Source organism: Anopheles maculipalpis, chromosome 3RL, assembly GCF_943734695.1.
Source record: "Anopheles maculipalpis chromosome 3RL, idAnoMacuDA_375_x, whole genome shotgun sequence".
Classification (NCBI taxonomy): Eukaryota; Metazoa; Arthropoda; class Insecta; order Diptera; family Culicidae; genus Anopheles; species Anopheles maculipalpis.
The window spans coordinates 18,556,045-18,628,133 of NC_064872.1; the positions used below are offsets into that span (position 1 = coordinate 18,556,045).

At 45.1% G+C, this 72,089-nt stretch overlaps 1 protein-coding gene across 2 annotated transcripts; it reads right to left on the reverse strand.

The window, feature by feature from the left end:
- Nucleotides 1-5,087: 5,087 nt before the first annotated feature.
- Nucleotides 5,088-42,956, reverse strand: LOC126564351 (sodium- and chloride-dependent GABA transporter 1-like). 2 transcript variants are annotated; one of them, XM_050221372.1, is made up of 8 exons: nucleotides 42,951-42,956; nucleotides 6,794-7,097; nucleotides 6,612-6,713; nucleotides 6,360-6,543; nucleotides 6,010-6,277; nucleotides 5,836-5,939; nucleotides 5,379-5,748; nucleotides 5,088-5,306 (listed from the first exon to the last, which is right to left on the reverse strand). In XM_050221372.1, exons 2-8 carry the CDS (start codon nucleotides 7,083-7,085, stop codon nucleotides 5,088-5,090), a joined length of 1,539 nt encoding a protein of 512 aa, XP_050077329.1. In that variant the 5' UTR covers nucleotides 7,086-7,097; nucleotides 42,951-42,956. The 2 variants fall into 2 exon arrangements, with proteins under 2 accessions (XP_050077329.1, XP_050077328.1); XM_050221371.1 differs by lacking the exon at nucleotides 42,951-42,956 and having other exon boundaries at nucleotides 6,794-7,443.
- Between the last annotated feature and the right edge of the window lie 29,133 nt (nucleotides 42,957-72,089).

Sequence of the window (72,089 nt, forward strand, 5' to 3'; positions counted from 1 at the left end):
CGAATAGATTCGATAATTCGGATAATTTTGATGGCATAAAAATATTGCAAGCCTTCCCCATTGCCTTTTCTTCCGGATGTTGGTCCCTCATTCCAGCAGTGTTTCCTCACTCCGTTGGAAGAATTAGGGCATACTTCTCTTGGCTATTCCAGGTGGTGACGACCGTCGTCCCAAAGCGTAGCCAGCAGATACTCGAATCCACTGTTAGTCCTGGTCGATCCAGGAATAAGCCTGTCCGTCTTATCCGGGTAGATCTGGCAACGCACACGGAACTGTGCCGAAAGTCCTTCACTTGATTAGTCCATCCAACGGCGAATACTTGCGTCCAGTTTGTTCCCGTTAGTATCTTCATGTATTTTCCTATGTTTACCCTTTAGCTATATTAGGTGTCTTCTATCTAATCTTAACGATATTGATCAAAATTTGCAAAATTTGCTTTGAGTTTCGAAAACTACACATGCCTGTCTTGGGGGAGTGGAGCAAAGGTTAAGAAGTGGATAACGTATGCATAAAAAAGCGACAAAAATGTTCCGATTTGTCATGCCTTTACGCTGTCACCTAATGATCGGTCCACCGGAAAAAGGACGATGCATACTAATTAACTACATATTCTCAAATTTGGAGAGCTTTATCCATTAATTTACAGTACCTAGGACGAGAACAGTAGAAGTTCTTTGCGCAAAGATTTATTCAGACGGTACGTACCAATCTGGGCGTCACGTCGTCACATGGTTTTGTTTTCCGCAGTAATGCCATAAACCAATCTGATTTATAGCACAAAGATCCTCCCAATAGTTGCCTCATGCATTAAAAAGCACCACAAAGAGGGCGAAGTGGTGTTGTTATCTACTCGAAGCGAGCGCTGAAAAAAGGGAGGCGATTCTGGGGAATGTCAAGTAACCAACCTTAGTATGCCCCAAAAGGCGCAAAGTGGAAATTGGTGCCCCCTAATACATTGATTCTATGTTCGGTAAGTGTCCGAATTTTGCTGCCCATACTTACTAGTTTAATGGCCGTCGAACATTGATCCAAATAAGACAAAAACTGCAGAGAAATTGAGGAGGGATCGGTTTAAGTTGTTCCACAAAAGCCAAAAGATGCATCCACCGGTATGTTGCAAGCCCCGATCGGAAGGAAAAAAGGACTTTCCTTATTAACTGGACGGCGTTGGATGGATTGGAGTGAAATATTCCACAAAAAGATGCGCGACCCAAAGACGAATTAAACGGAATGAGCGAGCTAGCGGAGCGAGTTATCGTTGATTTTAAGGAACATTGCCCATGAGATCATAGCCTGTGTTCAACTCTGCGACACACTGAACACTTTCCGAATTCGGAGATCTAATCATCTCCTAAATCTTCTATCAATCCTTACCTAATGTTAGAAATCGACCAGCTTTAGCTACAACGATAAATGAACGTACGATTGAAATCGTCCAAACCTTTACTTGTATGGGATTAAAAGTCAGTAAGGAGAACGACATAGATGTTGAAATAAGCGCATGGATGCTGGCTGTCAACCGGTCATATAACAATATGAGGAAACGCAACACGCGTTGCGACGAGCGAAAGTGGAACTGTACAGAATCTTTATTACATACGCTGCTGAGATACATGAGATTTGTCCAAATCTTACGAAATTCTTTTGACTACGTGCGAAAGCGGAGGAAAGTCTTTACCATGACGAGCAATTACGAATGACGCTTCGGTTAGATGCTCATGCCCAGGGCATTTTCCATGGGCTTGTCATGAGAATGACACCGGACGACTCAGTCCGCAACGAAAGATAACGCTAACAGGTTGGCTGATAAGTCCCCGGTCTGACACATAGAATGCGTCGCTATTATTAAATGCATATTATTTTTATATAGCACCAACCTTCAAATGATTCGTGTCAAAATTTGACGTCTGTATGTCAATTAGTTTGTGAGACAGAGCGTCTTTTGTCAAGCCACTTTTGGTTGCTTGACGAACGAAAAAAGAACGAAGAAGAAAAAAGTGTTGTTCCACCAAGCAACGCACTGTGCCACAAGTCATTGAGAACGATGGCAACAAATCATGAATTGGGCTTCGAATTGCTTCCCCACCCACCGTATTCTCCAGAGCTGGCCCCCAGCGACTTTTTCTTGTTCTCAGACCTCAAAAGGATGCTCGCAGGGAAAAAAATTGGCTGCAATGAAGAGGTGGTCGCCGAAACTGAGGCCTATTTTGAGGCAAAACTGAAGGAGTACTACCAAAATGGTATCAAAAAATTGGAAGGTCGTTATAATCGTTGTATCGCTCTTGAAGGGAACTATGTTGAATAATAAAAACGAATTTTGACAAAAAAAATGTGTTTTTCTTTGTTAGACCGGGGACTTATCAGCCAACCTGTTAGACTATGTACGGTTCCGAAGACTGCTGCAGCAGGCCCAAACGGGAAAGCGGTTGAAGCGCCTGATTAGAAAAAGTTACCGGTTTTTCTCATTATTAAACAGTTCTGGTATATTTATTATAAAGCTTTCCTTTCAATTTTCCTTTACCAAAATCATTAAAGGCAAATACAATTTATTATAGTTTTTTGCCCCGTAACCGGAATACCCAATGTGCAGTGTAAGTGTGCTAGTATTCCATTTCATTACACCGACGTTACCGATTTGTCATCAGGAACTCCCACCCATACCCGTTTTGCATTGTAGTATTATGCTAACCATTTCTTTCGTCTCACATTCTTCGTAAACCCAGCATCCAACGACGCATCCATTGCAGCATGCCAATAACCTCAGGACTAGAAAACCGGGACGGTTCTACCGACCGATGAGACCCGATTCTATGATTCCAAGAGTACATGAGTGGAAGTTCTCCACCACCGCCGGACGAGCGTGCGGTGGAATGAATTTTAATTGAAATTTACGATTAACCCTATTGAAACCGATTGTTGGCCATTTACGTAACAGGAGTGTTTGCGGTGTGGTTTTGCCCCACTCCGACCGGCCATTTCCATCATTAGCTGCGACCCATGCGTGGACGATGGTAAAGATAAAGGCATCGAGAAAACGTAACATGGAACATGGACACTGACTTCTGCCGTCGGGTTCACGCTAGCATTCCGGTGTGACCGAACGTCAACGCAACGGTCGCCCAACGGTCCGTACGAAACACTGTCACACTGGAACTTCTTATGCTAACATCTGTTTTTGCTGGCAAAAACCGGGTCGAACGACACCAGCCGGCAGAAAAGCCAGCAAGGCAGCACAGCAAAACCGCACGCATTTTGCTCTCGAGCAGCACAGGATATCTTACGGAACCTTTCATCGATCCTGTTTCATCAATATGTGTATGCAAGGAGGTGTATAAGCATGAAGTAAACTAACTGACCCCGTCTGTTTCGTACTGGGAGGCATCATCATTCGCAAAGCAAACGATAAGAAAATGGAACGGCACAACCGGGCAGTCGGTTGAAGCAGAATGAAGAGGAGTCCGTGCGCTTTATGCTAATACGCATACGCAACACTTGACAGCTAATAAGACAAATCGATAAGCTACGCCACAAACGGAGTGTCCGTTCGCCGTAAACGAACGGACACTGACTCGGCTCGTTGCCCACCAGCAGGACTCGCTGCATTCGGCACGGCGAATGAATTGTTGTTTGTGGTCAACGGGAAAATTATTTACTCATGGTTTGCGTCCTTGGTTCGCCGTTGCCAGTCTGCCTGCCCCTCCATGCACTGCGTCATGTCCATTACATGATGAGCAAATGCTAACTCGCTAACTTGCAAATCATGCCCGGCTGATAAGTTCCTCCGCTACGGATTCCATGCTTACGGAATGATGGAAAACGGTTTTACATCACGTGTTAATAATATCCGTTTGGTGCCTCAGTACGAGAGGAAAACCACATACGAAGTAACTCGTTTTTGGGGCCGTCTTACCCGAGGTATAGTAGAGGTTGCTTTTGCCAAGTGACTCACTTTAATATGCGGCTTGTAGTTATGGTTCGCTATTCTTAACCATTTCCCTAAACACTATCGTTTCGTCATGTACCAAGCAACCCATCATCAATCAAACCTGGCAAAAAGGGAATGGAACACGCGGTAAGGAACATAACGACCGATCGATTGCACTCATAACGCATTCCCACCAACCACATCATCTTGCCCAACAAGACGAATGCGTACGGTTTTGCCGGATCGAGAAGCTACGAGCTCTATTGATTTGTTTATGATCGATGGCATGAGGGGGAGCGGACACCATGCCATTCTCTATGGTTTCAGGCTTCAAAAGCTCATTCAATCTCGTCAAGATGACGAACCGTGTTTCATTCGGTTTTCGTTCCGAATCACCGAGCGTACATAACTGGCCGTTGAAAAACGGAACCTCTCTCCCATTCTGTGGGACGGATGATAAGCAATGGAAACAATAGTGCACCAGTTTCATAGAGTAGCCCCCATCCTAACGGGGTAAGAACATAACCGGTCGTACGTTCGCACATCGTAAAACGAGATTAAATGGTCGTGCTTGGGCATCGGGGTTCTCCAGAATGTAGAGTAGGTTCCGATTGATGTTTGGTGCAGGTTCATGAACTGCAAGATGTGGTGCGCTTTTAGGCGGTTCCTTTGGATGTGACTTCAGAAGAAGTCCTGATCTGTTTGAGAGTTAGAAACGACAGTCTTCATTAGATAAGACTGATAAAAGCAAACTTCCCTTTTAAGCGGATCATTTGTGGTACGCAAGGATACTCTTTAGAAGCGGATGAACGGAGAATTGCGAAGGAATTTCGGACTGGTTGTTGCGTTGCATACTCAAAACAATTTGGTTAATAAAATCGTTATAAGAATTTATTTAAAACTAAGAAATTTCTACATCATATTGATTCCAGATAGATATCTAGACATCAATTCCTTTAAGCTCTATCCTCCAGTCCTTCCAATAGCAATCTGTAAAAGAAATGATAATACCTTTCCCCATTTGAAGTCCCCATCATTTACCTTTCATCGTTCGTCGAAGTTTCCCGGATGGATACCTGTAAATTCTCACTCACTCGTTCCTCATTCACTCATACTCAAGACAAGGCGTTACAACGACATGTATACTACCTGCACCACCAGGCTACCGAATACTTACGACACAGATGGCAGGAGTAGTGATGACCCAACAGAACTTCCACCACGACAGTGGATAGTAGCCGATCATGTCCTTGATGCCGTCGTAGAAACGGTCCACACCGTAAGCCCACGAGATCGACACACACTCGAAGAACATCAGGAACAGCAGACAGAAGCCACTCACCGCGTACGAGTCAAGAATTTGGAACACATACATACCGCCCTAGGGGAAATCAGAAAATCATCATGACGTCAACTTTCGATTCACTTAGACTTTCTCAAGTGCTTAATGTACCTCCGTAATACAGGTTAAACCAACCAGATAGCTGATCATACACACGATAGCGATGAAAATTTCCTTACGCTTGCGCAGCAGATGTGGCCACTCGTCAATCACCGCCGTAATGAAGCCTTCCATCGTGCAGAACTGTGAGTCGAGACCGATCAGCAGCAGCATGAAGAAGAACAAGCACGACCAGAGCGGTGCACCCGGTAGCTGTAGGACGGCCGATGGGTAGGCCAAGAACGCTAGACCTGGCCCGGACGCGGCCACTTCGGCCACTGGACGCTGTTGTTCGTGTGCCATGAATCCGACGACGGAGAAGATCACAAACCCGGCAAACATGCTGGTACTCGAGTTGACGGTACACACAATCAGGGCATCTCTGTTGTGTTGAACATTGAATCAAAATCGATTAAAACATGCGGGACTAATAGAAACGCTTAATGAAGGTTGTTTGTATGTGACGTACTTGTACACATTGTTGTTAAATTTGTTGTAACTGCCGAGTGCGACCAATGTTCCGAGACCGAGACCGTACGAGAAGAAGATCTGTGTGACTGCATCAATCCATACCTGCGAGCATAAGATATGAATTGCTGGAAAATGCCAAGCTGTTACGTCATGCACCTCAACAGTTACGTACCTCCGATTCGGCAAGCTTCGATAAATTGGGACTGACGTAGAACTTGATGCCTTCAAACGCACCGGGAAGTGTGATGCCACGGATCAGCAGGATGGTTAGCAGGAAGTACGGAAACAGGGCAGTAAAGTACACGACCTTGCCAGTCCACTTGACACCCTTCCAGATACAGAAGTAGCACAAGATCCACACCAGCAGCAGCGTTCCGGCCAGCTCCCAGCGAATCGATCCGACCTGATCAATGCCGCTCGAGATCATCAGTGTTCGGCGTCTACACGTCATACCGAACGAAAGCCCCGAATGATCGTTTATTAGCAAGAAGGAAGCATTTTTGACGAAAGATCCGAACTTACTCCCAAAACTCCTTCACCGGATCGGCCAAATCGCTCATGGACACATTGTTCGAGTTAAGCGAGCAAATCTTGGTGAGCGTACCGTTCACGCCGAGCGTTTCCCAGCACAGCAGGTCCTTGCGATCGTACGGATTGACGCAGTTGATCGAGTTCCACGCATTGTCACACGTTCGCCAAGGTACATCTGCTCGAATGAATTGTAATGCACATGAGATGGACTGACAAACTAACAAGGATTACTACTATCCCTACCTGCTCGCAACGACATGAAGAAGTAGAATATGGCCCACGCTAGGATGACAATGTAGTACACGTTCATCCAACAGGACATCACTGCCGCTGCATATCCAATACCTTAGAGTTTATCAAAGCAAAACAAAAAGGTCCAATAAATGACTATATGCAAATTCATCAACAAAAATCACACCTCCTACCTTTAAAAATGGGCGCAATCTTAAACACACCCAGCCCACCGATCGTCAGCATCTGTCCGAGTGCCAACTCCATGAAGAACATCGGTATGCCGGCCAGAAAGAGTGTGACAAAGTACGGTATCAAAAACGCGCCACCACCATTCTTGTAGCACAGGTACGGGAAGCGCCACACATTGCCCAACCCGATCGCCAACCCGACGACCGACAGGATAAAGTCCAACTTTGAACCCCATGATCCACGCTCCGGGAGGTTTTTGTCCGCTTTCGACACCTGCTTTGTGCTTTGCGACATTGCGACGGCCGGCTGTTGATGATGTTCGTCCCGAGACTTTGACGTTGGCTGCTCGGACTCCTTACCGGTGATGGCGACTAGCTCGACGGAACCTGCCGATGGCGCACTCGTTACCTCGATACGTACACCGACCGTTCCCGTCTCCACGTGTTGGGGCTGTTGCTGCTGCGGATGCTCCTGTTGTTCTTCCTGTTCCTGTGGCTGCGGCTCTTGCTGCTGCTGCTGCTGCTGCTCCTGCTGCTCGTTCAGACCGTCCAGTGTGTTATCTAAACATTCAACCGTCGCCGCGGTGCGCTCTGTCATAATATTGATGGAATTGCTCGCTGCTGCGACGACTGCGCTGGTCGTCGTTGGTTGGAACCGGTGTCACGCAGAGAAAAGAAAAATCAGGAAGGATCGGGTACCTTTACCAGGAAGGTGGTAGTAAGGTGGAACGTAAAAAGAAACATTAAGTTAGTGAAGCTTTAAATAGGATCATTTTAAAATAAGAGAGAGAAACATTTAGCTAAATTGTAGTCCGCTGGGGTGTGTTGAGTTGTTCGTGTTCTTTGGAAGCAGTGGGATGTTTTAGACGTCTGGTGATCTGTGAAGCAGAACGGCAAAGAGACAAAAGAGAGAACCTTTTAAAATAAAATACAATTCAAACATCTACAGACAGTCTATTTCATCAATCTCACATCCAACTCGGACATGCAACTGACCCATCAACTGTCATTAGGCGAGGCTCCTGCCTGGAACCTGATGGACGTTTTGATCGGGCAACAAACTTTCAGCGCTCTAACTCACTATGCTGCCTCTAACTATGCAAACCGTACCGAAGCGTTCTATCAATCAGTCTCGTGACTCTTTTCACGCCCCGGTGTCGAGTGAGTGTCTTTTCGAATTTCCTTAAATTCCAAGCGACATCATACAACGACCATCGCCTGCCATCCATCGTTGCAACAGCTCTGAAATGAAGATGATAAAGCTCTCCCCGTCCGTCGTTTCGTTCGTTAACTGGTGTGTGTGTGTGTGTGTATGCCACACACATGTCCTGGCTAGATATTCCTTCCCGGGGTGTCACACGATGTGACACATACGACGAGATGCCTCGATTGATGAAATCGTTTGCCACCAGCTGTCGATGACAGTCAGTGCTGCACATAAATCATATTCATCCCAGGGCATATGGGAGCTGGGTACGGTGCAAGGTACCCATACACCACGCCACCTGCTTCGACCAGGGTGACCAGACCATGAGCACGAGCTGTGCCAACCAGCCCCGTCTTTAATCATTTGCCGAAAGGATTCGAAAGGATGCCTCCTGCCGGTACAGGGAATGCTGATGGGTGTGCCACTGTCGAATGCTTCGGAACAAAACAAGGGAGGTAAACAACCCTGCGGCAAGAGGGAGGGGGGGGGTTGTTGAGGAATCACGGGAGGAAAAACAATCAGCGTAGATTTTCCCTTTAATTTCCTCGGGGAAATTTGCACGCTTTCGCAAGACCCGCTGCCAAGGATGCACGGGTAAGGGCATCATGCAAGATTCATTCCATCGTTCGAAGCGTTCGACGTTCGTACCGTTGAAGGTACGTGTTTCCGATCGTTCCGGGCGCTTTTCTTTGAGTGCCACACGCGGCGCAAGCAAACAGCAAAATCCCACGTCCATCGAAATCCAGCCATCAGGATCATTATAATTTACGGCATGTACTGCTGACTACTTCTCTTGGCTGGTGTGATTGAGGGAAGCACAATGGCGGGGTTTTCGTTTTTTTGTGGTCGGGTGCGGGGCCGGATAACATTGCTTTCCGTTTCGAGTTGTGTGTTTTTGGAATACAAAGTGTGTGTAGTTTTAGTTTAACTTTAACTTTCTCCATTACTTTACTGTTAATGAAGCGGAAAATATATTTTATGCCCCGTCAAAACACTACATTATAGGAGAGAATATTAAGAGACATATTCATCCTGTCCCAAAAGCACAAACTTACTTTAATCTACCAGTGAACCAGAAAAATAGTGAGGGTCCGCCCTGCTGCTGTTCCCCCTACCAGAAGCCATCATTTGATGCTTTATGAAACGTGGTCGCCCAGAATTGATTGAGAGATGAGCACAATGAAACTGTGCGCAAAACGGGAAAGCTCAGCTAGCAGTAATCCGCACTACAAACTGGATATAGCGGCGTAAAAAATAGGAAAATAGGACGGAAAATAAAAAAAAAAGGCGTACAAAAAACAAACGGAACAGAGAAAACGATGGACCCGGAGTCATTGAAACGCAAAAACAATGCAGCATAAAACCACAATCAGCGCGCAACAAACAGGCGAATGAATAAATAGAGTTTCGGAATGAGCATACAAAAGCCGAAAGAAAATCTCGCTCTCGGTGCTTTCCCCCCCCCCCCCCATCCATTGGAACAGTTGCTTTTTTTGTTGCCCCGACCCAGCAGGGCGCTAGATGAAACTTTTTCCATCCCCATGGCCGGTGGGTGTGTGTGTGTGCACAAACTCACCGTGAAATGCGAATAATCATGATAATAATCAGAGAAAATTCGCAACACTACCCGGATTTATACAGAGATTTGTGCGGACGTGCCGTCACCGTGGTTCTGTGGTGTCGGTGCGCGCACGTACCAAGGTAACCCGGTACCGGAAGAAAAGGGGCCCGTGATTTATCAATGCGCTCACCCTACACACTCTACATCCTAGGATGATGATGGGTACCTCGGCCCAGGGAGAAAGAGAAAGATTGAGTTGGAATTCCGTGGAAAACTCGTCGTGGCATTTTTCGTTAAGGGGGGGGTTGAAGTTGCTTGTTGACTCGTTGCACTCGTTTGCGTCAGGCATTTTTTTTCTGCGCTTGCCTGCACATTACATTGAAATGAACGCTTTGTGCATGATGAGGCACAAAATTGCATTCTGAAGAACGTTCTGTCAGTCAACAGGTAGCGAGAGCATAAAGGGGGGGGGGGGGGGGGGGGGGGGCTTTTAGGATTTTCTCTCCATATAAAATACATTATTTTACATTCTTGTGTCTCATTTTTGCGACAGGAACCATAGCTTTACATCTAGACAATCAAGACACGCACAACGCGCAAAACGTTCATTTGTCACCAACTACGCTTGTCCAGAGGACTCGTCCACAAAAACAAAAGACACCACAGTGGAAATATCGGAAATTAAAAACTTATCCCCTTTGGGGGTAAAAAAAGGGCGGCCCTTCACACAGAGGGAGAACTCTTGTTTGTGTCCCTCATCGTCCGGAGGATTTTCCGAATGGTTTTGTTTGCTGCTTTGTTTTCTCCACACTCATCTCCGTGGTGAGGTTTTGTGTATCCTTGTATTTTCAACGTTTCGCGTTCCTTCCTTCTCTCCCGTTCACCCGGAACACTTTCCCGAACACAATGCATAATGCGAAAGCGATGCAAAGGATAACGCGCGGAACAATCTGGTACGAACAGCAGCTTCAGCCAGGAGGCCGGAAATGGAAAACCCAGCACACCAGTACTTTGCATTTTGTCAGGACAGTCTATCGGACAATGGTAGATCGCCCACTGGAAGCCAAAACCCTAGCAGGAACCATAAAATTATCTGGAAATAAAAGAAAGAATAAATTTCTCCAATTGGGCCAGACATTTGGGAAGGACTTTGTGGTGGGCTAACCAAGGTACGAGATGGCGGTTGACTGTAGCCAACTGACGTATTACAACATTGCTGCCGGTTCGCAGCAACTATTGTTGTAATTCCCATCGAAGGGGATAATTTCAGCCAGAGCTAGAGAGATTTCGACGGGACGTTTTAATTTCTTCGCCAAAGCATGATGGTGGTTCGGAGGATTCGTTGTGCATCATCTGTTCTATTCTACAGGCGTACTGCCTGTTGAATGTAAGCGATTATTTGTGGAATGTTTGGTTGAAGTAACGTGCTAGAGAAGCAAAAAAGCCTAAATCAATAGACGACGTAAAAACAATGCTCAGACGAAAGCATTCAAAGGGTGTCTCTAGAGGCCAATGATGGTAATGATTGGGGTGGCGTTTAATTAGCATTTGAGAATGTTCGATGGAGTTTTGTAGTTATTTCTTCTTCACAGTTACTTGGGCTTTATGCATCTAAACAATTCTAGCCGATAGAACATCAATCATCTCACTTATACGCTTTCCCTTACAAGGACTATTCCCGTCAAAGTTTCTTCTATAGCGCGGGTATCAATCGTTGATAGACAGTGTGCATAGAAGATGATGATGTGCTACCCAATCGATAACTAACCTCGAAAAATTCCACCGATAGTGGTTCCAAACACTCCAAGCATCCTTACCGCGCGGGTTCGGTTCATTCCAATCAATACCGGACGATTCTCCTATGTCCGAACTTACTGCATATCTTCCGCTGCCAACATTCCAATTCAACCAGCACAGAATTGGAACCTTCTACTTCAACAACGCTCTCTCTCTCTCTCTCTCTCTCTCTCTCGCTCTCTCTGTCTCTCACACACAAACAAACCAAAGATCCCTACAGCTTCACTCAAATAAACTTCAAAAAACCGACACAAAAGGGTTAACCCACAACCACGAGAAGAGACGGTTCGAATTTGGCCACGAGAAACATCCCATCCAGAACCATCATTCCTTACCGTCATCGCCATTCGGCAAAATTGTAGCCATTCCGTCCGCCTCCTGCACTTTCCTGGTGCAGCTTGTGAGTGCCAAGGTTCGCTGAGCAGGTTGCATTCCAGCGTTCGGCCAAGAAGAAGTAATAAGTTGCGAATGCTGCATATTTCGTTGATGATAAATTTTATCATCCTACCATCCCTTTGGCCCTGTGCAACACAACTGCAAAGACAGCAGCCACTTCTGCGAGGGAGTTGGCCCGTCGTACTTAGAAGCATCCGGGTCGGATCCGTTGCATTGTTCCCGTGATGCACGACGGTACTAGTACTCCACCTGCAACGCGTCGTCTCGTGTTTTCTGCCCATTACTAAGGTGAATTGAAGAGAGAATTCTAGCCTTTTTTGTTCGTAAAATCTATAAACTACTTTAAATACTCTATTTCTAATTTTACAACATTGGAAGAAGCATTGAGCTCCTCCTGTCTCTCATGGGATAAACTTCTGATGCTGGTACTACATTTCCTGGCCCAACTTTTCGGCCGTAAAGCTGATGGAAACTTTTCATCCTTCCCACAGCGGAGGCACACCGATACAAACGCGAAGAAGTTCCGGTCGGGTAATCCGTTAGGTTTGCGAGACTCGGCAACGTTTATCTTGCTGTGCAGCAACCACCAACCAAAAACTTCCACTTCCTTGCATTTCCGGATATGTGTGTGTGTGTTTGTGTGTGTTCTCCCGAATAGAATGTACTGTGCGGCAGACAATCGTACACGGTGTGCTGGGCTTGCCTTGGCATCTTCCGCAGCAATAGGAATGGCAAGAGAAAAATAGCGATCTCGCGGTCTCCACTTGACTGTTACACTATAATAACGCGCGCTCGTAATACTCGCCCACTCTCCCATCCGAAGGACCTTCGTCGATCCTCGCGAAACCCGCCCCAAGACGGATTGCATCAAAATCATCCGGCGTTGTGAATCGGAACGGATTTACCGTCACCGACCAACGTCTCTTCTCTCTCGCGTGCCCCCTTTTTATCACAGCAGAGTGCATTCGGGTTGCTTTTTCTGCGAGGCATCGGGCGGTTGAGTACGCTTTTATTACACGAAGCACACATTCACAAGAAGTACATTCGGCTAGAGTTTATGCGTGTAAGATTCGAATAGGTTTTTTTTTTGTTGGACGGATAGAGCTCCACACATAAGCGTGGCATGTGAAAACATATCACCATAACCGCCCTGCAAAAGCGTACGACACTGCAGTGGAGGAGGGGCAAGAAAAACTTGCATCACGCGAAGAAAAGCTCCCAAGAATGGCATCGTACCGTAGAAGCAATGAAGAGATCTTGTGCCGTAGTAACCGAACGTCAGCCGTTTACCGCAACCGAGCAGGCAACTGCAAATTCCGGGAGGATGAATTTGAGTGTAATAAATGTCTTTTTCCTTCACGTTAGCTTTCTAGCTGCAGCGGCAAGAAGCAGTCAAATACCCGGCAAATTTCCTGCACAGTTAAGCGCACCCATTCTCCTCTCCAGCGACTGGACGGTGTGTGTGTGTGTGTGTGTGCGTGACCATAAATCATAAATTCTCCAAAGAGACATTGATAAAACACTCCGTAGCTTTCACTTATATCCCTCCTTGCTTTCAATGTTTAATACCGAATACCTCCAACTAAACTTTTATACCCCAAAAACTAACTCTCTGCATATCTTCCTGCCAGTGCTTGTGGTCGGTAGAACGAGATGAATCACTGCCAGAGCAAATGCGGCTGGCTGGTAAAATCACATCTGCTACGCCAGTTCCAGAAGTGCAATGACCCAACACATCCTTTTGCTCCTTTCTCCTTTTTATCATTCCGCTTCTTCCAGGTGGGTGTCGAGTTGTGCGGGACTAGAAAATTACGTCCGTCTGAGTGGTGCACAGAAATGGCTGCGAAAAAGGACACGAAGAGCTCGATACTGGAGGTTTTGACGGATTCGATCGCGGTTGGTACTAGGGTACAAGACAGACCATCCCAGCTGCCCACACACGACCATCCAGCAATTGAACATTGTGTGTTCCTTCGCAGATGTCAACCGGCAGACGCGTGCTTGCCGCCTGCTGGGTCTTTTTACGGCTAATAGACAGCTGCCGGTATTGCATCATAGCGAGATCCCGTCAGGGTTTTTGAGGTGCGTTCAAAAAAACTGCAGCATTTTTGGGACAACGTATGACAAACCTATGCTCCTTGTTCTCAGCTGTCAATAGTTGTAACATTTTTTGTAGTGTTACAACCGTATCAATCAGTTTGGATTTCGTGTATTGTTCGTGTCATGCTTCAGCTGTCTTTTCATCATGCCAGGTAGATTCTATCGATATTGATCCTTTTTCACGCCGTTTCTCCCGTTACCCGCCAGGTAGATTCTTGTCATATAGATTAAGGCATAAAACTACACAGCGGAAACGTTAACATTTATCTAGCTTTAAGATACTTAAAACGGAAACAAATATTGTATTTGAACTAGTTTTGCAGTTTGTCTACTTGGTTTGAAATATTCCCAACGCTTTCGACGGAAGTTGTCCTTTTTTCCTCCATTTTTAAGTACCTCGAATGTCCTCGAGTGTAAGTAGCAGAATGAAGTTAATAAATTAGCATGGTTGAATCGGAAATGATTTATTCAAATAGCGATAATTTCTCAACCACTTGGCACACAGCATCCCTATACGCACAAGCGGGAAATGGCACGTCAAACCATGGAGTATCCTTCCCTTTACCTGCGTGCGCCTGTGTTCCAAAGAACGGGTGTGTTTGGTGTGTTTGTGCGTATTTACCTAATTAACTGCCACTCAACCGTGCCAGTGCGAGCAGTGGAATTTGTCAAATTAAATGAACCGAAACTGAAGGCGGCACAGCGCGAAAAACGGCTACTGATTCGAAAGTATGTTAAACAATTTGCCCGTGACAGTAAAAATAATGTACTTCAGCACGCGCGGTCTGTGTCCACCATGCCAAATTCCACCCCAAAACGGTACGCATCACTCCGCACTTTGAAGAGTTCCGACGGCCCTGTGGCACCACAGAAATTATGATCAATTTCAATCAACACACAACACAACAAACTGACACACCGAAAACCGTGAAGACGGGGAAGAGAGTTGTTGGTGCCCTGTGGTGGCTTGGAGAGGATAAAATATTTCCACCTATATTGTGGGAGAGTGGAAAAAAAGGTGGATATGAAATGATAATCTGCAGATAAAATCAATTAAGTGCATTGCGGAGAAGTGCTTCGGATTTTTAATTCCATATCCATACCTGTCGTCATCGGTCCGCTCGATACCACGCGCACATCAGTGCCGCATAAAGTAGCAACAGCAGCAGCAGCAGCAGCAGCAGCAGCATAATTGAACCGATCTGCATTTTCACCATGGTTCTCACCAACATCGGTGGTTGGGTTGGGTCGGGCGGGTAGGTGGGAATGCGCGAGAGTACATTAACATTTTGTATCATAATAATTCGCTCAATCGCGAATACATTTCGTCAATCGAAACAGTCAAACCCGGTTGCTCCCACTTGCTGTTCTGTTGTCCATCATCCGAGAATTGGGGCACAGATTGGTTGGGAAACTCGTTAAAATTGTCGCAACTGCAGCTTCGATTGAATTTCCAAAATACTGCGGGTTTTACTTCTCTCCTTATTTTTTTTGTTTTGCTGTGTTGGCACTCGATGAGGCAACGGTTGGCCGTTGAGTGAGACGTGTCCCTCGGTTCGTTTAAGAGGGTATTGCTAGCCAAGAGCAGCCTCTAGAAGCATAAACTATAAACCAGAAACATAACCGCGCCATGATGACAAAGTATTTCATTGGTTATGGTGTGCGCCTGGTGAAGCAACAAGCAGAAGTGAACATTCGAGGCTGTGGTCTGTTTAAACGATTGGGACGATAGACCTGATAGGGTTGCTTGCCCACTTAACAGCCAGCTCCCCTTATCGTTGGTGTAGTTCGGTGTGATCGTCTGAGCGTTGAATTAGTGCGAGATAATATTTGAATATTTTGCTTTTGTTATTTGACAGGCGAACAGACAATCTAAATAAAGTAACAAGCGTTGATTTTTTTTTTTTTTTTTTGGTGAACACTAGAACTATCTATTTGATATGATGACGTTTGTGTCTCTACCACGACCATTCAAACTGAATTTTGACTACTCTGGCTTTTATTTAAACAATTTTCAAGATAATATTTAATTTAGTATGACGGCTGTACGCCGTATTGTCAATTTTCAAGATATGTCTAATATTTTAAAATATGTTAACTTAACTTGGTTTAATAAGTAACAATAAATCATATGTTCGATTATTGCTTAGTAAGTAATCATCACCCATTAATCTAACATTCAGAACGTCAAAGAATTATAATTATAATTTAATCCACGGCAATTGTTAAATGATAAGCGACATTCCTGGGATAAGGTAAATAAAAGGCAAATTAAAATTTTATATTTTTAATTTAATATTGAATCAACATTATATCGCAAGCGCGTCTATTCGCTATACATATTTACGCTGTTCATCGTTAACCAAAGCATTATTCAAAATGGCTGCCAATGGAGTAGCTCAACATCCATACTCGATGCTCCTTTTTTTAATTCAAAGAAATGATTCAGAATGCGTGTATAATAGTCATGTTTCAACACTGCCTCATACTTTTGAGGGGTTCCCAACACCCTGTCTGTGAGAAGGAAATAAAGTAAACAAGTTAAGATAGAAACGTAGTTGCAGAGCAGGATCCCCTGGAGTAGGTCAGCTCCTAGTAAGAAAACGATACCTGGACGACATCTAAAAATTCTACGGCGTTTTTAACACTCTCATCGTTGTGTTTAGCCTTAAACATAATTTTAGTTGAAAGGTATGGAGACAAATAAATGCTCCGGTAGTTCTAGTGTTGAGAAACAACCTGCAAAACATGCCGGCAAATTAATGTCCTATTACACCGACAGTCCTATACTCTTCGACTAGGATCCGATGTTTGATCTACCACCGTACTGCTCTTTCTTAGTTGAGCATATATTTTTAGCATAATGTTTTATTGAACTGTATAAAAGAAGCGCAATTCAAGTTCCCGCTTTTATTAATTTTAACTTTTCATTGTAAATTTTAAAGTCAATATTTATTACAGGTTAGAATGATCCACAAATAATCAAATAAGAATAAGATACATACGATCAAGACAAAAGTTTTCTTTTCGCGAACGCGCTCTAAGCAACATTAAATTTTGAAATAAAATCCGTATAGGTCTCACTGACATAACTTTACACGGTAACACACAAGCTAGCACGCGTTCGCTCACTGTGCGACTCCGCATATCTTATCAGCCTAACGAATCAAACCATTTTTATGTCACGCACCAGCATGGAATTATTTCACAACAAAAAAAAAAGGGGTAAAATAAACGATAAAATAACACTAAACACATTAACACGTAAAATAACACGATCTTGCTCACTTGCCCCTTGAAGAGATCTTGTTTCAGGATAGAGAATTGCATATGCTTTTTAGTTTTTATTTTGCCATATCTTTTCTTATTCACCGGTACCGGTCGCAACAAAGAAGGGTCTCGTTCTCGCCACGCTACGATTATCCCACGGTGGGTAAAGGTGACCCGGGCCCTTATCAGTTCTCCGTCCAGTTGTTAGAAAGCACACGGGGCGAAAGAATGATAAGGGTTCGAGTGCACCGGTGCATTTCCGATAAATGAAAACCGATTGACCAACCAACACACCGGTATGGTAGGCAGCGTTTAGCAGGGTTGGGACGCAGCAGGAAGGTGGTAGAGAGAGATTGTTGGGTTGGTGGTGTTGGTGGGTGACGCATTTAGCAGCGAACCGGCAGCTGTTACACTGCACGGCAGCAACGATAGCGATGTTGATGTTGAAAGGAACGTAAGGAACGGATGAGCTTTTTTTTTTTGGTGGACACTACACATTACACACTACACACAAGGTACACACACTACGATGGGAAAAGGGTGTTAGATGCTACGAGGAACCAAATATATTACTGGAGATGTTCAGCTTCTTCTCCGCGTGTCTTCTCCATTAGAATTCAACGGCGGGTAAAAATCACTGACACCGGATTGTGGAAGTTGGGAAATATTAACGGACGGAATTTGGATTTGATGCTTTTTTTTCTTAGCCTTAATTAAACATGTTTAAAGTGGAACAAAAATACAGGAAAAATACGGGATAGCTATGGATGAGGGACTGTGACTTCTGCTGCTGAGCTATTCATTATCAGGAAACACACCGCTTCGATTATATACACAGCAAAAAAAAATCCTAAGAGCACATAACTGTTGAAATTAGATTATTCGAGCGTTGAGTCACTTCCGGTAAACAGTCTACGATTGGTTCGTCCACAATTACACAATTCTCGCGCCACAGTTATTCCGTCGAAGAAAAGCTAGTTCACTTGAGATGAATCATTCAAACGATATGAGCCACAGAGGCGGAAACCCGCTCGGATGTGGCTAAGGGAATTGATTTGGTTTTTAGTTCTGGGAAGTAATATTTTAATCATTGCTACGAGAGTGATCTAGCACGTTTGGACGATGGTCACACAGTGCTTCAATTGAAAGTATTAAAACATTAAACTTATCTTACTGGAAAGTCCACGCGAGTTTAAAATAAAAAAAAACATATAAATAAATCAATTATTTGCTAGCTCACAACACGTTTCGTTTCGTTCAATTAAATCAAGTTATCTTCAGCCAATTGAACACAAATACCGAACGTCGAAATATTTCAACGTCATCCTTCGTGATCGTGCAATAAATCCCCGGCTGCAGCTCAAGTCGATTTTCCAAGCGTTCCTGTAAATGGGAATAGAAATAGGGAATGAAAAACACAAACGTAATAGATACAACACGAGAAAATTAATTTAAAATCATTGCATTGTACACAACACCCTCACAAAACAATTCGCGGAATAAAGAAAGACAAAGGAAAAAAAACATCGACGCAATCCGACAGATTCGATGGAACAACACACATGGCGATTGATTGATAATACAATCCCGACACACAAGCGATGGGGGAATTGGGCAATCATTCCAACCGATCGATCCTTCACAGCGTGCGCATGGAGGCGGTGTTGTTTGCTGCCGCTGGCTCGAAGAAGGCTCGAAGGCGGAAAATTGGTCAATCACAGAGAGACCACGCCGAAAAGCTGCGGACGATAGCTCGCGAGGTGGGTGATTTGACGGGATTTCGGATGTGTGAAGGATGTGAAGCAGCCTGTTACGATACTCTGAAGAACGTGTCTTCGAACGACCACCCAAAGCGCACGATTCACGGACGAAAATCCAGCACCAAAACCTTGTTAAGCAGCGCACTGATGATGACTTTCACGCCTCAAGATGAAGACAAACCGAGAGAGCACAACACACGGGAAAGGGCGAACAAAAAAAAAAAAGCCAAATGGAAAGTTCATGTTTCCACCATCCACGACGACGACGACGACGACGACCATCTAGCCAACACTTCTTCAGCGACTCCAACTCGGTTCCAAAAAATCAGCACGGGTGGCAACAGTTTTGCACTGTCACACGCGGCCCACCATGGACCCAGGGGGTGGGTGGTTGGGTGGGTGTAAAGCGATAAGAAAAAGTTGTTTCTCCCTTCGGAGTCGCCGTCTGATAACGATGTGGCCACACCGTGTGGATGGGGGTGTGTTATAAGGCTGTGTGTGTGTGTGTGCACGCTCGCTAATTGAGATGTATTCGTGTGTCTCAAACCCCGGCCCGGCGGTTCTGAAAGTAATAGATAAAAGTATCTTTTCGTGTCTCGCTCACTGGCACCGCTTGCCTTGCCCAGCTATGTCTCGAAAGCTCTGCGTCGATTAGGAGGTGTCTGGAGTGCCATTACACAATAAGCGAAGCACTTTCTCTACATAAAAGATATCTGTAGGGCCGTTCTAGTTTTTTTTCCTCCTAGCCAAGATATCGGAACGGCGTGAACAAGCCGGGCGCAAAAGATTATGGGGAGATTATGCTTTAAAAAGCGTTTGGCAGATTAGCGAGACACGCGGCACGAGGAAACTCATCGCTAACAGTTCGAACCGACTAACACAAAAGACATTTAAATGAATAGCACACACACCAAGCACAATCAGTGTATGCTAAAAGATTGCAAAATGTAAGGCGCAACGAACCCTGCCTGCTTTATCGATCCTTTCCCGATCTTCGCTCCCTCGACAGCGATAAATTCATTCGGCCTTGTAACGTAACCCCATTAAGCGGGGTTACGTTACGTTACAACCGAGCGGGGTTACCCGCGCGCGCGCTTACCGTACGTTATCCGACTCCAAATTGAAGTAACGAAGTAGTTCGTTGTCGTTGTAGTGGATTGAGTCTTTACGGACCTGCAGCCAACCAGAAACACTTGTACGAGAGCGATCTCAAACCATTGCCGCCAAGTGTTGGGAGCCATGCGAAAGATGCTTTTAACGTAAGTCACACAAGTGGTGAAGATTTTTTGTGTGTGTTTGGCCATTTTACTTCTTTCATTCTCACTCGCTAGACATATGTTGGAAGCATTACCCACAATGCTAGCCGGGCTTAAACTTGAGATACAGATTATTATGGAGTAAAGCGAGCGACAATAACAAAAAAAAGTGAATAAAACCAGTCATATGTGGTGCGGTTTTTGCTGTGAATTTTACACGCTCATATGACACACAACCTGCCGGAGGTTCACAGTAAGTCGGAAGCGGCGGAAGCAATGACTGCACTAAGCAGGATAGTAGCGATGAGCATAAATTGATGGCAATTTGTAAACCGTTGCCTGTCGACACGCCACCGGCCAAGCCATGTTGTTTACAAACGAATCGCGTTTCCGGTCCCTCGGAGGGATTTGTGAGAGTGTGGCAATGTGGGAGGGACATGGGGCTATTATTCTCCCTAGAGGGCGCACACTCCACCCCACCACACACTATACATTTTACACCCGTGACAACTACCGAACCCGGGATCAAACGTGTGGGTCCGTCGTCGGACATCAGTATCGTCCCCCCAATGATTTTTAGGAACATCCCTTTCTCCCCTCCTAACACAGCCAAAAAAAAAAAAAATCAACCGGAAATGAAACCGGAAGGGCCGATGTTTAGCGTTCGCATATCAGAGCGCACAATTCGGCGCTTAAAACATTCCATTTATTTTCCTATTTCACCACACTATCGGGTGAAAATTGGTAAAAGCCATAAACTCATTCCCATATCCTGATGTTTCTCGCTCGATGGAGGGGTTTTGGGGATGAACAAGCAAAGCGGAATCGCCACAATCGCCGAGAGTGGAGTGAATTTAACTTCATTTTACAACAAAACCGATAGATAATGGTGTCCACGGGGCGGATGTACGGGCACCATTGTAATTGCGCACCTCCCTGGGGTTATCTGCGCGTTGGCACGTTGGCAACGTAAATCGATTCGGACGAAAATGCGACCAATGGAGACGCCTGGTGCGCGCATCCGGGAGAAGAACAAGGGAAATTGCGAAAGAGTTGCATCCGAAATCCTACCGCCGCCGGGGGACATTGTGTTAAACTTACACACACAATAAGGACTGCATTCGATCGTCCACAGGAACGAGACAGCATCACACGCATACGCTTCCCAAGCTCAAGCACAGTGTTTCGTACCGACCCAGCTGGATACGCCGATGTCAGCGGACGAAGCGTGAACCCCTTGGGGAGCTTTTCATGTCAAGTTCTGCTCCCATCGGACAGTGTGTTTCGGGCGCGTCGTTATCCGCGTGTAAAAGGGAGGCAGACGGAGCGAGTTCCGAAACACGATGGCAACATCAGCAACAGAGACACTGCCATAAATTATGCTCCAAAAACATGTTGCTGGTGCTGCTGCGTTCAACGATCAAGTACAAACGATTCTAGATTTTAGATGACCCCTAGGCTTTACGCTGCCACTTTCGAGGGGAGACAGAGAGAGCGCGTGTGCATGTGTGTGTGTGTAATGGGGTTTGATCATTTGTGGGTCGGACAGGACAAAGACACCCGCGGAGTGAAGCGACATAGTTGAACGATCAGATTACGCCTGGCAGGCACAGTAATAATCTCCTCGGAAAGCGTTGCCCAGAGGCGTGGTGAATGCGCGGAAGGGAAGCAAACAAACATTGCCAGCGGTTAGTTAGACAGGCCTGCTTATGTATGTGTGCATGCGTGTGTACATATACAAACAAGCCTGATAACACGAGATTTCGCCATAATCGCACAAAATTAGAAACAGACGCTGCGCCTTGACCGAACGCGTTTTCTGGGTGTTTCTGGGTCTGGTCGTCGCTTCCAACGCACGCGGACAGTGTGCACATGGGGCGACTCATGGGATTAAAATGACAAATCCACATGCTACCCTACCATCACCATCACATTTACCTCCCTCTGGAACAGAGTCTGGGGACAGAGATGTGCGTTAAGGCGTTTTTTAACGCTCGCTCTAGTCGTCATCTCCTCATGAATGGAACGCGTTTGGAGAGTATCAAAAAGTGAACAACACTTGTGTGGTGCCCTCGCAACTCCGAGCTCTTATCTCTCCCCCATTTCATCCCCTATTTCACATGATACTCCACCATTTCAAGCAGGAACATAGCGTAAACAGCGCATTCCGGAGCGCTTTGAAAAAGAAACGCAGATCACAGTATTCCCCCTCCGGTGGGGTTCTTGCCCCATATTCTTTCTTAGCGCGAATATTCCCTCCCTCCTCAACTCAAGGCGGGTAGTGTTCTGGCCTTTGGCGTAAACATTTACATAGGTGAAGCGCCCTTTCCCCCGGGCGAGATCTCGTCGTGGTCGTGCGTGTGTATTGGGGTGAAGAAGCTGGCTGGGATGTGCCCCGAACGCATACCGGGAGCACACACAACACACATCGTTTCGGCGTTATCTCACAGCTGAAATCACCCTACCGTCGCCAAAAGTTGCCACACGCCTTCTTCCCAGCGTGCCATCACCATCAACGTACAATCTCAGTGTCTAACCCAGGCCCCATTTAACCTCGATACTGGATGGCGTATGGCTTAGTATGGCGGCGGTTTAAAACGATGAACCAACAAAAACCGGTAAACTCTGGTCCAGGGGAATGGGGAAGTATAGTACTGTGGAGTTGGGCATAATTTTAAAGAAAGAAAATCTAGAGCAGCTGCTTTGGAACTTACTAGAGAAGGGAAGAATCGGGCAAAAGCAACGAACGACGGGGCAATGTTTGTGTGCACGATTCTTAAAGATGTTCCCACAGCAACAACACACATACACACACAAAAAAACGCTTACACCGCGCGGCCAAATGGCAACAACCGCCAACACGCACTTTTGCGCCATTTAACGCTCGCCACAAAATGTGCGATTTTTGTCGAGAAGATCAAGGAGAGCAGAAATATTTTGCGGTTTTGGGATAGCTGGCCCCACACTCTCACCAACAACTACTCCACAATTTGCGACGGGTCGCGCGCTTAGCGGTGGTTCTTCGGTCGTTATCATCGCGGCCATTCGCGCCGCCCCGCGTGATTTTGCCGCGCTGTGTGCGTGTTTCCACACAACATCATAACAATTTATTTATGTTTTATCTAATCAACTGATTAAATATTTGACGGAGGCAAACACATGCATACGCAGCACACCGCCGGAAGGCCATAGCCCCCTAGGGGGGGGGGGGGGGGGGGGGGGGGGGGCGGAATGATGGGAGTTAGAGTCAACAGGACCGCGCCAAAAACCACCAACAGACAGGAGACGGATGAAAAACGCCATCCCGGTAAACCTTAAACACCGGTGTGATCGGGCACCCTTACAAGAAGGGATGATGCCTCTGCTCCAAAGTAAACTCTGCCGTCCGCGCTTTCTCGTGTATGCGCACACACAAACACACGCGGACGTCCATCAGCACGTAATCTTGGATCCCGGTTTTCCGTTCATCGTTGAAGGTCCCTGATACGATTCTGAGATAATTCTAGCTAATGCCATCCCGGGCGAGATAGAAGACGGGAATGTTTGCCATCGTCGGTAATTTTTCGCCTGTAATTATGGTCGGTTTCGTGCAATATTTAAGGACCTTTTTTGGTTGGTGGAAAATTGTTCTACCTAAAATTGTCCAAGAGAAAAAGAGAGAAAGGTTCTATTTAAGCAAAAATGTGTCCAGCGACCTAACCTACAAAAAAGTAAAGGTTCATTTTCATAATTAATAACCCTCACGATGTTCTTGAACGGAAAAATTAAGCCCACTTTTGACCGTTATTCTTATCGTTAGTGTGCTGAAACAAACGTCTTACAAGTTTTCCACATTTTGGGCGAGCTTTATCTATTGACAGTATCGAATTTCCGGTTCCTTTTGCTTCCCAGTTTCGGCAAATTGGTTGCAAAAATCTTGTTTTGCTGCTATTTCCTGTATCTTTGGTGAGGCACAAATAACAGCAAAAAAAAAAAAAATGGCCGTCATCTGTTACCACGCGTCGAGAGAACATCCCGAGAATTCGCCACAGGATTCCGGGGGGAAATAAAAGTGACCAAGTGTGTGGATAAGGGAAGAGAAAATAATAGTTGCTATGCCAGCGTGCCATGCTTTTCCACTTCTTTCCACGGGAAAATGGTTCAAAGGGTGGCAAATTTGTATGCGGCCAGTGTGCTCCAGTGTGCCGGAGTTTCGTCAGCCGTGCGCACACGACCGTTCACGGGATTTATTTGCGCGGCTTTAAGCGAACCGGAAACGCAGCTGACCGTGAGCAACATGCGGTCGATGGCACACTAATTTCCGCTTCCGGCAGGCGGATGTTGATAACCTCAATGCCATCGTCGTTTGCGGTATCGAATTCGCTTTCGCATCGGTTTTCTTCGCTGCGTAGCAAACCGGGGCGTGGTGAGTGGACGGCGTTCTTTTATTACATTCTCTGCACGCGTCTCTTCCCCGTCTCGAACCACAGCGGGAGGGTTCGCCTTGCTACCCAGCAAAGTAAGTCTACAAACCAACTACTGTCCACCAGGAAAGGGTAGCCAACTCCAGTGAAGGGGTTGGGCTTAGAGAGGGACGGGACCAGAAATAATTGAAGGATGTTGTAAAAGTCATCGATATCACCACAACCGTGCGTTTTAATGTGCGTGTGTATCGTTCGTGTATGCGTCCGTGGTATGCGAGAGTAACGGCAGTTACTAGAGTGGTTTGAACTTTATCCCATAAATCGTCAACATAAGCAACGTGTCTCATCCTTACGTCAGAATCGGACCCGTATCCTGATGGCTTTGCACTGCTGGAAGACGATTCCGGACGAGGGAGATTTGATGAGAAAATCCCGTGCACAATTCCCGTTAGGAGTTTGCCAAGGGCGAAATAGCGTGCGCCGACCAAACTCCCCGGAGTAAAGCATTTAAATCAATTACACAGTCCCTTTTCTTGCAGGCGCCACAAACATGCCTGCGTCCAAGCTTCGTCAGGGATCCTCCTATCGTATCCACGTGTATTTATTCTTGCAAAACTTAAGATGAAATCATGGAATGAAGTTCAGGCGCGTGTGGTTTGTAATTGAATTTGCAGGTACCTAGACACGATCGAACGGATGATTAATACAATTTATAATTATTTTACTTTGCGTAAGTTCGTGTAATAAATTACTATTTATCTACAAAAGGTCTTTTCCGTTCGTGAACTGTTTCCGGCAACGTATAAAGCTTCATTCTTTGAATTTCCCATCTAGGCGGCCATGCTTAAATTTGATTGTGTTTATCAAGCTTTACTATGAACATCGACGTCAATTCAACATTCGAAGAATTTAAAATCCAACACAATTTTCGAAATAAATTAACTTGCCACGATTCCACCGAAAGCAACTTTATGAAACTAATAAGAGTCAGTGGAACTGTTCCCTCTTGCAATAAGGCGAACCCCGGGATGGAGCAGCAACATTCACCCATATAGCCTGCCTGCAGTAATGTTGAAGCATTGCATATTGTGTTCCATATGGAAACGATAAAAAATTTTCACATAACCTTCTGTGGAGAAATTCGGTGGGAAAAGATAGGACCAACCCCATAAAAAAGTCATTCGCGTATTCGAGTGCATATGAAAAAAAACACCACCACCCCCCCCCCCCTCCCCATGGCACAACAATCCTAAGAAATTACGAAAAATTATGGCGATGACGTACAACCGGAGCTGCTGCTGTCGAGGGCCATCATCTTGAAGCGAGCGCAACAGCATCATCATCATCGTTGTCGTTGTCGTCGTCATCATCGCGTCACATGTCGAAGACAACGGAGGCTTGGTACAAAAATCCTTCCCAAAATTCGCAACGCCGTATACTTTACCACACCACCATCACCATTTACGGCCGAGACGGCTCTTCCTGGACTCGTCCTGTGACAATGCGTGCTGCTGCTCTGTTGCCATCGGAACACGAATCCATACCCTTTCGGTAGACGCACACACATATACCTCTCTAGCACACACACGTTGTTAAAAAATATCCTCACATCCTTTTTTTTTGCCAACGGACACACAACAGCACAGACCAGACAGGATTGAAATGCATAGCAGCAGAAGAGCGCCCTCTTCCGGCCATCCAAGTAAACCACGAGCCGGTAACAGCTTCCGTCAGCCCCTTTTTTTTGCGTTGGCTTTTGCTTTCGTAAGCATCGTAGTGCTCTTTGCGGAGTAAAAGTAGTTCCAGCACCAGGGAAAAGGATATCTTCTTTGAGGGCCTTTTTTTTGTCTAGCAAACTTGCACCGCAGACGCGTACAATGCACTGTGAGTAGTGTTTTTTTTTGCATTACAAAGAGACACACGCACACTACCGTTTCGTGACGCACTTACACAGGATGCACGTTGATGGTACGCAATGTCGGCGAACAAAATGCACGTGCGCACGTTGGAGAGGGGTTGGCACACATCTCGAAGCAACAGGAAACATGATGTGTGTTCGGAATATATCTTCAAACAGCGTTCTTTTCATGCTTGCAAGTAATTAAGTAATGTACACACTGAACTCTATCAAACGCAAACTTGCTCTTCACACTGTAAAAGGCTTTAAAACTAAAGCTCCGGACACGATTTCCGTACAGCGGGCCTGACACTTTGTGTGGTTAGAAAACGAACGAGACACTTCGAAAATGGAGCAGCGCACACTTGAATAGTCGCGCGAAGCACGCGGATCAGGCACGTCCGTTCGCTAGCGAGTTGGATGACAAAATGAGAGAGCGAAATCCAGCGCACCACTCCACACGCGTTCAAGATCCGGTGTGAAAAGAGAGCGAAGGGCACGAACGCCGTTTCGCAGTACCAAGCAGCAGCGCGAGAGTATTGCGAACGTGAGTGAGAGAGCACGTTGCTAGCAGCATCCTGTGCGTATGGAAATGCCTTAAGGCGGAAAGGGACAAAATATGCTCGCACACCAGCGTACGGAAAGGACTCTTTCGCCACACACATACATACAAGGACGTTTAGTGATCCTTGCTCTCGTCATCAACGTTGTGTGCGTGAGCATGAGAGAAAGGAAATGAGATGGATTGCCAGTGTGTGCGTGCAGCAGAGGAAGACGGTGCGATTATCGGCATGTCTTCCATGCATTTCATTCCATGCTTCAGATTCCCGTACGCCACCGTCGTCCAGCCGCTCGGTCTCCTCAGCCGCTGGGACAAAAAGGATCAACAACACCGATAAAACAGTACCGAACACGTTTGTTCCCGATTTCTGCCCATCAGCCACACCACGTGCCCTCGCTTGAACTTTGTCCCTTTCCGGATCCTTTTTCTACACCGTTCTATCCGGCCCTAACGTGGGTCCCTAGATGAACATGATTTTTTTTCTTCTAGCAGATCCATTTTGGCTGCAAAAACCATGTCAAATTGAAACAGCGTGTTGTACTCGCCAGTGAGAAGGAACAAAATCACGCCAAAACAATCCTTTACCATTCCTGCTGCAGATGACAAACCCCGAACGGGCGATGGAGCTGATCCCAAAACTCAAGTACCAGCTTTTTGGATGCATTGTTTTGGGGTAGATACTTGCTGTGGTTCGCGTCGCTATTATTGTGGTAACAGTGGATGTTAAGCCCACAAGCAAACAAGCATTGAGTTCTTTCTGTGTGCTTTTCTGCTTTAAAAGGCTCACCTTAGAAGGACATTCTACCGTCCCGGGTGAGAACTGCTCCGGAAGACAGTGCGTAAGTAAACATACAATTGACTGTATCTGTCCTTCAATTTATCAAACCCTAGCCTTACCACTCGTTTTTCCTTTTTTTGTTCCAGGACTTCCAACGATACGTCTGATTTGTCCACTCGGTTAAACCCTTAATCACTGCCGGCATAAATACATAATTATGTGGCCCAGCCTACCTACCCACCATCCGTCCCGAGGTCGTTGAACAGTAGCAGGCAGGGAGCGCATAAAGAAGATGCTACTACTCATCCTTCGACCCGTATTCATCACTCGCATCACATTTGACCGCGTGTTCTCCTGTATGTAAAGCTAGCCCGTCCATTCGTCAACGTGTGTAGGTGGACGACGGCGGAAAACCTCCGGATGCGCTCCTAACCCCTGCCCAGATGCGGATCGCTTGTACACGTATGCTCGCAGCAGCATAAAAGAACGCCGGAACGTTCGACGCATGACGGACCGACGAAGAATTGGATAAATGCGTTTCACAAACGGGTAGAAATTCCGCTCAATTATGGATTGTTTCCATTAATTTAAATCCCTTTCATGCTCACGCCACACACACATGTATACCTCGCTCTCTTTCTCCTCAGTCAGCCCCGGTGAACTTGTATGCTTGTCGCCTGTGCTTATGCTAGTCTGCGAGTTCTGATCGTCCTCCCATCGGTACGGGCGATATAATGGGATGCTGCTGCTTCTTTGGGTACCGCTTCGGGTTTATATTTCTTTGCATATTTATGCGCGTTACTACTACCCGTCATTGACCCGCGGCATCTCCCTCTTCCTTGTGCTGCTTCATTGATGTTAGACATCCCTTCAAGAACTGCTGTGCCGTGTTATTCATAACATGAAGGTAAAGGCCCCGCGCGACAGTTCTCACACCTCACAAGTCGTAGTGGTCGGGTTTTTTATTTCTCACGATTTGTTTGCTTTCGAATCCTTTCAGTGTCCTCCAAAAATTTGTTTGATGCTGTTCGGTTGAGCGCGGATCATAGCGACATGAAGCAAGCACAATCACGCACCAGGAAAAGATCGTTTGCAAGAGTTCTGTCGGACTTTTTTCTTCTTCCATTCCACACATCAATCTGGTGTTGTCCTGCCCTTCATCGAAACACGTGCGAGATGTGAATGGGCATGAAGAATGGTAGGAGAGATGTGCGGTAATCTTGATAATTTCTTCAGCTTCAAATGAAACATCATTACCATGTGAAGCTCCATCCACCCAACCGTGGTGTTACAAGAGTAGCAGCGGATTATAAACACCTCCATAGCCGATATTCTCAGAGCCCTTTTGCTAACCTTCGCGAAAGTAAACTCATTTCTCCCGCTTCACAGTTGAAATGGGAAGGGATTAAGGCTTCGATTCGGTGCATGAATATTGTATTAGGGCATAATAAAGTAATTACAGCGGATTTTCGAGTTCAGCCGAATCGGTATTCGAATTCGGTGGCAACTGATTTGCTTGACAATACCGTTGTCATTCAACCTTCAACCGTGGTTCCGTACCGATTTCAAGCAAATTTCGTGCTAACGATCCAGACGAGTTTTTCGGTACACCAGAGCACATCCGTGCACACTCGCTTAGAGCTTTTGCTGTGGGAGTGGAGTAGTGCTTCCTTAGGAAACTTTTGCGTTTCCCGATTTTCCCGACCCACAACAAGACGGTGGAGTTACACCGGGACGGGGAGGGCGAAAGTAGACACACCATTAAAAGATTTGTAAACCACAAGTGAGCAAATTCCTTTCCTACGACTAGCAAATTATCTCTAATCAAAGCGAGAAGACACCGCCGCACTTCCTGTGCCATTTTGAATGCTGAATGTAACTGGCGGAGCGGAGTAGCGTGGTTTTGTTGAAATCTTGCAATTAACAAAGCGACAACCGACAGGCATCCTCGCTATCCTTCCGATGTGATGGGAACTGGTGAACTCTATCATCGTGCCCGTGCGTACGTACATTGGGGAACAATAGAAAATAACTTTGGCAATAAAATTTCCTTCCTTCTAATGAATTATTTCGCATTCGGGTTTCATCTTCATCCGATCTTATGCAGCTCGCGCTAATGTGCTGTCATTCATTCGCAAAGCACAAACCGGAGTTACAATCATTATCCTTACCCGGGATTTATCCCGCACCAGGAAAAATCGGTAGATAACCTTGAGGAACACTTGCATGCATACGAAAAAGTTGAGAAAAGGAGGGAAGCTTTCCCCAATTCTCGGTTGACTCACATAAAAACACACACCAACAGCCTACTTATCCATCGAAAATGGAACAGAAGTATCCGAGAACTGACGATGACAACGGGACACTAAGCCGGGATACCCAAATATTCATAATTTTCTGACTCAAATCATTGCCGACCACGGAACAGTTTTTTTTTGCTAATATTTCCCAAGCACCAAAAGCATTGTGCTTTATGTTTTATTGTTCACTGTAATCCTTTTACCGAGAGGTTCACTTTGCAGCGCAACCCAGATTCCAAGCGAAAGGTCACCACCGGCATCCACACGACGACAGGCCGACGACAACGACGCAAGTAACGTGCATGTTTCAGGTTAAATCTGCCGGAAAAGTCTCTCAGTTTTTCCCGCAGATGAACAAACACACATACACAAATCAAATAATGCGGATGAAGGGTGAAGAGGGTTGTTTTGTGTTGGGGGGATGGAAGCTAGAAGCTCTGGCAAGCAATCACGGACCGATGGATGCCACCTCGTTTCAAAAAGTCACTCAGAGTCGTTCAGGTGTATACGCTTGTGTACGTATGTGTGTGAGGATCGGATGTTGAACTATTTTCCAACCCAACAGACACCGCATGAAATATTAAATCATGCTGCAAACGGAAGATAGGTGAAATTGTCATGGTATTGTGTCTGCGTGTGCTCCGGGTTGGTCTACTAGCCATCGCCGAAACAAACAGTACGGACGCATTACTTACTACTTGCTGGTGGCTTCTTCTTGATGTGGAAGGTTTCACTCGCTTTAAGCTAAAATGGTACTTAATTGAAGACTGCACATTTTGCATCAATTAATATGGGGCACACCCTTAAAGCCAAGCACTCAAAAAGGGGCTTAAATGATTGTAATTTCTTGCTAATTTATTTGTTCCAGCGTTATGAGAACGAATATCTCATAACTCTCCGGCGCAAACAATTCTTCCAACCCCAAACCCTGTCCCGATTGAGTGTGAAAGGAAGAATAAAATACCCGAAAGCTTCTCAAGCCTTCAAAAATGTACAACCAAAACAACTCACGCTCGATTGAAGTGATTTATGATGGTCGGCAACACCTCGGCCTTTCCTCCTCCGATTGTCACAACACCGGTAGATTAGTCCTCAAGTTTTGTCCGCATCTCGGTTCGATACATTCCCAGTAAGCTCAACTCTCGGCGCAATGTTAAGGGGGAAAATCGCCAAAGAAAGAAAACCTCCAATTTCGACATCGTTGGATGCTTCATGTCTTACCCGCAAAAAGCTTACCGGGGGAAGGTACAGCAAAGGAAGCGTAAACAAAACATCATCATCATCATCGTGTCGTGCCTTTAGATCTCTAGCCTCACGGCAGATCTCCATTCCGGAAGCCTTTCGAGTAGGATGTGTTTTCTCGTGTGGAAACGGTACCAACAAGAGCGGAAAAGTTAGTCAAACATCTTTTACCCTACATTCGTGCGACATATATGAGATTGCATAACAGCCTGCGCGAGCGTTTGAGTTGGCAACCATTTGGAGCAAAAGCTTTTCCCTCTGTGTCGGAATCGTAATATGTCTCTCGCTCGCTATCGGGTGACCAGCCTTAGAGTATTTTGTTTATTGTTTATTTAAGGTTATGAACGTTTTTCCCTTTGCAGCTGATTCAAATTTTCATTTCTGTCGTTTTACCCTGGCTCTACCCACTGGCATATCCTACTGCGAAGAACCGTCCCTGTCTGTTGGTACCATAATCGCCAGAGTATGCAGACGAGGGACGAAGGACTTTTTCTTTACCGACCGTTTTTCCACCAATGGTGTCCAGTCAGCAGTTGTTGGGCGGTGTATGGGAATAAGGGACAAAAATAAGCTTCCCCAAGCTCCAACGAGCTGACCGAATCCACGGCTGCATGGTCATGGACAATTCATTCACACAAATACGATTAATTTCTGCCGTTTGCCTGCCATCGGAAGGGCCAGTTTACGATAGGGATGGTTTCATTTTTTTTTCTTCTGGCCAGCAGAAAAACACAACGCCTTTTCACAAATGCTTCGGTTCGCTTATCGCCTGTCTATCCCACCGCCTGCCGCTTCATACGCGGAGGAAAGGAGATTTTGGACGGTCTTTAGCCGTCCAAAGATGGGTGAGAATCACAAGAATTAACCACCGAACGCAAGCAGAGTGTATGAGAGTGTGCTCCAGGAGAAAAGAAAATGGAACCAGATTTACGAACCAACCAAAAATGGTTTCAGAGCTCTAAAGGTTGGCTGTGTGTGCCCAGTGTCCTAAAAACTTTAGTCTCCGTTTTTTTCCTCCATCCCTTGCACCGGAACTCCGATTGGCTTACGGGGGAAAAGCGCACGTACAGTATCGCGCCCCACTGTACCTGCTCCAACCTTCTTTTTTTGGGGGGGAAGGGGGTGTGAGAGGGGGGAAATTCTACCAACCAACTTTAGACTGCAGAGCGGTCTACTTTCGGGGCCTCTACACCACGCTCGACGGTTGCTCGGTTGAGCGTTGGACCTCCCGGATATGACACTTGGGAGAAAGCTCGAACCAATTTGGCAGTGCGCCAGGCGTTTGTTATTAAATCTTGATCCAGGAACTGGAACGAACTACCGACTACCTTCCATTCCACTACAATTAGCTCCACGCTAGAGCTGTAGTGTGCAAATGTGCACTGCCAACGTGGGAAGCGGTGGTGCGGGTCCCATTTTGGGGCGCATGTCGCCGAGCATTAAATCGGTTTCGGCCCTCAAACTAGCTGCATTCGAAATAAATAAGTTCAATTTTGTGTGTCCACCACCGGTGGGTTGTGGTTGTGTGTGTGTTGGTGGGGAGTGACCGGATTTAGCTCTGGAATGGTTGCTAAGGGACCCGCAACGTTGCCATTTCTGTTTGGAGCGTCTGTTAATGATAAGAATACCGAATACGTTCCAAGAGAAGTATTTTTGTGGTATATCTGAGATCACATACACACACACATACAGGTACGAGACATGGGATGGGGCTCAAATTAAGCGACACTACCACTTCAGCCACCTTGGATTGAATTATGTTGCGGAAAAAGAGTATTATGCGCTCGGTGCGATTTCTAGCCTTTTTAGTCTGCTGCACGTCCAACGCATCATTCATCATTTTTGTCTGACTAAGGAAAAACTAAACTAAGGATGCAAACAATCGCGTTCTCTTCTGCTCATTATGTGCTTACGATCGGGTTATCGGGATATGGCAGAACACGGGAGGTAACCATTTATCATTAGATCGCTTGTCACCGAAACGGTCATTCTTGGTGGGGGGGTCCAGCTTAATTTTGGAGAAGATCCGCGCGACAGCGGTCTATCAAAGATGCGACATCTTTCCCGACATGAGCTGGGAGCATCCGGTGCGATGCCGATTAACATGGGCATCAAACCATGCCTGTAATCGTGTGACGGTGTGCCCTCTGCTTATGATATGACTCATTTATCATGCAAAATAGGGTTGTGTCACGAGTGTGGTACACGCGCATTTGCCCGCATTAATGTTTGAAAATGTTAAGCTAAATTTGCCCAAAACGTTCACTTTTTTTAAACCGATTTCAATGGAATGCATTTATGTGTTGAAATTTATTATTAAATTATTTAGTGATCAATAGTGAAGCGACAGAAAAAAAAAGTGCTTGGAATGGAATGGAAATTTAAGTGCTGTCATCCTTGTCTTGTGGTTCATTCGATTACGAATCGAAAGGTAATCACATTTTCATTACCGTCAATCGAAAATATTCACCGTACCGTCCAGTGATGGATGCGTCGAAAAACTGGATGTTGACAATTTCCATCAGTTTTCCGATTAGAATATTTGAAAGGTTGCTGTTTCTCTTTGCGTACGTTTGGTTCATCCCTCTTAGAACAAATGCAACCGGATAGGGTGACATACGGCTGCTTATGCATTCTTCCTTACCAACCAGCTGTACTTACCTGCGAGCAGTGGCAGTGGCGTTCGGTACCGGGGTAGCACCATCGAAGAGCTTACCCGAAAGTGGTTATGGGCGTGATGCATGTTTAATTTTTTCCACTCCTCTTTTCAGCGACGTAACAGCATCCTTCAGTGTTCTGGTTTGACAAAACCTCCTCGATATGGCTGGCACAGGTACACGGCCATCCCGGTGCGAAGGTTTCGCCTGCGAAAACAACGGGGAAAATGCAAATCAATTGCTATTTGTTTCGCATAACGAGCATTCTGCTTGCTTGCATAATTTATCGTCCTTCACGATGCCGCTGCTCGTTCGCCCATTCGAAGGGATGGTAAGGAAACATGGTGAATGTCTTACACTAGGCAAAATGTGCTTAAGATTTCATGACGCAAAGCAACCTTAAAGCGTCCATCGCCAGCGAGACTCGAGACCGTGCAATGAAAAGTGACCGATTTTTCAAACCATTTCCTGTTTTTGACCATTAGGATTATGGCTTTACGTGGAATGAAAAAGAAAAGTGGATCAGTTGGGAGAAAAATGTGCCATAAGATGAGGCGGAAATTGGTTGGGCTTACTTGACGATGGAATTGTGCTCCGGAGAGAGAGAGAGAGAGAGAGAGAGAGAGAGAGAGAGAGACAAAAAAAAAGCACGGGACTACTTCCTTTGCGGTCGTTGAAAGCATTGCCGTGGCATTTAGCAGGTTGGCCGTGTAAAGTTCGAAACGTTAATCCGGTCCAAAATGGCTTTCTGGAACACAATACTGAAGGGCAAGTGTTTGTGAAGGATAAAGTATAAAAGCCTGTGAGCTGTGACAATCTATAGACGTCAGTGCGAAAGGAAAGAATGTTCAATGAATTGAAGGGAACTTTGGAACGTCACTGCGCATAAATTTGGTGTTCGATTGAGCTTGTTGTCAAGAATGTCTTAGAAACCATGACTTTAAGCTCCTTTTAAAGATAAATTCTTCTGAAGAAATTGTTCCCTACCAACAAATCAATATACTAAAACGTACATCAATCATTAACAAAACTTTAAATTAATTATGCAAATATTTTCCTTCTCTTTAAGGCATTTTCATCTCTTCGAATTATTTTCCCCCAAAAGAGTGCAATCACAAACAATCATAATTTTTCTTTCCACTGCTTACTCGCCAATATCCTACCATCCCCAGAAACTATCGGCTCCTCCACGAGAAGAAGTTTTCGTTTCCGCAATCCCGGCCCAAAAATCAGGAAACTCTGAGAGCATCAAACCATGCGAGGTGGTACGGCGTGATAAATAAAATTGATAAACAGTTTACCATCACCTTTCACCGTCACACCATCATCTGTCTCGAAACATAAAGTACGTCTGCTGCTGCTGCTGCTGCTGCCGCCGAAAAGATTCGACGGAAAACACCAAAACTTTCCACATCGCCGTACTTTCATTGATGGGGAAGAAGAATAGTAGTATATTGGTGGCTTTGGGACGACGGCGTTCCATGATGGGCTGAGAGAACGGTTGGGAAAAAGTGTGTGCTCAATTTTTGCGACACAGATAATTTTAGGGGGGGTCCTCTAAATTCTCCTGGCTGTGGCAGTTGGAGGAAAACTTTTGCCCGTGCTGCGGAAACCCGGGAATTAATTTGCATAAACAAAATAACCAACCAACCAACTCGAGGTTGGCCCAGGGACCGACCAAGCAAGTAAACTACAGCACCCCAACCCGGGGTCCGGGTCAACTGAAATTACTCCACACAGAAACCAAACAGAGGTTATGTAAGCAGTGCCGGCTGCACGGTTGTTGCACAGCTAGCGACCCCTAATGACACCACACTGCAGAGCATGACCATTGCTTATTGCAGAAGTGTGCAGAAGACCCGTGCCTCGGCGAGTACAAGAACACACTGCAGGAGCATCATTTGGTGATGTATCACTTAGTGTTTACGCTACTGCTGGTTCGCTTGCTGCAACTGCTGGTTCTGAGGCTCTGGGGTAGAATGTTTCCGAAATGTGAAGAGTGTTTCCTCCTCCCAAAGCATGTACCTGCCATCGGAAGACGGTTTTGGAAGGACACAATTAATTTGTTTACCAAGCCAAACGAGCAAACGGACAGTTTGCAACATTGCAACAATCAAACATTACTGGCAGCATAGTACTAGCGGCTGGCTGGAAGATCGGCCGTTGCCAGCGGAGATCGGGTTGAGATGAAAATTGTAATGCATGAGAAAACGAACTTCGCAAGCCTACGGAAGGATGGATGCTGGTCGTCGGCCCATATGGGTGTGTGTTTCGTTGGGAAGAGACTTGGTGATTATTTGGAAGTTACTTCAAACTTCTGGAGTACGCCAACTATTAGAGCTAAAGTGTAGAGCGAAGGAGAGCATCCATTACGCCAGCAGCAGCAGTAGAGTAGAGCAGGCAGCAAACGCACAAGCGAAAGGTCAGACAGCGAGTGTGCGATGGGAAAATTAGAATTGGAAATGTGTGCAGCCGTGGTAGCCGGGAAGCCAAAGGGTAGTATCGCAATCAGTGTGCTGGATGGACAGTCGGACCAGTATGTGTTGTATGGGCCCGGGAATTGTTCGGCTAGCCGGCAAACAAAAACAAGCTCTCTTCACAAGTTTTTGAAGCACTAAGTTCATGCCCGTGTACCACCTTTCAAAGTGTCGCTCGAGTCAGGAGAAACTTTGGACCGATGCAGCAGCAAAGTCCAGAAGGCCATATCTAGCCGGGGGAAGCAGGTCGAAGACAATCGAATTTCTCAAGTCGTGTCGAGTTTTCGCACAAACTTTACCATCCGGCCCCCGATCGAGGGACAGATGTTTCGTTTCGCCGGTAGATTTTCGATAGCCGGAATGGATTTCTGGGAAAATCTAACATTCTCGCCGTTTGGCAAGTGTTCCGAGGAGCGTCAGCGCGCCCTGAGGTAGATTAATTGCTGTTAAAAGATTTTGTAAAGCCACAGGGCTTAGATTTGGAATTGATAAAGTCATTCGTTTGCTGGCAAGTAGGTGCCAAACTGAAAGAAAAGTCAATCGAAATGGGACAAGGAAAAAATTTATTTGGTCTTACAGCAGTCAACAAAGACCATTAAAGTCACACCCAAAAAAAATGAGTGAAAAGCTCCATTCGAACCACCTCTTTTACGAATCTTTTCATATCAAAATTTTCGTTTTCGACGTAGTAAAAAGCGGCCTAGTTTTCTTTTGTGTGTGTCTGTACCTAGACGTGCATGGAAACTTTATCAAGAGAAAGGATAAATTAAAACGAATTAATTAGCTCATTAGCAGAAAAGCAATTAATGCCAGTCAAACAAGAGGAACGAGTTCTGACGCTACCGTTTTGTGTTGGATTAATTCATAGTTTTGAATACTAACAAAGTCATCTGTTCGGAATTTCGTGCTAATTTATGAACAAGTCATTAATGTCGTACCATTCTGAACCAAGTTATGTGTTGAAGTTGTGTAGAAGCCCTGTCATATTTTATCATGCTTTATGAAGTGATGTGAAGGCTTTAACACTAAAAATCGCAAGTTTATATACCATCTGAGCTCGTGTTTGTATAAGCAAAGTCTTTCTCTAAAAAAACAGGAAAATTCTTGCTCAAAAACCCTCAGAAAACCCGAACCCGAGCCACAATGGACAAAGCCCATTTCCCACGCCCGTTGACGGTTCCATGATTAGGGAAATCAACACCGATTTTTCCCTTTTCGTTTGTTTGCACTTCACAAAAACGTCCCACAGATTATCTCCACCACCGCTCGCGCCAGGCCAGCAACCTCGCTCGGGCAAACCACAATCACCACGGGCGCTAGGAAACACGAAAATCCGAAATGTGAAGCTGCCCTTGCTCAGCCAAGCTCAGCAGCCTTGCCATGCTGAAGCTGTTCATTTTCCTTCCGAGCAACCGAACGGAACAGAAACGGGTAAATCCCTTTAGAGCCTCGGTACAACGTGTCGAAATGTGGGCTCGCTCGCCTAAGCAATCGTAGAACGGCGAAACAGTGCAAAAACCCCGGTGAGCAACCCCTCCGGTTGAGGTGAGCAAATTTGAAAATTAAACATTCCATTTCGTCGTGCCGACTCTGGACCGGGTACGATTTCAACCTCGGCGCTGGGAAAGGAGCCGCGCGTAGGAGACTTTCCGGAAACGAATCCTCTCGACGGTTGTCCATTTACCGCCTCTTCGCCGGTGTCTTGATTGCTGATGCCACAGCAAAAGGGAACAACCCACTAGCCGAATGTGGTTCTGGCGGGGGCGAACATTTACGAGAGATCTCACATTTCCACCCAACGGAGACACACGATATTCAACCGTATCCTCCAAGCGTGCGCCTGCTTGTATTCTCGTGGTTTCTTCTTGTATCCCTTGATTCGTGCCCTACACACTAGACCCAGTGTGTTTAGACCAAAGAGTGACCAGAGCTGACGCTGTAGAAGCAGTGCAATTACAAACGTGAAATCCCACCGAGAGCCAGTAAGGTATGTAAAAGGGCGCAGCGATCTACAGGGAGATAGGAAAATTTGATAATTCCTTTCACACCGTACTCTCGTTCACAGAACTCCCCGGGTGGGGTTGGGTAATGGTTGCGATGAGATTGTGGGTCATTTGGCAAATAAAAGCGGTCAGCGTTAGCGTACGAGTGCGGCGTGTAGAGATCGGGTCGGTATTTGGGGGGGTGAGATTTGGGGCTAATTTAGATTATCTTTTGATTGCAGTACCCAGAACCTAGAGCTGCACAAAACGGTCGAGTCGATAATTTCCAGTTTTGGAGTGTTTAATTTTTATCCTTTCGGGGGAAAACGGAGAGGCTCCCATAGGAAAAGAGAGTTCCGCTTAACACCGGATGATGGGGCGAAATTCAGTTTTATTAAATGAGTTGTAAGTTTGGAACGGGCATTAGATTGGTTTGCATGAGTAGCTGGTTCAGTGAAACGAAGTGTGGTTATCAATTATGATAACAATATTTGAAACTATTTTTGACAATTGCGTGATATAAGTTTAACGAAGAAACGTATATTTAGAGAATTGCGTCATTACATTCAAAGCATGTTTAAATTGTTGTGCATTGTGCTTGCAAACTGGAACTCGAAAACTCAGCTCATGTTGTCTTAAGTGAAGCATTGTTGCTAAGGCATTGGTTGTCATACGAAAGAATTCTTTTTTAATCAGAACAAGACTTCTCTTCTATCCATCAAACAGTACTTCTATTCATTGGTGATCAGACATAGCTGGGAAGATTCCCAGCATATCTATCCCTCCATTTTATGTTCCTTGCCAACTTCTGCCAGTTGATAAGTCGATCGCAAAACAATGAAAACCCCTCTCCTATTCTGTGCGCTCTTCAATCAGACTTCACTTAGACTAGGATATCACGCCCAACGCACAACGACGCTCACAACAGTGCAGATCAATTAGTTTGATGGATTTAATTAGACACATTTCGACTCGACTCGCCGAACGAACATCCCAACCCCAGGACTAATCCAAACCTCGGTCGTCCACAATCACAAAACGGTAATTGTGAAGCAGGGTGAAACCTTTTAGCTTGGGGCTGGCCGTAAGTGGATCGTGAAGCTATTACTATGTAATGATACTATTCATTTAGCACCGTGACGCAGAGGTTAAGTGGGCGTTTGATTACGGGGTTCCTTTAAACACTCCGACAATTCTCGATAAGAAGCGGTGGAAAGGTTTGGTGTTGGTCTCCGGTTAGGAGTCACATGGTGTTTTTTTTCCTTCTTACATTTTCTGATTTGATTTTCAACTTCACTTTCGTCCTGTTGAAGCAAACCAATATCGGATTGGGAGTAGAGAACCCCAAAGACAAGCTACAACCTTTACCAAGCGAGAACCTTCAATTTCTACCTTTCACTACATGCATGCACGTCGAGCTCAGATATGTATTTTGCCCTTATTTTAGAGTACATCTACCTCGAAATTACACGACACAACTGTATCACGGCCGGTCTTCGTTCCAAACCATTTCATTTCCTGCGGCTGCTGATGCCCGCACCAAGCAGTGCAGAGACCAATTTCAGCGCTGCCATTTATCGCGGTGCAAGAAAGAATCGTATCCGTGTGCATCTCGTTCTCGTGCAGCTATGGCAGCTCAGCTTGCCCTACCCAGTCCTCGGTGCGCTCAGGTGAACCCACGTGATATGCAATCAGGACCGTCGCACGAACGTGTTTTTTCTTTTTATTTGTGTGAGCATTTTATTTTCACTCCAATCTCGCTGCAATCGATTCCCCCGTACGACCGTATTTGTCTATATCGGTGAACCTTATAGCGGCCATTCGGTTGCAAGAAGTTGAAGCAGAAGAAGAAAGGTCCAGCACACGTGCGGTGTGGCTATTGGACGGGTTCAGACGGTTTTAGAAGTACAGTAAATATACGTTATTGATTTTAGATTCCTCCGGCAGTGGGGTGTACTCACCGGGGCCTGGGCCCGTCACCCATCGCTGCCGATGCTTCGAGGTGTGACTTGGAAGGACCTTTTTTTTTTTTTGCTTTATGTTGTCAGACGTTATTTGCATATTTGGAAATTGAAAACAGTTCAGCCATAGATTTCTCGGGACATACATTCAGGAGACTCTCTCACATGTTTTCCACCTTTTTTTTCCGCAGGGCAATGGTGAGGTGTGGTAGAGAGACTAGGGGTAAGCGCTAGGCTAGGCTTATACATGAAGGTTATAGCTACATGCATGTGTTGATCATGGGCAACGATGAGACGGAAAAGATGGCTGTGTGTGCAATATTGCCCGTCGGCTGAATACGATTGCAAGTCTGGTTGAGTACATTTCGTTATGGTTTATTTGAGGTTTTAGATGATGTTTTAAAAGTTAAGGGAAAAGTAAAATATTATATTAAAACTCAAGCAATAGCAACAGAGACCGATGCGATAGAACTAAAAAATGATAAAACTAGAAAATAATATTTGTATGTTGATTCTAGTCGATTACTGCTGTACTCCAAGTTAAAAAATATCTTCCTCCTGTTTTTCCTATAGGAAACAGAAACTTGTGTAGGCCTGGACCTACCATTTCTAGATTCGTTTATTAAAAAAAAAAATAATCTTTTTATTTACAATTACTTTGAAATGGCCATGATTTTGCAGCAATTTTAGCAGTTTTTCTTCGTTTTTTTGTAAAATCTAAAAAAACATGGTAATAAATAATTTAAAATAAATATAATTTTAAAATTTTTTAACTTCAATAGGTTTCTTCACCCTAACTAAAAAATTTACTCTAATGTAAAGCAAATAAGATGCATTTTTAAACCGTGTTGACTGAGCAGTAACTCGTAATCTTCTAGAAGCAAAAAAAATATCCCAAAAAGAATTACTGTTGACTACTCTACCAAAACGAATAACACACCCAAAATATGTTTCTTATCATTTGTAAAATCTCAAATTTTCTCCACAAATTTTCCTCCACAGCCCTGTTCTGTTAGAAAAAAAAACGGCCCCAATATGCATGCCAGAACAAAACCCATGTCCACCGGTCGGAAATCGCTCCCATCGTGAGCGCATTCGGAGGAAATAAGAGCAAACAAACCCCCCCAAAAAAACGAAGAAAATATCATACGATACTTCACCCACTGGCTACTCGTAATGCTGCAAAACCAAAAACCATATTGCACTGGAATGCGTTTTATCATTCCTTTCCGGCCGGCAGCTGAAAGAAAAAGGAACGGTGCGAAGCAACGAAGGGGGACAAAAAGCGGCACAACACTTATACACTCAAAAATGTGCACACCAGATGAGGGACACCGGGCCCAATAATGGGGGTGGATGCAATAGGGCTGCGGGTGGAGCTGGAAGAATGAAATAAAATCCAACTAACAACACCACGAGCGCCGTATATTGGTTCGCGGCTGAGTAACTGTTTTTTTTTTTTTTTATTTCGCTCAAGAACTCAAGTCATATAAGCAAACCCACACACACACAGGCACCACGTGAATGAAACATAAAGCCCACTCAACATAAAAGTGCTGGCGAAGGCGAGAAGCTGGCCACTGGTTAAAGAGGCCTCATGAAACCCCGTGACTTGCTAGCAGTACAGCATAGCAGGGGTGGAATTCCTGGGGATTTCCCGTCGAGTGAGGCAATATGACCAATATAGATGTATGTGTGTTCGGTGTGTGCAAGTAGTGGCTCTACGGGTAAACCCACGACCGAGGCTCGGACGGTATGACCGATCATTGACGGAGCCAGCCAGTGGCCAGTGCGCGATACGGTCCGCAAAAACTGACGGCATGTTGCTTGCCTTGCCTTGTCCACGATTTTGTCGAAATGTGGGTAGCATATGTTAACAATCTTTGCCATACACACATTGACCGTCGTCATCGGGTGAGCTGGCAAAGGCGGGAAAGGTTAAAAAAAAAAATGATTCCATGAAACCATGAACACGATGCAATCGAAAAATGCGGGCCACAGCAGCAGCAGCAGTATCAGCAGCAGGGTAGCAACATTAGTGCCAGAGAGGAAAAGCATTAGGAACGATTGCATCCCGCCAACTTGTAGAACCATCAGCCGTGTGTGCGTGGGTTTTATGCTTCGGGTAGCATAAAAACCATACCACAATGCACAGTCGGCAGCGTCTAGCGCTTGTCTCTCGCACTCTCTCGCTTGAAGCATCAGCTTGCCTTCTGCCAGCAACCGAGCCCAGTACAGCTCATCATTAACCGAGCAAAAGGCGTGCAACATTTTATTTATGTCGCACAAAATTATGCCCTTTTCGGTGGGGAAGGGTGGAATAGTTTATAGTTTCATTGCGATGAGTAGATGGCACGAGGACACACGAAAGGGCACATCTCTATCGAGTGGATGGTATGTTTTGTGGTGAACTGAGCTGAGATGCGGCACACGAGCAGCGAGATGTGATGCGCGTTGATTATGCTCTGGTGTAGTAGACGTAATACTGACCAGTTTGGAGGATGCAAGGTGTAAAGTGAGGCGATGCGTTCGTTTCCCGGTACAACATCGCCACCGGCTGTGGTTGACCACCGTGGTGATTGTCACAATGGTTTCGGTGCCGGCCGGCCACACCCGTTCCGTCTGTTTCCATCGCTCGAACAGCAAAAGTTATGCACTTTACGACCAGCCCCCGATCGGACGACCGCGTTCTGGTCGTTGTTGTGTGGCTTCGGATGATAGACGGAAGGAAGAATTCAATTAGCTCCAAATTAGTCAACTAATTTGTGTCAACTTTTAATAAGGCGTGCAGGAATCCTCTAGTCAGCTGTTGTTTGCATCGAACGAGACATGTCTTGCAAAGGTTGGTGTCGTTTGATTTTAAATAATATAAAACAAAACTTATAACAAGTAGTGTTGCGTAAAGTAGCTCTTTTGAAGGAGGTCTGCTGCTCACTAATATGTGAGCAGTGAGGCCTCCCAGTAGCTCCGCTGAGGGCTCACTGAGGGCTAAGAGCTACCTTATGTAAGCGTAGATTTCGAAGAGTGCAAAAAGCTATCTTGTGAGGGCGAAGAGCTCCAAGATGACAAAGAGCTTCCTCGTGAGGGTGAAGAGCTCGAAGAGTGTAAGGGTGAACCTCAAGGGGACGAAGAGCTATCTATTTGAAATAAAAGAGCGCGTTGAAAGTCCTCACTTTTTTGAGGTTAGGCCTTCCGGTAGCGGTCCGGGTTTGGAGACACGGGTTGTCTGACACTCCGAACAGGCCTGTCCTACGGTATGATACGTTTCATTTTTCACACAACCAGCTCCAAAGCTAAATGACAGAAGCTTTATTTCACGAAATTAATCAATCTAAATAAACTTTTTCCCAAAATTGCTGGACCAAGCTAGCGAGCTATGTCCGGGTTTCCTCCCATCATAGTAGTAACCGGGAGTCAAGGTAGAAAAAGTGAGGTGCCAATATGAGCAACATAAATCTGCTGTATTCATCCTTTTTTGTAGTAGCCACGCTGCCATCACTATCATTTCACATGAACAACGGGCAAAGAATATGCATTTTTAATCCCACCCAGCAGCAAGGATGCACCAGGCTCTCTCTCTCTACGCTCATGATGACTGCAAAGCAACACCCAGCAGCACACTGCGTGCATTATTTACATTTCAAAACTCATTCACCTCATCCTCCGCCGCGTCCAGTGTCCTTCTCTATTCCGACCTAACCTGACGCTCGGGCAGGGGTTTCCGGATCAAGTGGGAAACTCGAAATGACTGCACGGGAACGAATTTTATGATTGCCGAAACCAACTTACTGAGTTTTTTTGCCCTATAAAAGGAGCAACAAAACCAAAAAAAAAAAAAAAAAATGCGGGCCAAATTGTGCACCACAAGCGTACATACAGACAATGGAGAGTTCTTCTTCCCGTCCGCATATGGTCGGATGCAGATAGAGTCCAGGGCTTCGTATGGTTCATGCGGTGTTGCGAATGGTGCTGGATGGTTTTAATGTTTTATTTGTTTTTATTTTATTGTTACGATGAATTCCCCTTTCAGCAATGGTGGTCCTAGTTGTCGGTGGGTACCAAAATCTTCCGCCCTTTTTTTGTTGTTTGGTGTGTGTACCCCCCTCCCCCCCCTAACTGTATCACTGAACTTAAGTGGCAAACTTTACTTCGGTATGAGTGAACGGGGTGAGTGTGTGCATATGGTTCTTTTCCCTCCGGTGAACATAACCGTTGGCTACAGAGACTGGGAACATGAGCTCGCAAATTGTTGTCGTCATCGCCAGCAGCATCCACAGCACGACGACAACGACGGCAGGATAAGTAAGGAAGGAGGGCAATCGTACCGAGACGGGGACCAATAATGGATGGATGGATGGATGGATGTGTGTGTGCGGCCCTGGATTCAATCACTGAATGAATACTTCAGCGACAGAGTAAATTGATGTTGATTAAAACAATATAAATAAAATTCTCGTTTCGCTCGCAGCATGTTCGCGCGATACGGCACGCCATGCTGCGGCTGTGTGCGCGTGTGTTTGTACGTATCAGTTTATTTGTTTTTATTGACGTTTTTTTTTCTTCTCACATCGTCCACCAGTACCCCGGCCTCCGTTGTCCAGCGGAGTGCATTTTCGTTCGTGTTTGGTGGCCTATGATTAAACCACCGGGCACCAACCCCCACGCGGGCACTCACTACCAAAAAAAAAAAAAGCAAAATGAAAACCCTCACGTCATCATTGGACGCATGCAGCAGCAAAACTGGCCCATGCTTTTGTGTCCCGCTGCGGGGTTGGTATTAATTTTTGCTCTTTTTTTTCATTTTTCCCACTCTTGATTCTCTATTTGTTACGTCTGCCTCCACGCAGGCCTCTCGTTCATGTGCTGATGGTTGTCCGATGTAATGAGGAGCTTCCGCCCCTTGGCGGAACAATTCGGTCGCAGTACTCGGTATCGTTCCGAATGATCAAACCGAATGTCAAGCGCCATTATCCGGTTGCCGGAAGGAAGAAAGGAAGGAAAGAAAGACAAAAAAACCAACATTGCTTCGAACGTTGTTTTCGGTTTTCATTTTGGACAATTTTAACACAATCGCGGAATCGTTCGCGATACGGGATTTTAGGTTGTAATCGGATGATGCGTGTGATAAAAACTGTTTCTTCCGTTTTACATCGATGGACAGTAGAATATCCTTTGGAACAGTCAAAGTCTATGAAGGAAAAGCAGATCCCTGCCTAAATCATTATTGAGCTTGTCAGCTGGAAATATAGTCAGCCCGAACAGACGGGATCATTATGGTTTGGCAGCATCGATTCGATTCTAGACTAGAGCATAGATAAGGTTAGTTACTAGTTTAGGTTACAGCTAACCCATTTCTTTTTCCGTTTGGAATTGCAACCTAAATCTGGAGTGTTACCTCAGCTGCACAGCCAGTTCTGCGTATGCAATTTAAAGCTAGATTCTTCGGTATTGAGGACAGTCAGAGGACAGAGGAGACAGTAAGAATTTCTCACACGATAACACTGTGTCCTAGTTACCCACCAACTAATTTATCGTGTTTGCCGTACCACTCTACTTAAAGCAAGTATGGAAGAAACTGCTTAGATGCTTCGTTTGAAGTCTTACTTGTACTAGGAACTCAATCCTTGAACGAAGAGGGTAATGGTGAGGCATTAGGCAAAGTCGATTGCAATTTCCTGAGATGGATCGTGTGGGGTATAGACCTAAATTTCAGTGAAGAAAAATCTTGGGGATGGCGACTTTATTGTTCCGCACTTTGGGCACAAAAGGGTCAAAGGTTGCAAAAGATCTTCACCAAGGTTATGTGATATCAATCGTAGCCTCTGATGTCCTAGCAGTGTGATTTAAAAGACTCGTTAAAAGACAAAGAGAGACCAGCAGAAGTTTTTTGGGCTGTCTTCAACCGGCCATCCTTAGCGTTATTATTTATTCGGCTATGACGAGGGATCAATAAATCGCTAAATGACATAAATCAGAGTAGTGTAGCTAGTTCCCTCACAAGACTTGCTGATACCAAGTAGTTGAATAGTCACCCCTCGCTACAGGTAGACGGTCCAGATGGTATTTGAACGCTCTTGCCTACCACCGGATAAGCATCAAGAAGGTCACTGCTTACGTCAAATACCTATTTTTCAACGTGTATGCCACATCAAATTCAAATCAAGCTGCTTTGTCACATGTACTAATTTAACATTTATATATCGTGATAGCTCCTGTGCTCTACAAAACAATTTATTAACTTCTTTTTTGCTTCCTATCATTTCAACCTCGGAAAGTCTTATCCTGACATTGCTGGCTTCATTGACTGACTTTTTATGGAATAAAGCTTTCTGAGGAACGCTCTGAATAGGATTATTCAATTTCGAGTAATGGTCCACAATTATACGCAATTAGCATTACTTCTGCTGTGAAGTTCCATGTTATTCCACATTCAAAAGGAAATTAAAAGGGCAAAAATTGACATCAAAACAGAACTGGAATCACTCACATAATTATGATTGCTTACTTGAATGAATGAAATCTTAAAAAATTAAACATAAAGAAACATTGAACCACACAATCTCATTAACCGTTAAAAACAGAAACAAACACACTTTTGTGAGTACATACGGACCTCTGACACTCTTTGCACCCCGTAAGCTTTAGCAAGGTAGTGGAGCAATAGGGTGAAGTGAACAGGCAAACTTTAACAACGCGCTCAAAACGACGGGAAAGCGGATTGTGTAAACGCAATCACATTTTGCAGTGGTGAAAATATGCATCCAACGACCGGCAGGCAGCAGCGAACCAACAATCCAACCAATTCGATGGTACACCAGTGCACCGAGCAGGATGGAAACAGTTTGGCGATAAAAACAAACTTAACCAACAAAAAGGAAGAAGAAAAATGATACAGAAACACACAGACAGACACAAAAATTCAAACACACGCACGCCAGTGTGGAAAAATATCCTACAGCCCAATGGAAATCCGCACCAAGAGGTCTTGCTGCAAAAAAACGAAAATCTGGGGATGAAAGTTATCATCTGCAATTTCGTTATTTGATGCTGTGCCTCTGCTGCAGGGGGTCCAGTTCTGTCCAGGGTTTGCTCCAAGCGCGTGGAAAAGGTGAGCCAGAAGAGGAAAAAAAAACACACACACACATACAGTGGTGGCCAAGGGTTGTGCGTGCGGTTTTCCATCTCGCTGATGGAAATGATGAAACCCTCCGCACGTCGTCGTCATTACTTTTACCCCGTTTTTATTTCCTTAACCTCGCACTGCTCGCGCGCACATACCACACACTTAACCGGCCATGTTTACATTGGCATTTATGCTTCTGCCCCACGGAAGCTCATTCCCGGGGTTTTTTCCCCAATCCGCCGCGTTATCCGCCGCCAATCCTGTCAGCGTCCTTCACAATGTTCGCCATGTAATGATAAATCCGTGCCCGTTTGCGAGAGCAATTCCAGAGCTTTTCCAAATTCCGGAACGTTGTGGTGAACAAAACGACCAAAACTGAAACAAGCAACGGCCGGAAGGATCGGCCTTTTCGCCGCGGAGAGGAAGAAAAAAATCCATAAAGCACCAAACGGGTGGGCCATCTCCAGTAACCTCCAGAACGAGCTAAGGGCACTTGTCAGAATCGGCAGCGGCAGCCGTTCTGCAAGCAGCTCGGTTTGTCTGGCCGCTCTCGTTTGCGCTGTTTATTTTACATTAAAATAATAATTTATACTTTTACGATACGATGTACGCGGGACGGCCGTATCTGTGTACAGCTCAGCGGGAATCTTGTTGGTGGCACTAGCGCAACTCGGCATCCGGTCACGGTGTAATGGTTTCGGTTTGGGGAAATTTCGAATGGATAATAAGTTATTGTATTTTTTCCCCCCGAAAGAAAGGAAGAAAAAAATCACATCTGCATCTGCGTTACTTCAAGCACTGCGCTTGACATTAACGACTGGGCCACATTACACGGTACATCGCATTATAATGATCTTTTTGAACAACATTTCGTTCCCAATATGATCTGCCCTAAATACGGCAAGCCACGATCGCAAACGCAAGATGCTAATGTTTGTTGCAGATAAATCGGAAATTTTTATTCACCCAAAATTATGATCGCTCGGCGTACTGCGCCGTTGCGTGCTGTAAACAGACCACAAACAGACCGAAGCCAAACCTTTACGGTAGGTAAATAAAATTTATTTAATCACATTTAACTAACTACAGCCCTCTCGGTACGTACGCCAGGATAAAGTGATCAAAGAAAAGCTAAAAAAGGCCTCGGCCACCCTTATAAAATGGCAAATTGAAATGATTTAAAGTGACCAGACTTGTTTGGGCAGGGTTGGGTTGGGGTCTTAAATTGCTTCTGAATCGTTTACGTCGGTTCGGTTTGCTTCAATTTTTGGCTGATACGGTTTACTTCGTTTTCTTCCTAGTGATACAAAGTGAAAATTTCATCTTCTTCAGTGGACACATTTTCTACAACCGATGGCATCTCTCCGCACCAGAAGAGTCTCAGTAAAGGCTCGCTTTTAGTGCGCTCGATGGCTCGTGCCATAAAAGTGTTTGAGTTGTCGTAAAATTTTAGTGCTCGTCCCAGCTTCCTCAACCATCTATATACACCATGCACTCCAGAGCTGGTGTTGATCATCTGTTGCTAGTTGCCAGTCAGCAACTGCTTCCAAAACTGGGCTGGGCGGAAGTGTGCATAGTAATAGAGGGAAGCTGTGGAAAAGCAACAAGCTGGAAAGGATAGTGCATGCAGCTGGACAGCAAGGACACCGCAGTACATTGGACGAGAAAATTATGAGCAATGGAAGGGTGTTTTATTTCGTTGCGGTGTTATTAGCAATCACTGTTAGTGCGTTGTCACTGGGCAGTGTTTGGTACATATTGGTGAGCAAACACATGGTACACTTTGTAGGACGCAAAGGTGTTACAGGTGAATGCATAATTTATTACCAAACAAGAAGAGCAAAAAACCTCTGTTTAAAGATTGATTGGTTAGATGAACTTAGAGGATTTTTTATTAATTAGTTAGCATTAGAATGAAACTGCGGAAATAGCGTTCTAAATTGGATAGATCATCATAATGTACATTCATCACGGCATCAAGCATGTGATTCCACGAGCGGATCCAATATATTTAGACACTCCATGCAATTGACACGCAAATCGCTGAACAAAATAGTGGATAAACGCGGTTTAGCCGACTATCCGAAGAGAAATCAGCGCGATATCCTGAGTATTTGTTGGATCCATCTACCGAGAAAATCCTAACGCCCGATTCCAGCCCCACATCACGTTCATTACCTCACGCTCATGACGCACACATGACTTAATCCGTCGAAAAGTCAATTTACCTTCGCGTCAGTGTGAGTGGAGCTTTTAAATGGCCGACCGTTCTGTGCAACGCGTGGTACAGCGGTACTCGCAGGAGAAAAACCATCACGAAAACGTAACAGTATACTTTTTTCGCAATCGATTCTGCTGGCAAATGGTTTTGGTTCACGCGCCTTCTCGCTTTGCAGGCAGGTCGGTGGTGTTTCACTTTCATCGCCCATTCCTCATCACACGGTAGTTGTGTGCTGGGGAGGGGGAAACCCATGTTCGCACCATTATCGTAAATGGGTTCGAAGTCGTGTGTAAACCTTATCGATTCTATAGCCGACGTTTACCAGCACGATTCGGTGCGGAGCAGTGGGTATCGATAAGAAGCGGCACAAAGGCATCCATCCATCCTGGTGGACAGCTCAAGAACGGGAAGTCCTTTTTATAGATGGGCCCCGGTCTCGAGACGGGGGCAAAACACGAAACGTTTAAATGATAGCAAAGAGCAATGCCAGTGACAGGTAGCGTCGGAAGGACGACAGGTCAATCGTCGGGATACCTTTCCCGAGGGAAAATAAACGGACATGACTTTTCTTCTACGTAAGCTCACTCCTATCTTGTCTGCTGCTGCTGCCCCACAATCCGACAATCAGCAAAACAATCGCGACCGTAAATTTGGTGGATAAATAGAAAGGTGTCCTACGATCGGTTACAGCTATCGACCATTACCCGTGAGTAGGAAGGGATGCCACTTGGTAGGGGATAAGGAGGTTTTTGTGAGATATCTAGCAAAAAACTACTCCCGTTTGTTGTCGTTGTTGTATGTTACTAATCAAGCGATACACCTCGCCACTCTTCAGGCACCAGACCGGTTTGTAAGGGCAGGCAGTGATCAGCGAATGATGGGCTCGTAAAAAAAGGGAATGATAGGAACACTGCCCCAAAAAGGCTATCACGTTGACTTACTGCACGTGAAGGAGTGTGCCCTGTTGCACCATGAACTTCGAACACTGTCCTCGAAGATGTATTTCGTCAGGGGGGGAAAAACAAGAACATAAATCGTCCAACACGTCCAAACTATTCCCCGTCCGCTGGGCAAGGGTCGCGAGATACGTTATCGGATGTGTAAGACGACAACTTTCTCCAATGTGTGATGCCTAAGTTAACATGCTTTTCTTTCACCAGCTCACTCATGGACTCTCCGGTGCGGACTTTATCTCTTGGGAAGATTTTGTCGCTGGCAGCTTGCCAATGGTCCTTTTCCTGCTTCTTCCTGAAGTATTTAAGGCCAATGAGAAGCAAGGAGTTTGGAGGAAAAATTCAATTAAGATATAAAACCTTCCCAAAAAACCCTCTGTTCTGCTGTGTACGGTGAAGAGATATCTTTGCGGCAGGAAGCGGTGTAAATGGTTGGAACAGGAACGGGCTAAAACGAGTGTAAGGATAAACAAGAGCTATCACCAGGTGCGAGGGCGTCCCGTCCCAAGGCAAGTACAAATAGCCGTTCGGTTACGTTTCATTTGCTCCAGACACGGTCGTTTTGGTCCGTTCCTTTCAACGAACGTAGTATATGTCGGTGTTGGTTCCTCCGTAAAAATAAGGGATGAAGAAAAATGAGCTCCACTTTAGCCTTGGCGGGAAGGGGGGGGGGGGGGGGGGATTGGGAAGCTTGGGAACGATCTGTAAAACGACTCCCCCGAATCTTCTGCCTTTCTACAGCATCAAACCTCCCCCGGTCCCCGGATGTGTACACTTACGATGTTCGTTGAAAAGGAAACCGCACCACAGGGGGACACGATGGCTTTGCGCAGATAATCGTTCCCTTGGCCGGCTGTCAAATGGTGATGTCACACTTAAGGGACAACGATTTTTCGCCCACCATCCACTTTCTGCCCGCTCTAGTTCCCGCCCAAAGCCGTCTAATTTTATCACCCTTGCGTCAAACTGTGGCCACACGGGTCCCGTATTTCAACGGATCGATACTGTAAATAATTGACAAGGCGTCAGTATTCAAACAATGTTCGGGTTAATTAAATTCCCCCTCCCGTACAATAATCCGTTCTCCACCGGAAGCCATCTCTCCTTGACTTCTAGAGGGTGTACAGGGCAAAAGATGCTGCGGCATCAAACAGTGGATATTGTGGATGAGCTAGACAATATTGAAGAATAGAGCGACAATGGCCAAGCAAATATTGTGCTTTGGTGTGCGTTTTTCGTTTTTCGCAACCGTTTGTCTGTGAGGATGTCCGGGGAGGTTTTTTTTTTTTTGTCGGAACCACCCTCAAGGCACGCGCTGCCCTTCTTCTCGGTACGGTGGTACTACCCGTGTGACTGATGAGTTGGGCAAAGATTATCGGGAATGTTTTCTCGCCGGGCACGTCGTGCCTTGATGACGTGTCATTTTATGTTATTTGTTTGCAAAAAGCCATGGTGTACATGATCTTGATCTACTTCATTTGTTTGAGGGATGTTGGATATGTTGATGTTGGTGATTGTGTTAAGCTAAACGGAGTGGATAGGGTATGGGAACTTTAACTTAAAAACGTTCAACCAGATTTTGAATTTTTAGCTCCGACGTGAAAGCTTTTTTAACGAAACTGAATTACATACATATTTTATTATGGAATATTTCAGACTTTGTTAAAAAATTTCCCACCTTTAGAAGTAGGTTCACTATATTAAATTCATTCAAGCTCCTTTTAAATTATACCGTCGTATATATTTCAAATCTACTATATTCTTCTTGAGGTATATTCTTAGAGTGATGTAGTGAGGACCAACTATCCAACTACGTGGAATCAATAAGGATAGTGAACCGTTGGATGGCAGGGATGACCTCAGAGATCGTCAATCCAAGTAGAATCTTGGGGTGATCTGGTCTATCCAGGGGATAGCATAGTAAGACCGGCGATCAGATCCCATTCAGATTGTTTCTCCTTAGTGAGGACTTTTTGTAAATAAAATTTCAGAGTTTATTTTAAAGAAATCATAATAAAAATTAACTCGTTAGAGAATTAACTGTGTTTTTGGCACTGAATTTGCCATGGCACATATTCCATCAAAATTTAGCTACTTATGCAAATATTGTTGCTCATCTCCCATCACACTTTACCCTAAAATCTGCTCTGGATCCGCTTGACGCAATAGTATCATCCTCCAGCGGTGTATAGGAACTGCTTGAAAATCCAACCAGCCAAAACACAGCGAAAACTGTTTCCCAATTAGTGGCAAACGGTGAAAAGGGTCACTGAAATTTAAGCCACCCGCCAAAAAAAAAAACACTCCCAGTAACTCCGAGGACGGTTTTTAGGTGCGAAAAAAGGCATAGAAATAGGCACCATTACCATGATGCGACCGTACCGACCCGGAGAGCTTCAATTTGACGCACATCGGCAAAAGATCAAACCTCCGAATGTTGGCAAATTCAGCAGTGTGTTGGCTGTTGTGTAGTTGGGTAGATGGTAACGATTCTGGTAGTGTTCATGCTAGTGGGACCGCCGCATCCGAAAAGGAGCTCGAATTCGTCGGTTTCTACGCTTTTCTTTTGTACACTTCTTCACTACCAGGAATGTGGCGTGGGGTCGCGTTGTGAGGTGGGGCTTTTTTTTCTAGTGGAGAGGCCGCTTTTAATTCGGACCGTAATTGCTGGGATTCAATTTTAATGAAGTTCAAAGTAGTGAGTGTAATTTGAAGGCTCGCCCCTAAGCTTCGGCCATGGGATGTACTAGTTACTGCCGATGGAGTTGGCTTTTTTTTTTCGCCCGCTTGTTTGCTGTTTGTTGCGGCTGCTTGCATTTTATCCGCTGGTGTCGTGCCTTAACGGCCATTCCGGGGAGCGGTGGAAGTTTGTTCCACACTGAATGGCAGTTGTTTTTCCTGAGCTCGGGCTTAGATGGGATGGCAAAAAAACGAGGTTTTTATTATTTTCCCTCTTAACCCATGCGCCCATGTCCATTGTTCGTCTGTCCTCTTCCGTCGCCATCGTCAACGTCCTCACTGTCGGTTCTCTCTCTCTCTCTCTCTCTCTCTTTCTCCCTCTCTCTCTCTCTCTCTCTCTCTCTCTCTCTCGCTCTTTTAGCTTAGAGAAGGATGCCTTTTGTCATGACATTTTCCACGTCGCTTTGGATGCATTCCACGAGTTCGAGACGCTTTTCATTATTACTCTTTTCGCAAGCTTTGAATTGAAGGGATGGGTGAACAGGTTGGATCCAAAGGGGGTGCTCGCTGTAAAAAGGAAAAGCCCACCCACACCCACTTACACACACACATACACAAACAAACGCCTTCGGGTCCTTTGCACTCGATGCTTACTTTTTAATTAGGGCAAACTGGTTCCGTCCTTTCGAGGCATCGTCCTAACGGTGGCGTTGCAGTTGAAGCAAAAAAAATTGGGGGGGAGGGGGGGGAGAAAAAAAACTACAAAAAGTGAACGAGAAAAAAAGGAAACCAAGGTTTCTCTCGATAGATGGAACATTTTTGCCATTCAAACTGAGCAAAGCCGGAACATTGTCCTCGCGTATTTGAGCATTTTTGGTGTTAAGGATTACATGATATTAGTAGTTTGCGAAGTAATTTTAATTTTCATAACACTTTTTAAATAACTAAATAACAGGTCTAAATCGTTTTGACTGCTTCACAACACAAAGACACAAATTTTTAGCACGAAATGCTACGAGGAACAACGAATCGTGTGTGGTTCCCGGTTGTGTGTATGTGATGAATTTTAACTGAATAATAAATATCGCACTCAATGTTGCACTGCTTCTTTGCTGAACACCCTCCCGTGCGGGAGGCTGAATTCATATTTTAATAAAGTCCGCTGCAAGTGCGATACACTGCACCGCCGAGATATTCATCCACCCTGCGCAATGACATTTTAGTCCGAACGAGGGCTAGAGAACACAGAGAGGAAATTAAACGTTTCGTTATGAATCGAAATGAAACGGAAGTGCGTCAATCACGGCCCGAACGCTGCCTGGCACCACCGTACCACACAGACGGGAAGGTAATTAAATTACTGAGTGCATAATGAGAAAATAAATGCATAAATGAAGCAGCAGAAGTACCGTGGCGGTGAGTAAAGATTCGGAAACAAAATGCACAATTTGTTCGCTGCCATCAGTGTGTAGTTTGTGGGATTGTTTAACTACACTTTAGAAGAATTTCCTTCCCAGTTTGATTCATAATCACATGCTGGTTGTCTTGAACAATTTAATTAAGTATAATTGTTTAGCGTGCTGGTCGAACTTTATAAAAATGGCATAAAAATGTTAATTTACTTCTCCATTCTAATGTCACATTTTACTTAACTTTTTGACCACGAATCGCTGCCGGAATGTGTCCCAAATACTCGGTCACCACAAGCCACAAGGTTTTAAGCTTTTGATTCTTATGTTTGCTTAATTTTTTGTAATCCTTTTCCCAACTTCCCTCACGAAAATGTCGTCATTTTAGGTCGTTCGAGTTCTACCCAAGCCCCAAATGCTTGCTCTCCACACATGTTTAATATTCATTCAGCTACCACCACACCGTCAGTAGGTGGTTGCCCCAAAAAAAAAAAAAACCTCAAAGCATCCAATTGCATGTATGTTGGGTGCCTAGCGCATTAGCAAACTTTTGAAATAGTCTCGTTATTCTTTCGCCCGGCCCGGCATTTTTTTGTCTTTGTTACTGCCTTTAGTGGTGGTTGAGTTTGTTCAATGGTTCTAAAATTTGATAGCAACAACATTTATATGAGATTTTTTCCTTTTTCGCTTTTGCCACTCGACTTCCTGTGCCTTGCGCGGCCACTGAAACTAGGTTTGTTTGTTCAGAGCCCAAATGTATATGTATAAACTATGACCGTACGGCTGCGAAGGAATGCCACAGTCAGAAACGGCGATGGCCACTGTAGGAAGCGGGAGTGGGCAATGTAGAAAAAATAAATAAAGTGTAGCACAGAAAGCGAACGAAATACACAAATTGAATGAATAAAAAAAAAAACAGGCGACAGCAGCCACATCGAGGAGAACGTATGAAGCACCGGTGTGGAGGTCAAAAGGCAGCTTCCATCCGGGGCCACGGGGCTGGGCACAACTGTTTGTAGAGCGATAAGCATGACTTTACATTCATTTGCATGTAAATGCCCGGTGACTTCCTTCGGGTGACACGGTTCGGGCTCGGTTACACGATTAGGAAGGTGGAAACGAGAAGAAGGAGAAACCATCACAACATACGGTGGGCCATGCCCCTTGAGTGAGGGACTATCATATCGACGTATGCTTAACACACACACACAGGGCAAGAGAAGTGTAAAAGCAACGACTAACGAGTAGCTGTGCGTTGTCACCCCGTAAGGTTATCATCGATTTAGGAAGCAGACGGTTTGGGTCCGAAGAAGAAAAGAAATCCATGCCCCGGCTCCATTCAAAAGTCGCTTCCATATGCTTCCAGCTGCCATTTGACAGCGTTTAGATCGAAGGGGCACGATTATGCGAACTCCGTCAGCCGCATGTTATCCTTTGGCCTTCCAGCAGACACGACCGGGTGTGTGTGCCTTAAAACCGAGCAACACATCAAACGATCTGCCACCGGGAGCATGCGTTTTCAAATGAGACTAATTTCCATTCGGCGGCAAAAAAAAGAGGGCGGTTTCTTGAGGGTTCTAATGGCGCTTGTACCGCAGTGAAGCAGGAGGGATTTCATTCAACAATACTGCGACTGATCACTGAAGAAGTTTGTTTGTTCGTTAGTTGTTATGGAGATTACTACTGATGGCGTGTTGGGGAGGGCAAGTCCTGTGGACAACATCGTTACTTAGCAATGGAACCTGGAGTACACAAAATGACACAAAATGTACACAAAATCAGTAACACAACACAAAATGGGGAGTTATTTCATTGGAGCCTGTTATATAAGAATTTTTACGAGTGTCCATAAACCAGGACAACACGCTCCGCCCAAGCATAAATGTGTGAGGAGGGTTTCCTTGTTTTAGTCTTGTTTTTTTTTTTTTTTTATAAGTCCCACGGTGGAACCGTAACGCTAGTTCCAAAATTATACTTCCACACGCAATCACTTGATTATTGGTCAGAACTGGCACCAACCACGGAAGTTTGCCCATTGGTAAGGCACAAAATGGTTAATAAGTCTCACTGGCAGGAACTACCTTAGCCGGGAGTCCTAAGTACCGCCCTCCCGCCATTGACGGAGTCCTTTAAGTTAGTTTTAAATGACCGTAAGGAAAAACGCACTCGTACTCCAACAAAAGTGGCAAGAAATTTATCGCGTCTGCTGACCATCAACTGCAGACATGCAGCTGGAATTTAAATCACCCACCATTACTGGTACTTCCAGGCGTCCAGTGTAAAGAGTGGAAGGATACTCATTAGTCTTAAGTGGAGAAGATGGAAGCAGCGCTTTCCTTCGGTTGGTGTTAAATTATCAAACTAAAATGAATTTTTCCCCATGCAAGCAGTACATACCTTCTACTGGGTGTACGAATCTAGACTGCTGCACGCGTCTGGCACGTCTGAAAAGTCTGAAAGTGAAAAGTGAACAAAAAAAAACCTGAGAATTAAAACACGATACTAAGGATTTGCCGCTGTAAAACACTGCACACTCGAAACCCCTTTGCATGCTGGAGTTGTATTGAAGTGTGAAAAAAAACTGTTTACTGAATATTGCTTAATAAACAGTCTCGACTTTATCATCCTCAAATTACAGTTCCCCATTCGCTCACGTCATTATGCTGAGGCTAGTGGTGTTTGGGGTAGAGCCGGTGTTTGGTGGCTCACATTTCATGTCGGGCACTGGGTGCCAGCCAGTGCGCCTAGCATACATACGTTTTGTTTTAGCATACAGCGCGCGCATTCATTCACATTAAAATAAACCTTTTAAGTGTCGAAGGCGTGAAGTGGTACTCTATCAAGCACTGCTTAAGCATGAACGAAAAAAGCGTTACGGGTGGGAAAAAAGAAAATAATAATGATAGCCCGAAGCCGAAGGGTATGGTAAATGCTAAAGAAATGCTTAAACAAAAGGCAAAACCCATTAGAAGTCGGATTATGATGATAAAGTAATTTGAGCAGAACGGCTACGAGTCACGGTCGTAAAACTGCTCGTGAATCATTGAAACGAATCATCGAATGAACGGACCGTTTTTCTTCGGAGGAGGATGAGAATATTCGAGTGACATCCTTGGCATTTTTTGCTGTTGTTTCCTTTGCTGGAAGGTGCGTTATTTTCGTTTCTCCACATTTGTTCTCTCCGGAAGTCGTGCTCTGCACATTATTTGCCATGCGTGTGTAGCACAGTTTCGTTGAGAGTTTTGTTGGGGTTTGCCTGACTTTTGTCGACCGATTGCCAGGCTTCTCAAGCGATCAAGATCTGGTACTGGCTTCACTGCTCTATCGCCCGGGACGATAAGGAATGATATATTGATAATGGTTTCATACCGTGCCGATAAGCGATCAGTTATGGCACCAGACATAAGATACGAATCATACCAAAAACGTAAGGACACAGGATGAAGGTGAAAAGCTCATAAAAGCAGCCAGCATCCTATTAAGTGGATATTTATTTTATTTATTCATTTTCCTACCACTTCACCACACATATGCACATTTGGCGAGTTCTTGAGCTGGAAAAACTTTTGAAAAAAAAAACCAACTCTTCAAGCGACAGCATCGCATGAAATCGGCTTTAACGATGATGCCTATTGCTATCTGCAAAGCTATCATAAACTGGGTTGTATTTATTCGATGCTTGCAAAACCCGAGCACGGAGATTGCAGACAAACGGAAAATGTTTATTTAAATTTTCTTTAAACCAACATTCGTACAAGGTTTGTCTGGGTGTGTGTTTTTGCTTTCGATTGCGAGAAGGAGGCATGCGAAAACAAAATCGCTTTCTAGAGGAGGATTAGACGCGCCTTGCTTCCATCCACAACGAGCTGTACTTTGCTTCAGCTGACCGTTCGGGGCTTATGTGTCTCAGTGTGTTACGAGGGGTGGAACTCTTTGGAACTTACTGCTAGTTTTTTCGATGTGACCGTTGTTTCTCCACATCGACAAGAAGCGATGGCGCGTATCACTCACGAAAGAAAAAAAATTACACACGTGCACACATACAAGTGCAACTTCACCTCCCCCCGTATAGTGTTGAGCATGTTCTGTCCATGTGTGTCACTGGCAAAAGGCGTCAGATTGTCCATGCGTTTTGCTAGCGCTATGTGCAGCTAGTAAAGTGGCACCCACCAGCGAATCTTGCACATAACATCAAGTGTCCCCATTTTCTGCTAGGATTCACACAAACACAAACACACACACACGCGCGCCAGCACACACGGGGCACGTGCACGCGCCTCAACAATGGCCGTCATTTGATCTATTCAGCTGCAGAGCTGGCCACTGCAGCTTTGATGTTGCTTGGCGTTGCAGGAATTCGCTAGCATATGTTGCAGCTCGCGAGCAATAGCTGATTGGATCACTTGACGTTGTTGCACACTGACGCACTGTCAAACTTCTCTCCTCCACATGAAGCTTAACACATTGTTCCCATGATGGCGTACGACATCTTGTATACCGACTTTGGTAAATCGTTTTCTGCTATTCTTCACATTAGCAGCGTTAGCAGACAACACTATTCCCACATAAAAACATCCTCCAACGACACTATCGATCACGTACTCGACTGGAAGGCTCGATTTCACTTACGGCCAGGACCGGACTGGTCACCGGCCCACAAGGGAACAACATTCGTGGCTTACCGCACAAACGTCGACGGAACAACTGATAACGGTGGCGCTGACGAGCAGTGGCGTTTACTGGTTCGACCGACGCGTCCGACGCGGCTCCGGTTACAACGGTTCACGGAGGCCAAACCGATGATGAACGACGGCAACCACGACCACGGCAACTACGACCGATGCCGAGTTCCCCGAGGACGCATACCCATACACGGCCAAAACACAAGCATACATCCGGCCCGAAGTGCGTGCACGAGGGCACACAAAAGCGAGACAGCAGGAAGCGCGACTCCGGGCCGCATGGTGCAAAGCGAGAAACATCGTCGACGGGTTTTTCGCATCGCTCGGTGCGGAGCATGAGATTGATGCACAACCACCGAGACACGCGCTTTATGGGGGGGGGGGGGGGGGGGGGGGGGGTGAGCATATCACATCCACACAGAGAATCGGAAGATGTGGTACACACCGCGCGACGGTTTTCGGGATGCAAAGTTAAACTTGCCGACTCGATTGGATTCTTCCGGTCTTTTTCGAACGCTCGCCAGTCAAATGATGGGGATAAGCGTAATGCACAAAAAGTGAGGTAGTCTCGTCGATCATTTAGTTCGTTTTCACGTGGTCCACTGGTTGACGTTTCCTGCCGTAGCGTAATAGTAGCACGCGTCCCTTACAAGCGATTGCTAGAAAATGGTGGAAACGGTGTACAAGTACTAGCACTACTAGCATTCAGTGTGGCTTTTACACTCACGATATCCATCCACTATCAAATGTCAGTAGACGGAGTCTAGTGTGCATGTATTGGAAGAGCAAAGAAGGGATGCGACAGGGACTTCAGAAATTGCAGCCAGCAGGAGCCTCTCCATCACGATTCCTTCTATCACTCCAAGAGAAGCCTCCAAATCACAACTCAAAAACCCGAACGCACACGCTTTGACACTTCTAGAGCCGAATTCCCATTTCCCCCTCATGAGGCGCATGCTCGGTTTGACGTGTGTCTAACCTTTCTCACTCACGCACAAACTGGTCATCGATCCCTGCGAACCGATGGACGGACTGGACGGACGCTGGTGGATAAGAAGGGGATTTTCCTGTGTTGACCGGCCAACAGGCGAGGCGTTAATCGGTTTTTGAGTTTCACAAAAGTAAATGCACTAATTATCGACCCGGGCCGGTGCCGGGTGTCTAGGAAGCCGGGTTTTGCTGCCATATTGAAGTGCATTTAATTGTATCTTTCGCTAAGGCTTTTGTGTTCACCAAACTTTACAACACGTGTTTAGTAAGACTGGAAGTGCTACCGAACAAAAGCTTGATACTTGTACGCAATCATTTAAAGCTACAGTAACAGTACCTAACGAATCTCGTTCCGGAGCTTCTTAAGCTGTTAAGCTCCTTCCTTGTAATCACATCTCCCGAAGACTGCGTCAAAAAGCGTCTTTAAAACAGCATCAGGTATTTTTCACTAAACAACACGTGTCGAGATTACTTGTGTGTAAGTGCTGATCCGTTTGGGAAACATTGGGCTTGCCGGAACTTTTACACTGTGTTTTGATTTTCAGCGCCGATCACGAAAAGATAACTTTGCTTTTTATTAAACCACAAATTAGACACGGTTGAAATCAAATCAAACTGATACGACAACACACATAAGAAGGATACCACATCCATGTACTTCTGCTCTTTCGAATACAGAGTATAGCACAGGAGGCAACAGAAAAAAAACTTGACACTTACTGGAGAAAGTTGTTCGTTCGTTAGCAGCTTATCAGTGCACTTTATCACCGCTCGATCGACAAGATACGACACGCCGGGTTTCCCCTCGAGTTTCTTACCAGTGGTGTCAAACTCTTGCAGGAAGCATAGAAAAAATCAGCTTTTTTTAGAGAAGCTTGACATTTTGTATTTAGTATATTGAAAGATAAATAAAAAGTTAGATAAAACCGTAGGAAAATAGTAGCACATTCTGTGGACATCAATCTAAGGCGTTGGAGCATGCAACGAAAATTCCAATATGTGCTAAAATAGCTTATTTAAATGCTAGCAGGATTAGGCTTGTCGTCAAGACAATCGGAACGTGTGGCAGAATTCGGAATGTTATATGTTGAACAACATCAAACCGGTTAAATTTAACAATCAACTACATCATTTCAGCGTCTCATTGAAATGATCAATGACACAGCTTTTGACGATCTTTAGGTTCGTGTATTTGGTCATGAGTGATTAAGAGCTGTTTGCAATCAATCGTGATGTTATGTGAAGTTCTCGTTGAACAGATGCCTCATCAAATAGCATGCCCAAGCAAGAGTTTAGTTTGTTTTTAAGTTAATTTTACTTTAATTTTAATTTGCTTCTTTAAGTGTTGGTTTTATAAATAGTATTAAAAGTTTCATCCAGAGAATCATACCATCCTACCGTCCGCATGTTGTACAGCTCTGGCATGGATTACAACTTTTGCCAAATCACATGTTAAACTTTAGGTCATGGAGGATAACTTGAAGCAACTAGAAAGGAAGGCAATAATTTCCCGTATTTCCTACGCGTGTCGCTCGAATTCATGGTGTACAGGAGACAGATTCTGGGATTCGGAACAAAAAACTTTTCCTCGTACACACACAACACACATCCACTCACACAAATATCCAGAGTGAAGGTTTTCTTTTTTGTTTCGTGCCACGGAATGATGTCCGGAAGAGGAGATGAAAATCTCGTCCTGTTTTTTTTTTTACTTCCTCCATCCAACGATTCCAACTGTGTGTAGGTAAAATTACGCGATTTTCCTTTCCTCACATCCGGCTTTACCGATAAGGGGGAAGCATTTGCAATGGAAAGGTATGTTGGGCCATGAAAACGCGGCGAACGCAACATTTCATTTCGTCGACGTTAATTTGGCACCGCGTTAATGAGTGAATGGGATATCCTTAAATGAATTACGAATTTATGGCACCGAGCGCGTGTAACACGTCCTGTTGTGCGTTTCCCACCTCGAAATCCCGGTTCCGGCAATCCGGATTCCGGTCCATAATTGCACCATCATACGTGCGCGGACAAATATATATACACACACACACATAAACACACAGACACACGAACACGACAGAACACCGGCGGCCACATCACTGCCAATGGTCGATTGTCAAACTGAGATCGCGGGCGCTTGACAGCAGCACCAGCAAACGAAAATATATTACCATTTAACACAGCTGTTTCCTCTCCCGTGACTGGTCGGAGGGGTAATGGTGGCCGGGATTGGTGGTGGTGGTGATTGACCAAGCATTGCAAGTTGCGAAAAAGCAAAAATCCAACCCAACGAAATAATGGGGGGAGGAACCGGGAAGAGCGAGCCTGTTTGTGTGGATTTCCTGTTCCTTCGCTAGGGCTATGTCCAGGCACGTTAACAAATATTTTTCAACCTTCCTCCGATTCCTCCTCCACCTTTCTCCACTCTCACCAGCTAAACGAGCGACGTTCGTTACGCAACGAAAATCATCTCCGCAAACTGCGGCACTAATGTTTAAACATGTTGACACTTCTGGTTCATGTGCGAATCGGATCGTTATCATGTGCCGAGTTGTCTTCAATCAAGATAAAAACAGCATACAGCCCACGGTAACGAAACACAGCAAAACGTCCTCAAAGAATAACATCCCGGCTGAAATTAAAATGGAAATTTAAAAGCATTTGTACCTTTTCGGTGCCAAACCTAACATCCTAGCTTTGTGCTTTCTACTCAATTTTTTAGGTTTGTTTCGGCAAAAAATGGTCCAAAAACTGCACAAAAATACATCAGTGACATGTTTGGCAAAACTAACAACTAACAACATGCCAGAAGAGAAGGACTTCTGGCCGGTGCATCCGCTGAGCGATTGGCTGAGGATCAATTTTAATTATTACGCCATCATTTTCCATCCCATCCATTCCCATCCGAGGTTTTCGATATTGCTGGGCTGTGTGTCCTATGATAGCACAAGCATCCATCCAGCAAGCATCCAGCAGCCCAGGGGGCTTATTAATCGGGACAACGTTCCCTGCCGAACTCTGAGGCACTGAGGTCAGGACTTCTGGAGTTTTGCGGTACAAGTGATCCATCCATCGAACCTAGCCCATCCATCCATCCATCCATCCAGCCACTGCTTGTTCACTTTTGGATCGCTTCCAGCAGTCAAACGCTCGGTTCGCAGAATCCGCAAAACGGACCCATGTTTTAAGCAACCGTCAGCAAATGTCCACAATCGATGTCGACCACCGGGAAGTTGGTTGGAAGCACCGAAATTAGATTCCCATCACGTTCGCTTATAAATTCTTAATTCCATCGATTGACAAACATGCGGTTCGGGCAACGTTCGTGCCGTGTGGCGAAGCCTTGCGCGATGCGTTATGGTGGGGAGCCGGGATTTTCGCGAAACAAACTCCCACCACAGTACACCACAGGCAAATTCCCGTGCTGACCCATCAACGATGCTGTATAACCGTTCTGCTGCAGCAAAAAAAAAAAACGACCCCGGAACTGGAAAATAAACAAACGGAGCAACCAAACTGGGCCAAAGAGGCCGGAAAGCGAGTTTTGGTGTACGCGAATCGGGGCAATCTGTTACGGTCGGGCACTGGGCCGATAATCGAATCGTGTGCGTGTGTACAACGTCGTATGTAGTTTGTCAGCGAAATGTCAGCAGAAGTTGAGTTTGTTTGTTAAAGGTACGGAGATTGGTACGGAACAAAAAAAAACACACACACACTCACAAGTTAGAACAGAAGCCTGGAAGGACGATGTGAATACGAGACAGAGGCTTTGATTTGAGATTTGTTTGTGTTTTATTGTACAACGATGTACAGATGGATGCGACATGTGTTCCTAGCGCTGGTTGTTCGATGACAAAAAGCTAGATCGTTCCTTAGTTTCCGAGAAACGATCGAAACGAACTGAAATTGAGTCAGGAAATGCAAAGGATATAGCGTACAGAAAAATGTAAACACATTGCTTTGAAAGTTATTCCTCTTAAGCAACAGATGATGGGTTTCACGTCAAATTTATGAAATTTACATTTTTGCATTGAATTGCCACTAAATTATTCTAATACAATTCAGACTTTTACGTCATAGGATCTTAAAAATGGTCAATTCGGGAATCAGGCGTTCAATTTCGTATTCATGTAATTCGAGGATGGGTTAAGAGTAAATTGATTCTGATTCTGGACATACGAAATTTTGAATTCTTTGACATCTTTGCTTCTTCTTCCTTCCATTTTTCACATCCTTTTCTTTGATTTGACAACCTAGAAAGTTATTTGCCTGCTATTACAGGCTTCCTTGACTCAATTTTCCCGCAGTTGGATGGTCAGTTTTACGAATGGATATCTTTTACTTTACGTCGAAAGATGATTGAAACTTGAAAAGTTAAAGAGTCGTAATAAGTGGGAAGAGCCATCCCTTAAAATGATTGAAACCAATTCTGACTCCAAAACAAAATATGCCGAAAATGATTTGGCTTCCAATGCCAAAATGATGCCAAACCTGATCCCTGGAATCAATTCCGGATATTTCGGAGAGCTGTGGCATTGATTCCGATTAAACCAGCGTTTTTGTTCATCGCCCACCGTATAAGAAAGAATTCATTTATAAAGATACGCCCAAATATGGGTGTAGTAACGCGCGACAAAAGTTCTTGAAATCAGGGAATTAGTATTATAGTTCTAAAATTGGCTATCCATTACTCAGTGCGAAGAGCTTGAAAAAAGACGAAAGTTTTTATTCAACAGTAGCTCCCAGATATTCGCTATCGAACGGGACCGAGTGCTAATAGTCAATAAATTCCCGAAAAATAAAACGGAAAAACATTTGTTTGATGAAACTTCAAAAAATGATTAAACACGAGGTGATTTTTTATGTGTTGGGGTTAGTGACAGATCGATACAATCATAAATATCATGAAAACATGGTAAAATAGATCAAATGTTTCAGTATGACATGCAAGGGGTACATTTGCTTAATTAATTCCTCATTATGTTGTGCTTTTAAAAAAAGTTTCATTACGACCGTAGCTTAGCTCCTTATTAGGATTAGAATTTACCTCCATGTTCTTTTGTTGATGGCCGTGTGTTATCGGTGAAACTTCGTGTTGCTGAACGGTTCGTGTCACCGAAATGCCCCTTTTGATCACGAATCTCACTGCCGATTTTATTCTGTCTTTTGGCCAATAACCCATTAAACAAAATAAGAAATTTAAAACAATCTGGATCAGTTTCTGACATTTTATCCCTAGTCGAATTGATCGGGAAACGAATTCCAATCCAGAATAAAAATTTCGAGGTAGTGGAAAACAATATAAACGTTTCTCACGGCTCAACTCTCCATAAAATCAGTGAAAAGTCTTTATTACTATTGTCCCTTTTGCTCCAAATGTTGATTAATTTTAAACGTAATTTTTGTTCGTTTCTTTTTAAACATTTTCTATGTTTATATTTGTTTTGAGAGCTTATTCAAACTTGATAAAATATTATAAGATAATACTCAATTTTGTTGATCAGCAGTAGATTGAAGATAAAAAAAAAGATAATAATTGACTATAATCCATGAAATTTGGCACACTTTAACTCACAAGAGACAAGTGTGAACAATTATGCATACTTAGCTGGTCGCCTTACTGATCTTTTACTAAAAAATACCAGGAGGCTCATTTTCCGCCATAAGATACTTTCCCCAACTATATCGAGTATGACGTATACCGAGGAGCTGCTGTAACGGTTGTGGCTGCGATCGGTTTTTAATATTTTTCACTTTGACTACTAGGGCCAGCATGAAATCAATTACTTGACATATGTTCATCTTCTATAACACGACATCGCAATGTCGATTTAATCGATTTAGCATTAAACGAAGATTTGTATGAGGTTTTGTCTGTTTGAGATCCATAATAACCGGTATTGTTCGAATGAATGACCTATTCCTTAATTACTTAACGCATTTATGACATCCACGTTACTGTGCACCCTTTGCATCGAAAAGTTTCGAGACTTCTGGATAGCGTAATAAGGTTAATTTATTATTTCAATGCAATTTATATTACGCTCCAAGCAACTACAGAGGCAACAAGCATTATTTTTTAAGCCATGAAAACAAAACTATGTGAATTTTGCAGCCATTTTTGTCTCTATAATCCCGTTAATCAATGTTTTAATAATCTTTGCAACATTCACTCTAAAAGCAGCCGAAGAATAACAGCCACATTCGTCAAATACTTAATTTACGCTTCCATCTATTTGTAAATTAGCGCGTCAAATCTTTGATTGTACGTGTTGCAACTTTTCCCCATAGCGTGATCTACGACAACCGTAACGCGAATCGAGCAAACAGCGAAACGCCCCGGCACAATGTTGATGCTGCCACCCGTTGCCACATAGTTGCGTTAGTGGCTGAAGTGTGCCGGAGTGCGCTTCGCGCTTCGTTAATATTAAATTACTTCACACCCCGCCGTACATTGTGAAGCTGTTAAAAATCTAAATAATTACTAAATAACTCCCTCGCACTCATTTCTCGCTCGCCCGTTTCGGTACCACACGAAACCGCTCGCTTGTCGCAAACATCGGTACGATCACGTCATCACCCTCACACAGTACACAGGCACACAACACCACACCTCCCCCTGGTTCTACACCTTCGCCAGCTCATTCAAAGTTCCCGTTGGATTGCAAATTTGCCTCATTAAATATCATGAAGTGAAATGCTATTAAGTAGATTTCACCAACCATTCGCACCGGCAAGAGATGGTGGCTACGGTTGGGCTGGGTTGAGGAGGACTCTGCTGCCATTTCCGTCCGTATCCCTGTTTGTCCCAGAGAGTGGAACGTAACCGAGAGTAGATCAGAAGCAACAAAAAAAAGGGCCGGAAAATCCGTTCACTCTCTCTCTCTTTCTCACACACCCACCGATGGTACTGGTTTGGGTGCTGCATCCAGTTCGACTCTTGGGGCATGATGGCGTATTTACATTTCTTTTATGCTGTGCCCACCTTCCTTCCACTGTGCGATGGATTGCATGGTGGCAAGCGCACTACCATTGCATCGCATAATCGTGCCCAACGAGTTGGTGTGGCGGTTTGTTTGCACGCTGAGTCGCGGGTCGTGCTTTTGTTCTAGCACCCTAGTAAAGCGTCTGCAACTTTACGAACCTCAAAGGATCGCCCTGCACAAGGACGAATGTGATCAGGTGTGTGTGTGTTTGAGTGTGTACATAATCCTTTTGCGAATCGCATTCCACTCATCATCGCTTTAGCCCGCCTCGTTACAGGCAAACGTCGTTCACTGCTGCTCGAATGGTTCCGCGATGATGCATTCCTTCTGCCCTATGCACACCACCGGCGTGACCAGCAAACGCTAGGTCCAACTTCCAACCCCCTGAAACGCTCTTTTGCCTCCGCCACCTAGGTTCAAGTTCCGTTTTTCGCCCCAGTTCCGGTGGTACGGATAGCACGGCAGGTTTTTTCGTTTCTTCCTCGCATGCAGAAGGAAATTAAGCGACCTCCACACGGCCTCTCCGCTAGCTTCAGGGGTTAGAGAAAAGCGATTTTTTTTTCATGTGTGTATGTGTGTGTGTTAAAACCCCCTTCCAATGTCATCTCTCTCACACTCACGCCGGAACACCTTCATCACATTCTCCAACCAGTGTGTCTTTATCCTGTACGGCTGTCGTCTGTGCTTTGCCGGCAACCCAGCATTAATGCTGCTCGTTTGCATACACATCCCTCCGAGCGAGAAGTTGAGGGATTCCATTACTAGCTTTTTTTTTCCTACTCCCGTCACTTTACAAACACCAGCTCTATGCGCGAGTCTAGCAGTGCTGGCCGCAAGGAGCAAGAGATTGAAAAAAAAAAATCATCACCTACCGTGGTGTGGTGGAGGCGCCCAGCACGCGGTGTTTGCCTTCTGGTAAGATAATTTTAATTAAGCGACAATTTTTATTTGCAACTTGCAAATCGTTATCACCCACTGGCGCTGGGGAAGTGATACGGTACGGGCTGTGTGAATGTGTCAACAAGAGATGAAGCAAAAAGGAAAGAGAATAAAGCATCCCGGAGCACCGGTTGGTTTGCGTTTGAGCCAAACTGGGTTCGCCGTTAGGGACCCGTGAAGCTGTGAACTGCAAAATGCACAAATTTTCCCGCAGTCACACTGGCAGAGGCAGAATGCACATGAATGGGAAATGATTTAGAAGATATGTTTGCGTTTTTTTCCCCCTCTTGTTCCGTTTTTTAGTGGAAAGTTGAAATTTGTCTCCTTCAGGGAAATGGTTTCCGTTTGGAGAAAGTGTAAAATTAAAAACTAATAATAGAAAATACGCCAAGACGCTAGAGTGGAGGAAGAAATTTTGATTAAGATTTTCAAATTTATGAACGGTGGTGATATTATGATTTTGGTTCCATCCTGTAATAAAAGCGTGCGTCTTTATACGAAAGAAAATTAATTAAAATTTTCTTTACGCCATCCATAATGGTGCTCGCTCCGATGCACGAAATCTTATTCCCTGACGATGATCTGTTCCATCCATTACTCATTTCCCGCGTCTAAACAGTTCTTATGGAAGCCTAAACTTTCCCTAAGTGGATGTCTCCAGGTCCCGGGGTTTGACCCCGTTCCCTGGTAAATGTGGTAAAAGTCAAACAGCTTCAGTGCTTTGCGCCCGTCTCGTCACGGTCAACTAATAAAGCTCGAATTAATTAACCCAAGAACCCATTTCCAAGTGAGTGGTTCCTCGAACGGGCACGATCATCACCCACGGTATCATCATCAGCACGCTGTCATACGGACGTTCCTGGCCTCAAAAGGAACGAATCGAGTGTTTTTCACCCTTTTTTTATGTGGCTTTCGGTGTCTGTGTGTGTTCGCAAAACCAAAATGTGTCCACTTTTCCACGAAATCGCTCCCGAGAGCTGTCCGCTAACAAACCGACACGAATCGATTAAAGCTTTTCCTGCCGCAAAGTGTGGTTGCACTGCAAGCGGACGGAAAACTCCTACACCCGAACAGTGAAGAGGAAACACACCAAAAAAAAAAAAAACCCCACTCTTCCCTAGCTGACCGACTTTGGATGTCGGTGTATGTCTTCACAGAAGGCACCGGCGAAAAAATAACGAAACAACATTACCCACCACACACAGCACAGCACTAGTTTTCAGATTAAACGAAATTTTGTTTATTCATCAAGTGCTGGTGGACCTTTCCGAAAACTATCCGGCGAAGCTTTTTTGGAGGTGCCTGGGTTCGGGTGTTATACCGCCTGACAATGGGGTTCGGGCCCGATATCCGAACGACCAAGGATGTAGTGGCGCGTGGAGGCGCTGCAGTCGGAATCTGTTTTCATTATTTAATAATTGCTCTTTGCCAAAGTGGGCCACTCGGGCCACTCGCTGGAGAGAAACGGAGGTAGCAGTACACGAGTCAGCCAAAGTTCGCACTTCTGGCTCGAGAGTTGATGATCGTTAGCAGCAAACGGGGTCACCGACACCGAAAGCAGCCAGCCAGCAATCTCGGACGGCTCATCTCGTGGTGCGGTATGTTTGCAGCAAACAGAGCGATTCTTTCTGTTGCGGAATTCGAGTTTGTGGTGCTGGGCTCTGAACGTTCGTGGGCTGGACATTTGAACTCGAGAGACCTCTCGACCTGGTGAAGGTGTTGGGGTTTTCGGAGCGGTGGCGCGGCGATGGGTACGAGGGTACGATTTATTAATACAGGACATAAAGGGCATATACCATATCTGGAAGCGTCTATCCATAGCGTCTCCACCACGACAAAACCCTTTTCGGAGGTTCGGTGTCGTTGAGGTGCTGTACCGGACGTTCATTGTCACATTAGCAGCAGCAGTAGTAGAAACACTGGACGCGATGCACAGAAGTGAGACGTGAAAATTGTCACCCTAGGACAGACAGGCTGACATCCATCACGAACGGTACGAGGCCCGCCAGGAACGCTATCATCCGATTGGTGAGTGGCTAGCCGTTGATATGTTGTATTAAACTGTCACAAATATATCTCTAGCCCATAAATATGCTCATCTGTGGTCGTTCGGTACAGGTGTACTTTTGTGTGTGTGTTTGTTTGGTCGTAACGATAGTTTAGGAGGGTGGATCCATGACCGGTACCGCGATGGGACCGATGATCTCCACAACCCGAACCATTGAATTATGAAGGCTGTAAAATTTTAATTCTATTTATAGCGTTTACCCGGCCGGTTGACCTATCCACCCGGGAAGGAACATTCGGAGGTTAGCAAAAAAGTAACCCCTTAAGGAGAGTACGTGCACACAGTCGTTTTGTGGACGAAGCGTGCCGAACGGTACCTCGGGTGCTAATCGTTGTCAGGTGCTGGCATCCACCCGGACTGCCGGGAAGGAGTGGTGGAAATTCATACATAAATTGTATACATCTTTGATGGCCGTTTCTATTCCATCTCGGTGCAACGGGACCTAAGCTCAGCGCTGGGAACACTTCCCTCGCAGTTCAACATCTTGAGAATCCACTCCGAGTGTGTTCGCGCGCTGATGAAACTCGAGCCAGAACACGCCTCGAGAAGTTTCCACTCAAGACCAAGACCAATCGTACGCGGACCAGGTACCTCGTTGGGAGTTTATAAAATATTCAAACACCCGTGCCTGGCTGCCACCGTGCAAGACACGATACGGGTTTCCTAAGCTATGTAGAATACGTCACAACCGATGGTTTCTCTGGAAAAGGGTTCCACGTAGTATGAGGGTTAAAGCGAACACATAAACACGAACGACCACATACACACACACGTTAGGTTCGCCTACACACGTGCCAGAGTTATTGGTTTCCACCGGTGGACATGGAACATCGTCCAGGAATTTCTGGTGGACGAGACGAGCTCTTCATACATAGGGACGATGAAAATTGTGCTCCCGCTGGCCTGGGAAGCCGTGTGGAAGCTGGCCGAAACCACTCGTCATAAAGTGTAATTTATTTTGGAGGAAAATTTATTAGGTCGCCCCGGGATCGACGGTCGCCAGTTTTTGGTCCGGAGACGCCTTAACGCGCGGATCGTGCATCGCTGCTGCTGGGCTGGTTTCGATCGATTCCATTAGGAAAATAGTTTATTAGCGATAATGGAAGCAAGAACACACACAAACACTGGCTCATTCGGACGACTTTGGTATGCTTGTCGATCGACTGCTCGAGAGTGTTTTAAGACGTGTCTTAGTTGAGTTTACCATTTCACCCTAGGGTAGCTTATCGTGCCTTGTACCGGCGCTGGTTATCGGAAGGTGTCTAATTTGTCAAACAAAATTTGTCTAATGTAATTTGGAGATCGTTCAAATTGATGGTTCTGCCAAAGAGAGCTGTAATAATCCTGTTAATATGTTATGAGTAAGTTCAGTTTATACTGAACTGAACACTTATACTAAGGTGTTACTGCTGAAAATTGTGTAACATAAATTGGTTCAAAAGAAAATGAATTGAATTTTAGAGCTATTTGACAATAAAGATGACGTAAATCTCTTTTTTTAATAAGTCATATATTACAGTCATTTAGACAATACCGCTTAGAGAGGTCATACTAAAATGGATAATCAAAGTCAATTAGCTTCTTGATTTAATTTAATTTTTTGCATATTTAAGGAAATTTCAAAACTACTTTGAAACATT

Excerpts from the sequence above, each read along its gene's own strand:
- LOC126564351 (XM_050221371.1), bottom strand. The coding sequence starts at position 7,388 with ATGACAGAGCGCACCGCGGCGACGGTTGAATGTTTAGATAACACACTG. Across the intron at positions 6,544-6,611 it reads CTTCATGTCGTTGCGAGCAG|ATGTACCTTGGCGAACGTGT; the intron begins GTAGGGATAGTA and ends TCATTCGAGCAG. Across the intron at positions 5,749-5,835 it reads TTTAACAACAATGTGTACAA|AGATGCCCTGATTGTGTGTA; the intron begins GTACGTCACATA and ends TCAACACAACAG.